This window comes from Anolis sagrei, chromosome 4, assembly GCF_037176765.1.
Source record: "Anolis sagrei isolate rAnoSag1 chromosome 4, rAnoSag1.mat, whole genome shotgun sequence".
In the NCBI taxonomy this organism is placed as follows: domain Eukaryota; kingdom Metazoa; phylum Chordata; class Lepidosauria; order Squamata; family Dactyloidae; genus Anolis; species Anolis sagrei.
The window spans coordinates 116,302,256-116,374,344 of NC_090024.1; the positions used below are offsets into that span (position 1 = coordinate 116,302,256).

The following is a 72,089-nucleotide window of genomic DNA, read 5'->3' on the forward strand; positions in this document are numbered from 1 at the left end:
TGTGGCCAAAGTACTTCAACTTTGTCTCCAGTATCCTTCCCTCCAATGAGCACTCTCAGAACTTTCCTCCAACACCACAGCTCCAATGAGCAGTCGGGCTTTAGCAAGCTTCATTCAGGGATATCTTGCAAAAAGCTTTTATTAAATAATGCAAAAGGTGCCTTGTAGAAAGAATAAAAAGTAATGGTATGTTAAATTCAGCGATTTTACTCCTATTCTAAATACAGTGTTACTGGAATGGAGATTGAGCCAGATGATCTCTTATGGTCTCCTCCAACTTGACTGTTCTTGATCCTAAGGGAAATTGTGAACTTGAAATCTGCCAGGCTGGTTTCGCCCAGGCACATCTATTGTTTGGCAAATTAGAAGCCATTGGTTGCCAAGGGAACTCAAGTGGTAGTTTGATGGCCACTAATGGCAAAGACATGACTAAGTAAGACATCTCTTTCTTCTGACCCTCCCTTTCAAAGAATGTTGCAATCCACATGCCTGCAATTTTTGGAGTTGCAGTCAGGCTTAGTGAGAAGGACTGAGGAAAGAATCCAGAACCATAAAAGACCAGAGCTCCAAAGAAGGCACAGTTGGGATCCTGGCTACTTTCGTGAAAATCTGGTGGGAATTTCCAAATTACAACAGGCATTAAAAACAAAACAGCATTAGCTTTCTATGATCTCTTTCTGTAGGAAATGAAACCCAGGCAAGCACTAAATCTCTGAATCTTTAGCCTGAAGAAGGTGCCCCAAAACCTTGCATATCCCCAAATACCATGTGTGTAACCATTTGAGTTACTACCGGTGGCGCAGTGGGTTAAAGTACTGAGCTGCTGAGCTTGTTGATCGAAAGGTTGCAGGTTCGATTCCGGGGAGCGGCGTGAGCATCCGCTGTCAGCCCTAGCTTCTGCCAACCTAGCAGTTCGAAAACATGCAAATGTGAGTAGATCAATAGGTACCGCTCCGGTGGGAAGGTAACGGCGCTCCATGCAGTCATGCCGGCCACATGACCTTGGAGGTGTCTACGGCTTAGAAATGGAGATGAGCACCACACCCCAGAGTCAGACATGACTGGACTTAATGTCAGGGGACTACCTCTACCCTTACCTAACCATTTGAGTACAATAATTTTTGAAATTTTGATGAAAAAGACACCACAGAATCATGGAATCTTAAGAATTGGAAGAGACCGTAAGGAACATCTAGTCTGCTCCCTGTTGTGAAAAAATTCACAAAACATCCCTGAAAAATCTCCATCCATTCTCTCATTAAGGATTTCCAAAGATACAGGGTTAGCCACTCTCTATGGTAATCGATTCCATAACTCTTACTGTAAAATCATTCACGCTATTGTTCAGGGCCTACACTGTTCAGATCCAACAGCTTTGTTTCCTTATGATTCCTCCTAATATTTATTCCACTTTTATTGTTTAGGACTCAAACAATAAGGAGAGAAAAAAATGAATATTTGGAGAAATCTTAAGGAAACAAACCTGTTGGATCTGAATATATTCAGTTGCCACTGAAAACTAACTAATGGTGGGCGAAGAAGATTAATGTATCCAGTAATGAAGGTATATCCTAAATACCTTAAACATACCACAAGTTCCTATCTGATTTTGGAAGCTTAAGCACACTCACACATATCTGCTCATACATACCTGCACATACATAAAGTCTTGGTGTCTTGTTGGACCCTCTGCTCACAATGGAGGCCCAGGTCTCTGCTGTGAGCAGATCTGCGTTTTTCCATCTACATCAGGCTAGGCGCCTGGCTCCTTACCTATCTAGGAATGACCTGGCTATGGTGATCCAGGCGACTGTCATCTCGAAGCTTGACTACTGTAACGCCCTCTACATTGGCTTTTCTTTGTCAGTGATCCGGAAACTGAAGCTGGTGCAAAATGCGGCGGCTCGTCTTCTCGCCAGGGTACCGGCGAGGTGTCATATCACCCCAATTCTACAACAGCTGCACTGGCTACCGATTGAGTACTGGATTACTTTCAAGGTGCTGGTACTAGCCTTTAAGGCCTTATATGGTCTGGGGCTGGTGTACCTGAGGGCCTGTTTATTCCCCTACCAACCCCAGAGATTACTTCGGTCCGAAGACCAAAATTTGCTTGAAGTCCCCAACATCCGGACATATCATCTGCCCTCTACTAGGCAGAGAGCCTTCTCGATTGTAGCCCCTTATTTATGGAATGCCTTGCCAGTTGAAACCCGATCTATCCGAGACCTACTTGCTTTTCGGAAAGCCTGTAAAACCTTTCTCTTCTGGGTGAATAACTCGGGACTATGTCTGTTCTTGTTTTTATTGTATTTTAAAGTTAATTGTATTGTTTTAATCTACTGCTGTAAACCGCTCCGAGCCAAATTGGGAGTAGCGGTATACAAGTCAAATAAATAAATAAATAAATAAATAAATAGGGGCACTGATTAAGTGGAATTACTTTTCTTGTAATTTGTATCAATTGCTCCATGTTTTAGTCTCTGGTGCAGCAGAGAAAGGCTTGCTCCATTTTCCACATCAAATCTCTACAGGCAGCTATCGTGTCATCTCTCGGTTTTATCTCTTCAAGGTAAACATACTCAGATTCCTCAGTAGTTCTTCTTAAAGTGTTGTTTCCAGACTATCAGTGATCCTGGTTGCTGTGGGGCCCAGAACTGGACACAATATTCAGAGTGAGGACTCCCCAACGCAGAATAGAGTGACAGTAGTATTTGGCTTCTGTATCACAATGTTGACTAATGCTTAACTTGTGGTCTACTAACACTTCTAGGTATTGTTCACATCTACTGCTTTCAAGCCAGACGTGACCCATTTTATATTTGTGTATTTCATATTTCCTACCTAGATGTAGCCCATGCTGAAATCCATTTTGTTAGTTTTGACCCAACTGTCAAGTCATCGTCAATTTTCAGGTACCAGTTACCTCTTCTAATTTGCAAATTTGATAAGCATGACTTTTACTCCAGCCTCTAAGTCAGGGGTTCTCAAACTAAGGCCCAGGGTCATTTACCCGGCCCTCGCTCAGGGTCAACCTAAGTCTGAAATGACTTGAAAGCACACAACAACAACAACAACCCTATCTCATCATCCAAAAACAGGCCCACACTTCTCATTTGTTAAATTTGTTCTTCATTTTAATAATAATAATAATAATAATAGTAATAGTAATAGTAATAGTAATAATAAGTCTTTATTTGTACCCCACTACCATCTCCCGAGGGACTCGGTGCGGCTTACATGAGGCCGAGCCCAAACACAACAATAACAATAACAGCAATAATACAAAAACAATACAAAACTCATAGCAAAATAGCAAAAACAGTAACAATAACACGATGGATTTAAAAACTAATGGCTGTGCCAAATACAATAATTAAAAATTTAAATAATAATGCTGGGCATGAACAGGTAGCATGTAATTGGAATAAAGGTTTTGAAGAGGGAAGAAATGTGCAGACAATCCAAAATCATTATTAAAGTGCATTTGAGGACATATTGCTGAGAGTTTCCTATTCTGGGAAAGCACACTGAAACAGCCATGTTTTCAGGCTCCTCCTAAAGACTGCCAGAGTTGGGGCTTGTTTAATATCCCTGGGGAGTGAGTTCCAGAGTCGAGGGGCCACCATCGAGAAGGCCCTCTCCCTCGTCCCCACCATTCGCGCTTGCGACAGTGGTAGGAGCATGAGCAGGGCCTCTCCAGATGATTGAAGAGATCGTGTGGGTTCGTACACAGATGCAGTCACGCAGGTAGGCGGGTCCCAAACCATTTAGGGCTTTGTAGGTAAGCACCTGCACCTTGAATTGGGTCCGGTAAATGAACGGCAGCCAATGGAGCTCCATAAACAGGAGGGTTGACCACTCCCTGTAAGGAGCTCCAGTTAGCAACCTGGCCACCGCTCGTTGAATCAGTTGGAATTTCTGGGCCGTTGTCAAGGGTAGCCCCACGTAGAGTGCATTACAGTAGTCCAATCTGGAGGTGACTAAGGCATGGACCACCCTGGCCAGATCCGCCTTCACAAGGTACGGTCGCAGTTGGTGCACAAGTCTTAATTGTATTGTTTTAAAGTGTTTTTGCACTACAAATAAGATATGTGCAGTGTGTATAGAAATTCATTCGTGTTTTTTTCAAATTATAATCCAGTCCTCCAATAGTTTGAGGGACTGTGACCTGGCCCTCTGTTTAAAGAGTTTGAGGACCTCTGCTCTAAGTCATTTATGAAGATGTTAAGCAGCACAATGGGGTTGCCTTACAATCACCTTAAAGTGGAAAGTGACTTGAAGGCACAACAGCAGCAACAGTAGAGCTGGTTTGTAAAGTATAGGAGAGGCAAACATCCTTCCTGCAGACTTTTTACTTCTCTATAACAGCATACTGCTAAATTCACCCAAGAAGGAGAGGCATGACTTTTGCTCTGGCCTGTGCCAAATGAGGGATTTGTGAATATAAACCATCTTGGTTCACTGTGAGTTTTGTAAGGCTCTTGCTGTCATTACTACCTGCATTTTGAAAAGGAAAATTTACATCTGTTCTTTTTCTCTGCTTTTAACCTTGACCCACTTATGCTTGTTATTTACCCTACCACTTGGGCTCCTGAACTCCAAACCGTGCTCTATCTATGGGGTATTTGACATTAACTGCAATTGGGAGTTATGTAGGCACAGTTTTTGTGACTTCTGAAGTAAAAGCTGGCTTAAAAAAATCAATGTGGGTGCTGGGCTATCTTGTGTGGGTAGCCTCTCTTTGGTGGGAGGCATTTAAGGAGAGACTAGACAGTCATCTGGCATAGGCCCCTTCTACACTGCCATATAATCCAGATTATCAAAGAAAATAATCCACATTATCTGCTTTGAACTGGATTATATGAGTCTACACTGCCAAATAAGCAGATAAACTGGATTTTATATGGCAGCGTAGAAGAAGCCATTGTAAGAAAGACAACCAGAGAATTACAGAGTAGGAAGGTGCTACAGAGGCCATTTGGTACAAGCATTTTGTCATGCAGGAATACACAACTAAAGAATTCCAGAAAGATGGTCTTCCAGCCTCTGATTAAAGACCTCCATAGGAGAAACCACCAGTCTACACTGCCATATAATCTAGTTCAAAGCCGATAATCTGGATTTTATATGGCAGTGTAGAAGGAGACATATATTCAAGATTCTTGCCCTCAAAAGTTTTTGGAAGGCACACAAATACAAGGGTAGCCCTGTTGACTCTAAGGCAGTGGTTCTCAACCTGTGGGTCCCCAGATGATTTGGCCTTCAACTCCCAGAAATCCTAATAGCTGGTAAACTGGCTGGGATTTCTGGGAGTTGAAGGACAAAATACCTAGGGTCCCACACAGGCATGTAGCCGGGGGGGGGGGGGGGGGGGGGCTTGGGGGGCTTCAGCCCCCCCCCCCCCGAAATTCTCATGGTGGTTCGTGAAAAGGCCTTACTGCTGCATTATTTAAACTGTTATGTTTATTCATATCATGATCTGATCACCCTACTCAATATATCCCATATGCATGGGGGTATTGGGGTAATGATACAAAAGGTTTGCTAGGGTAGACTCTCTTTCACTAGGACTCAGCCCCCCCCCCCAAAAAAAACTCACCCCCCCAAATTGAAATCCTGGCTACGGGCCTGGTCCCACAGGTTGAGATCCATTGTTCTAAGGGCCCTTCTACACAGCTGTATAAAATCCAGACTATCCACTTTGAACTGGATTATCTGGCAGTGTATATTCAGAGGGTACTTCCAGGAAATGCCAAAATTGGTGCCAAAGCGGGTTGAAGAAACCCGCTTTGGTGTAGATTCCCATCCCCACTTCCCCTAAAAATCCTGGGTGTTCCCAGGGAGGGTGGCTCCATGCTATCTCTGTGATTACTGGGATCACATGGAGCCACCCCAAAGCTTCCCAAAATAACCCTTAAAACTTAAAAAAAAAACCTTAAACAACCACCATTAAAGTGCTTCTTTTGTGTTCCTGGTGTAAATAAATGATTGGGGGGGGGGGATGATTTTCCTCCTTGCCCTCCCCTGTCTCCTGGCACACAATTTCTTTGCACAAGGAGGATGTAAGTAGCACCTAAATGGTGGCTGTGTATTTTTTTAGTTTTAAGGATTGTTTTGATGGCTGGGGCAGAGGTTGGATGTCATCCCAGACATTTGGACTCCAGGAGCCCAAAAGTTTTGGGATGGCAAATGGCGACTCATCCCCAGGTTGTTTTGGAAAGTCCTGGGACAACTTGGTGGTGAGTCCCCAAAGGCCCAATACCCCATTAGATGCAGGTCTTTCAGGAAGGTTCGGATCTAATGGGGTATTTAATTAATTTGGAATAACTGAGATTATTCTGATATAATTTGTTTTTACCGGGTGTTGTTTGGACGTCTCCGGTAAAAACCCAGACAGATCTCAGTTTTAGGGCCTGTTTGGATGGATCCGGATAATCCAGTTCAGAGCACATAATGTGGATTATTTGTCTTGATGTTCTAGATTATATGGCAATGTAGAAGAACCCTACAGCAAATCTAAAGTTCATTTAATGATAGGCGCTTTATTAGACTGACTAGAAAGACACAAAATTCTCTGTGTAAGCTTTTGAAAATTACATACTTTTCATGAGTAATGTGCAGGTACAGCTGTACCAGGAGCTCCAATTTTGTTTGCTTTGCATTGAATGTTTGTTGTAGTCCTAAGTTTCAGGGCTCTGCAGATAGGTGGCTTCTTTTGGCTGCAATTATTGGGCAAGCCACCTGTCAATTATCGTTAGGTTCCCTGGTCCCGCCCCTTTTTGAGTTTTGGAGGGAATAGGAGCCATTTTGGCTCAGTCCACACAGAGAAGCTTTCCATGCAGGACATAATACCAAGAGCTCCCGTAGAGAGCTTCGTCTTCTATAGCTTGGCCGGGGTTATGCAGCCCACAGCTTGGCCGAGGATCACACAGCCCTACAGCTCCTTTGCTGAAGGACTTCAGTCAGCCATCACGGAAGCCTGAATTCTTTTCCCCTGGAAGTCTACAAAGCTCTGCTTGGTAAGGGTCTCTCGCGGAAGCCAGAAGCAGTTGATACTGGGTGTAGGGGCTCCACGCCAACAGAGGCAAAGAAAGACTGCCCAGATTAGAAGTTAAGGATTTCCCCATTAGTTAGTATACAGTTATGAAGATAGTACCTGTTCCCTGTGGACAAGATTGAGAGATCCAATAGACTGTTAAGAAAGCTTTAAAGTACCTGTTTGTTTTCATCAATAAAGAACTTTGTTGAACCTTTAAGCATTCTAGAGACTGTGTTTTAAGGAAATCCAAGGGCCTTTAATCTGAGGCAGCCCCGGCGTCCCGTTGGGCACACAGAATTTATGTCCTATCTACAGTCCCAGCATGCGACAGCACAAGTAAAGATTACAAAATGCAGAATAAAATTGGAGGTGGAGGAGGGACAACAATATTACGGTTATGTACTCTGCATGATGGTTTGAGATGGCATGGGAGGAAGCAGTCATAGACAACCCAGTGGGCTGAGGGCCCTGAGTTCACTATGAAAAATGATGGCAAAAACAAAACAATAAAAGTGTTTTTTTTCATTTGGAAATATGACAACAGTAGCAACAACATATCATTGAAAACTCAAATTTATCTTTGAACAATGCAAATCTCATAGGTCTCTGCAAGAAAAGAACAGCAAATTCCTCTGGAATGCCAGTCAGTACAAGAGTAGAGTGTCTATTGACGTAGGACTTCCTGAGGAACTTACTGCTTTTACAGTATTTTTGCACAAGTCAGTTGTTGCTGTCTTCTGCAGTCCCAGCATTCTAAGGTTAGAAAGACATACTTACATCTAACTGCTTAAAACTACAATCGCATTCATCCAGCACATTTGCACAGTCAAATTATCTGGCAAACTGCCCCTGGTCCCCACCTCTGGTAAACATTTGTCACAATTATGAAAAAGGGCCTATAAATGCATATTTCCACATGTGTTGGCCCACTTCAGTGTGATGATTATAAGTAAAGGTAAAGGTTTTCCCCTGACACTAAGTCCAGTCATGTCTGACTCTGGGGTGTGGTGCTCATCTCCATTTCTAAGCCGAAGAGCCGCCGTTGTTCGTAGACATCTCCAAGGTCATGTGACCAGCATGACTGCATGGAGCACCGTTACCTTCCCACCGGAGTGGTACCTATTGAGCTACTCACATTTGCATGTTTTCGAACTGCTAGGTTGGCAGAAGCTCACGCTGCTCCCCGGATTTGAACCTGTGACCTTTGGGTCAACAAGCTCAGCAGCTCACCACCGGGGGCTTATAATGTAGTTGATATGGAGAGAGGTTGGTATGGTCTGATAATGCATCAGTGTCAGATACTGTTGTCTTCTAGTATTGTGTCACTATTCTTTTATATACTCACTGTAGTGCATAAAAGTATTTGTCTTCCTGAATGTTTCCTTTCCCCAAATATAGCTGACATGCATTAACTGAATGGTTGTCACATGGCAATATGCAGAGGCCTATGGCTTCTACCCCTTATTTCCAGATATTGGTATAAAAACATACTGTCCATCATAATGGCCTGTCGCACCAATGATATTAAAATGTACTTTAGTGTTTGTTAATGTATATGAGCCTCATCCCTTGGATGCTCCTGCATTCTTTATCCTTCTTTGGCATGGTTGAAAAGTGAACTTCTTTTCAACTAACCATAGTTGTTCATTTTGTCTGAATTTGTATCATTCTTGGAGAGAAGTGGTAACTATACAGTCCTCTACGTGTTGCTGGACTACCAATATTTTCTGGTCAGAGATACTGTGAACTACAGTCCAGCAACATCTGAAGAACTCTACAATTTCCACCCAAGAAGTAGGGGAAATAAACGTGGACAGTCTACAGATGTCACACGCAACTCCTCAAACGATTCCATTAGCGCTGCCTCCGGAAAATCCTGCAAATCTCTTGGGAAGACAGGTGGACAAATGTCAGTGTGCTGGAAGAAGCAAATACCACCAGCACTGAAGCAATGGTCCTCTGCCATCAACTTTGCTGGACTGGCCACGTTGTCCGGATGCCCAACCACTGTCTCCCAAAGCAGTTGCTCTACTCTGAACTCAAGAACGGAAAACAGAATGTTGGAGGACAGGAAAAGAGATTTAAAGATGGGCTCAAAGCCAACCTTAAACTCACTGGCATAGACACTGAGATCAGGGAAGCCCTGGCCCGTGAGTGCTCCAGCTGGAGGTCAGCTGTGACCAGCAGTGCTGCAGAATTTGAAGCGGCATGAATGGAGGGCGAAAGAGAGAAATGTGCCAAGACAAAGGCATGTCAAGCCAACCCCGACTGGGACCGCCTTTCACCTGGAAACCAATGTCCTCCCTGCGAGAGATGATGCAGATCAAGAATAGGGCTGCACAGTCACCTATGGACCCACCCTGGAGGATTATTCTATTCAGCCAATGAGGGATCGCCTAAGTAAGTAATGTACATGAGCCTCATCCCTTGGATGCTCCTGCATTCTTTCTCCTTCTTTGGCACAGTTGAAAAGTGAACTTCTTTTCAACTAACCATAGTTGTTCATTTTGTCTGAACTTGTATCATTCTTGGAGAGAAGTGGTAACTATACAGCCCTCTAGGTCTTGCTGGACTACAAGTCCCAATATTTTCTGGTCAGAGATACTGTGAACTACAGTCCAGCAACATCTGAAGAACTCTACAATTTCCACCCAAGATGTAGGGGAAATAAACTAGCTTCAAACAATGTACGAGGGGTATTTTTTAAGTAAGGTCCGTTTTGTTGTAGATACCAGTAGTTTGCGTGCATACCGCAACGAGCGCACACGTCGTGTACCGGCATGCCTCGGGAACAACTGTGCACAATTCCCACTCTGTAGCTAACCTGTACGGTTCTGTTCTGTGCTTTAAAAATGTTTAAGACTATCAACTCACCCGTCGCATGTGAGGTTTGCTCAGTGATACTGTTTTTGTCAGCAAGGAACCTGCCTGCTGCAGAAATTCATCGACAGATTTGTGAAGTGTTCGGTGATACTGTTATGAGTGAAAGCAAAGTGCGTAAGTGGGTACGACAATTCAAAGATGGCCATGACAACGTCCATGATGAGGACCGCTCCGGTCGCCCTTCTTTGATTACAGAGGATTTGGTGGCTTCAGCAGGCGGCAAGTTTTTATGAAGAGGGTATTTTAAAATTGGTTTAGAGGTATGATAAGTGTTTGAACAAACGTGGCAACTATGTCGAAAAATAGAGTGAAGTATTTACTTTCTGAAAATAAATTTACTTTTTTGAAATAAACTTTCGTTGTGTACTTATGTTCAAATGGACCTTACTTAAAAAATACCCCTCGTATTATTTCATGCAGCCAATGGCTAGGAGTTCCCTATTAAATAATAGCCCTTTTGTTATGTGTCAAACGTTACGAACGGAAATCAAGTTTCATAGTTGAGACTTTGCTTGAATAAGTACAGCCCATTGCAACACTGCTTTGTAAATCCTCGGAGCAAGAGAGGATGTTTAGAAATGGTCACTAGTTCAACAGAGATTCAGGAGCAAAAAGTTACACACTTAGTAAAAAAAGAGAAGTAATTTTCAGGAAGAGCTTGAGCACTGGAAGATATGACAAATCAACTCGGTTGGTCTGATAGGAAGTGCTATGTGTAATGATCTCAAGACATTTTTGTGCTAGTGACCCAAGTCAGTAAAAGAGCTTCAGGGAAAGCTTAGTGAAATGACTTGAAGTTCCCCAGGGAAGCAGACCTTGTCAAATGATGTCTGATCCATCAGACAACCAGATTGTGGTCACATTCTCAAGTTCCCCACACAGCTAAACAAACAGACTTCTCTTCTACATAACGCATCTGAATGTTGACACAGCATTTTAAGCTCTAGCATGGTCTTTTGCTACTCTCAGGACAAAAATAGTCCTTTCTATGATAATGTTTGTTTAATTATTTATTTGCTTCATTTATACCCCACCTTTCTCACCTTGCAGGGGACTCAAGGCGTCTTACAAAATCCGACAAGAATTCAATGTAGTACATACACATAACAATAAAACTAGTATAACCATAAAGCATACCCTATCAACTATAAAATAATTAAAACATATAAGCAAATAAGAATGCATAAGACAACGAAACAGATTAAAACATATACGGAAAAAGATATTGGAGTCCTCGTAGACAACAAGTTAAACATGAGCCAACAATGTGATGTGGCGGCAAAAAAAGCCAATGGGATTTTGGCCTGCATCAATAGGAGCATAGTGTCTAGATCTAGGGAAGTAATGCTACCCCTCTATTCCGCTTTGGTTAGACCACACCTGGAATATTGTGTCCAATTCTGGGCACCACAATTCAAGAGAGATATTGACAAGCTGGAATGTGTCCAGAAGAGGGCGACTAAAATGATCAAGGGTTTGGAGAACAAGCCCTATGAGGAGCGGCTTAAGGAGCTGGGCATGTTTAGCCTGAAGGGAAGGCTGAGAGGAGATATGAAAGCCATGTTAAATATGTGAGAGGAAGCCACAGGGAGGAGGGAGCAAGCTTGTTTTCTGCTTCCTTGGAGACTAGGACGTGGAACAATGGCTTCAAACTACAAGAGAGGAGATTCCATCTGAACATGAGGAAGAACTTCCTGACTGTGAGAGCCGTTCAGCAGTGGAACTCTCTGCCCCGGAGTGTGGTGGAGGCTCCTTCTTTGGAAGCTTTTAAACAGAGGCTGGATGGCCATCTGTCAGGGGTGATTTGAATGCAATATTCCTGCTACTTGGCAGGGGGTTGGACTGGATGGCCCATTGATTATATTATTCTATGATATAGCATATTAAAAGCATAAAGTGCCGAGTCTTGAGTTTATACTTAGTAATTCATCCATAATAATAATTAGTTTGTAGTGAATGTCCTGGATGGAAATATAATTTTCTCCAACAGTTTCTGGAGCAATGTTGGGAGCTTTGTTTTTGGTAATATGAAAGACCCAGCATGGTGTAATGGTTTGAATGTTGGAGTAGACTCTGAAGATCAGCATTCAAATTCTTTTTCAGCCTTGGAAATCCATTTCAGCTGCAGAGGCAAAGGCAATGTCAGAGGTGACTGGAACACTGACAACTACAACATGGAGGATGTCTGTGTGCACATGTGTATGAGTATACAGCCTGCCCAGTAGAAATGGGGGAAGGCAAGGTTGAACCAGCCAATGTGCAACTTGCTTGCTACTTATCTCCTTAAGGCCAAAGTGTGAGCTTAACCTTGTTTAAAGGGAAATAAGTGGCAATAGTGTAGGAGTGGTGAACCTTTGGCCTTCAAATACCCGCCCTACAGCTCTCATCAGTCTAATGCAGGGGTCCACAAACATTTTAAACCGAGGGCCAGGTCACAGTCCCTCAAACTGTTGGAGGACTGGATTATAATTTGAAAAAAATGAATGAATTTCTATGCACACTGCACATTTCTTATTTGTAGTGCAAAAAAAAAAAAAAACCACTTTAAGACAATACAATAATTAAAAAGAAGAATAATTTTAACAAATATAAGTTTATGAGTATTTCAATGGGAAGTGTGGACCTGCTTTTGGCTGATGAGATAGGATTGTTGTTGTTGTTGTTGTTGTTGTTGTTGTATTCTTTCAAGTCGTTTCAGACTTAGGTTGACCCTGAGCGAGGGCCAGGTAAATGACCTTGGAGGGCCGTATCCGGCCCTCGGGCCTTAGTTTGAGGACCTCTGGTCTAAAGCATGAGATTGTAAGAATTGCAATCCAAACAGCTCAGTGATCTGTGGTTCCAACTCTGGTAATAAGATAATATCATGATGATGAATAGAAGTTATATGTTAGGAAACCCATCAAACTGGTTTCCACTGCTTTTTATGACTTCTTTTTCACCATAGAATTGTGGTGATAATCACCAGATTAATGCTTTCTTATAAAGAACTAGCTGTTCCATACCACATGTTGCTGTGGCCCAATCTGTGTATATGTGTTTTGTGTATGTATATATTTGTGTGTATATATTTGTGTATAAGTGTATATGTGTGTGTTCTGTCACGTGCTGGGCTTGAAATGAATTGCTTTTAAAACAGGACGTGCAACTTTAGCCTAGCGGGAAGCCAGGGGGCCCAAAGAGAAGTTCTCAGGATTTTCACCACAAACAGTCTTTAGAGGGCTTGTGAAATATAATAAATTTATTGGTGAACAATCAATAGAAATTTCTTTTGTCTTCAAAAGGTTAAACAAATACTTCCAGGCTTTGTGCCACTGGTGGCTTCTAACTGTTGCTTTTACTCTAAAGTAAAATCCCTTTCCAAACTTCTCCCAGGCTAACTGTGATCCTAAACCTAACTCATGTGGATCCACTACCAAGCTGAACTGCGTCTCAAAACCGAGTGGATCTACCAGTAGGTCTGTAGTCACTTAGCTGGCGTTCTTGATGTTTAAAGCTGTTATTCCCTCCGAAATTCCTCGGGGCTGTAAGGCTGTTTCCCTGGGAACCTTTGGGACTCTTTAGATACTCTTAAGACTGTTTTCCCCCGGGAGGTCTTAAGGGTTGAAGCCTTTGTATAGGAGAAAGCCTGTACACGTCTTGTACACTGACTTCCTTTGCTGAGACTGACTGAAAATGGCTCCCTTCCCTTACAATTGTCCTGAACAGGGGGTGGAACCAAACTTAACGATGATGGGGCCTGCCCTATAACTGCAAACTTTAACAGGAAGCCACCCTTCTGCAGAATCCCAAGCCTTGGACTGCAAACAAACACAGTGTGTTTGCGTATATATGTGGTTTTGCACATGCATTGTAATTTTTTTGGCTTTTTAAGTGTCTTCTGCTGTGTTTTTCAGTGTTTTCATGGGTAATGGTCACTCGTTGGCCTGCTAGGTGTATTGTGTCCAAATTTGGTATCAATTCGTCCAGTGGTTTTTGAGTTATGTTAATCCCACAAATGAACATTACATTTTTTATTTATATAGATTGGATGAATACTTGAGGAGCAGTCATTTATTATTTATTTTATTGTTTACAGTATTTATAGGCGGTAGCCTTTCTCACCCCTGGGGGGACACAAAGTGGTTTACACATAAATAATGGCAAGATTCAATGTCTTGTGTTGACAATTGAATACGATGCCAATACAAACAATTACAATAGTAAAACAGCAATTAAACATAAACCACAATTAAAACAATACATCAACAAGCATTAAAACACGTTGAAAACATATAGGCATGTTTGCTACAATGAACCTTCATGGTTAGCAGTAGCATAAAGTCCAGAACATAAGGTCCTGAGGCCGATAACAGCGATGGGTTATGCCAGAATGTATTAGAGCACACAGAGCAAAGTTGGAGAATGTAGTCCCTCGGTGTATTTTGGACCGTCTCTGGCCATTAACCAAGCTGACTGGAGTTTCTGAAAGTTGAGGCTCAGAAATTCCTGGAGCAGCAAATGTTTCCTGCCTCTCTAATAGATCTTAATCTGATTCATCTTAGCTATATTTATTTATTTATTTATTTATTTACTGCGCTTATAGACCGCAATTCTCAGCCCAAGGGCGACTCATTGCAGTGTACAACATGGAAACAAGTGCAAATTACAAGACATAGTGTAAAAAAAATCCACAATTCATCATTATCAAAAAGACATCTTATCAAAACATCAACATCAACATTACTACAAAATCCATTCCGAGTCGTCTCATCGTCAAACCCACAATCCAAAATCATTTCCGTTGTTCCATTCCTATGGTCAAATTACCAGTCATTGCACTTCTTGATCAAATGCCTTCTTAAACAGCCAGGTCTTTAACTTCCTGCGGAATATCAACAGGGAGGGGGCTAGCCTGATGTCCACGGGAAGGGTGTTCCACAGCCGAGGAGCCACCACCGAGAAGGCCCTATCTCTCGTCCCCGCCAGCCGTGCCTGTGACGCAGGCGGGATCGAGAGCAGGGCCTCCCCGGAAGATCTCAAAGTCCTCGTGGGCTCATAGGCTGAGAGGCGGTCAGTTAGGTATCTTGGGCAGGAACCGTTTAGGGTATATGTATATGTTCTACATTTTAATTTTTCCATGGATGTGCAGCTGCAAGAACTGATCTTATCCTGGCTTAAGTGGCTATGCAGGAAGAAAAAGAAACACCTAACTTACTCCCTCTACTTCCTTCTTTTTGGGCATTCTTTTTTTGGAGTTCATTCTTTTGCTTTTCCTTTGACGTCTGTGACAGTCTCCTAAATGCACCAGCTAAACAAACATGCTGCTCTAGTCTTAAGTGCATTTTCCATATTGGGTTGGTTGACTTTGTGAAACCCCTAGACGTTTCAAATTAACATGGACAAAGCCTTGAAATCATGAACAGATCCAAGATCCACATCAATTTGTCTCTGCTCTAAATTTGCAGCACAACAAAACTTTCCCAAAATATTTTTATAAAATGCAGATCACTTTGCTCCTATGGTCACTTGGTTATCATTGGCAAGCATATTTAATTTTCATTAATGAAACCAGTGGCGTCATTGTGAGTTACTTGTACTTTGTATCTTGTTGAAACTCTGATCCTCAAATTTGTTTATTTTCAAGATAAAATGGCTTTTGCACTCTATAAACAAATCACAGCTTAAAATTGCAAGCAGAGTCACAGAAGAATTGGTTTTGAAAGGCAGAGGAGCAGTTTGAAAGAAAGTTTGGAAAGTAATTTGATTTCAGTTATGTTAGGTGGTAGCTAGAGACATAGGACTGGAACAAACTATGTATTTTGCCTCTCTGGGTCAGTATTACTTTCCTACTAAGTCCACCACACCATTGTTGCCTGATGGTCAACATTTTCTAATGTTACACCATTAAGCTGTATCTCTGTCACTGGAAAGGGGTTGGCTGGTGACTGCTGGAACAGCACTTTCAATGACATTTCCGCTACCTTGGCAGCCACCTATCTCTCAAAGTCAACATTGACACCGAAATACAACACCGCCTGAGCTCTGCGAGTGCAGCATTTTTCCGAATGAAGCAGAGAGTGTTTGAAGACCAGGACATCCGTAGGGATACCAAGGTGCTTGTTTATAAAGCTATTGTCCTCCCAACCCTGCTATATGCCTGCGAAACGTGAACTGTCACCTACAACTCCTGGAACGATTCCATCAGCGCTGCCTCCGGAAAATCCTGCAAATCTCTTGGGAAGACAGGCAGACAAATGTCAGAGTGCTGGAAGAAGCAAAGACCACCAGCATTGAAGCAATGGTCCTCCGCTGGACTGGCCACTTTGGAACAAATTTTTACCTTGTTTGGATGCCCCACGTAAAAGTGTGACACGTCCCGCATTTTTGGGCTTGTCTGGAAGAGCCCTAAGAGAGAACAGTTCAATGCATCAAATTCCAATCCTTGTTTATTCAGAACTATCCCTCTAGCTTCTGAAATCTCAGCAGGCACTTCCTACTCACTTATCAGCAAATCTTCACAACACAAGGGCTACTTTCCAAATGACTGATTCCCCATTGTAATAAATCATTGCTCTTCCACAGTAAACTGAAACCAGGATTATAATTGAGTTTCCATTCTATCAGCATGACTGAACTTTTTGTGTTGGTTCATCCTACTATCTTTCATTTATACCAAGTGACATGACACAGCAGCTGTGGTTTGGGAAGGCCCAGTTTCTGCAAGTGGTCATTTGAATGTGGGCGAGGAATCAGCAATTCTTAAAAAGAGGAGCAAAAATTGTTCGTAAATTGCAATCCATGAAGTGTCAATTGGAAGCATAAGATGGAAGTGTTTAATTGTAGGGAGAGGCGATGCGCCTTAACAATTTATTATTTATTTATTTACAGCTTTTATATTCCGCCCTTCTCACCCCGGGGACTCAGGGCGGATTACAGTGTACACATATATGGCAAACATTCAATGCCAATTTTTGACATACAAACATATACAGAAATACATAGGGGCTATTTAACTTTTTCTGGCCGCCAGGGGAGCTGTCGCTTTCATCGTCCATCTGCGATGCTGATGAAGCACTTCCGGATTCCCCGCATGCTTCCCCGCTGGAATGCTTTGCTGAAGTCTTCTTTATGGCCACATAAATCAGTTAATTTAGCCTCCCTACACTTTAGGGTGGTACCTTATTTTCCTACTTGACAGATGCAACTGTCTTTCGGGTTGCAAAGGTCGAAAACAGGCTACACACAATTGGTTGGAAACCCACTCCAACCCAGGCTGGCTTCGAACTCATGACCTTTTGGTCAGAGTGATCTTAATGCAGCTGACACTCAGCCAGCTGCGCCACAATCCCGGTGCCATGGTTATTTAATAACCATGTTATTAAATAACCATATTATTAAAATGGCAAATCATTTTTCCCTCTATTCTTTTTAAAGAAATAATATTGCAGTGCTAACATGGGAAGGCCAATGTGATGTAATGTGTGAGCATTGGGTTACGATTCGGAAGACTAAGGTTTGAATCCAAGCTTAGTCATGGAAATCCAATATTGATTTACGGTTCCCATAAGTCAGAAATGACTTGAAGGTGCAACCCCCCCCCCCCAAAACAAACAAACAAACAAACAAACAAACAAACAAGTAGTACACCACATTTCACTTAAGCAATATTTCATCAATATCTATTTGCGTTAACTGTGCCCCCTTCTATAGTGTTCCGTCTCCCAGGAGCCTGGTTTGCCCTACCTTTCAGCTGTTTGAGGCTGCTTTCTTTTGCATTTTGTCCCACGGTTGCTGCAGTTTGCAAGAGCCCTAAAGGTTAATAGTAGCAGGCTTGCAAAGCCAGTCTGCAGGCCTCCTTTGCAGTTATTGGCCCAGAGAGTAACTTTTGAGCCTGCCCCTTTTACTAGGCCAGACCTCCATTTTGGAGTCCTCCTTGCCTGTTCAGTTCTGAAGAAGGAATCTGATGTGCTGGAGGCCAGAAAAGGTAGCTCCGACAAACCACCGCAAAAACAATTGAGAACTATTGAAAACAATTGATATAAGCTTAATTGAGTTATAGAATTGAGTTATAGAATTGAGAACTATTGAAAATAATTGAGATAAGCTTAATTGAGTTATAGAATTGAGTTATAGAATTGAGAACTATTGAAAATAATTGAGATAAGCTTAATTGAGTTATAGAATTGAGTTATAGAATTGAGAATTATTGAAAATAATTGAGTTATAGAATTGAGATAAGCTTAATTGAGATATTATAGTTAGATAAGCTTAATTGAGTTACAGATAGATATTGAGCTTTGAGAATTGAGTTTTATAGAGTCTTATAGAGAGAGAGAGAGACTGCATTGCCTTATCTCCAAGGCTAATCTGGAGCTTAGATAGATAGGGAAAGATTTGTTCTTTCTAAAGGCAACAGCTCTGGATTAGGGTGAAGGATCCCAGGATCCCTTTGCCACTTGGGGAAAGGCTGACTCAGTAACTGGTGGAGAAGAGAAAGAAGAAATATCTATTTGGTTTATCAATTGACTGTTCTGTTTGCAACTTTGAGAAATAAATATCCTTTTTGATGTTCAGAACTTGCAATAGACTCAGTTACTGAGAATCTCAATCTTCTCAAGAAAAGCACCGGCAGTTCACCCAGGCATAGGGAAGAGCACATCATAGTTTTGTTTTTATAAAAGCGTCTGGGTGTAACGGCACATATAGTATGCTGGTCCAAGACCGTATTAAATCATTGATTGATTGATTGATAAAAGAGTGCAGAAGCAATAAAAAAATCCCAAATAAATGAAATGAATGCTTTCTTGAAGGCTGCCACTCCAAAAGTCTTGATAAATGTTTGTTGACCTAAGTGCACTTCCACACAGCCATATAACCCAAAATATCAAGGCGGATAATTCACACTGTCTGATTTGAACTGGGTTATCTGAGTCCACACTGCCATATAACTCAGTTGAATGTGGATTTTATGCAGCTATGTGGAAGGGGCCTAAGATAGGTTCATGTCATAGCCCATATTAAAACCATGCCTCTAAATGTACAAAGGGATAATGCTAAGAGCACTTGCATCTGCACAGGTTGTACTTTTCTTCTGGACTTTTAGTGGTGCAAAACATAAGAGAATTACAAACAGACAAGTTTGTGTGGATGCCTATGAAATATAACTGACGCTAGTATACTGTTTCGATACTAAGCCACTACCCAGGACTAGAAGTTTTCTTACTTTATTTATTTAAACAATGAAAATAAAATTCTGTAGTACATTCGAAGCTTCCTTGCACAGAATTGCAGTCAGGGTGGGACAGAGGAGGGGAGAGTTATGATCTCACATCTGGCAAAGAAAAGCAAACAACCAAAGCTGTGTGAGGTTCCCTTTCCTTATTATTTTGGAAGAAATTGGTCACAGATTATGCAATGAACAAAACAATGCCTATGCTCCAAGATGAGCTGATTGGGACTCAAAATTAGGATAGTATAATCTGGAATGGAAATTACAGCATCACTGCATGTGGTTTATGTACGTATATGCCTGCACACGCAGGAGCTGAGAAAAACTCAAAAGTATATATTACCACTCTATTATGCTTTGAACTGGAATATATGGCAGTGTGGACTCAGATAACCCAGTTCCAGGGGCGGCTCAACCCATTACGCAAAGTAAGCATTTGCAGTATAGTTGATTTTGCCCAGGGGCGCTCTTGGGGAACTCTTGGGGGAAAATAGACCTTGACATATGTGACACTGATAAAGTACCTCATTTTTTGCATGCTTGCTGGAGATTTTTATGGCGTCGTAAATTAGCCTCCCCGCATAAGCGGTACCTAAATTTCCGACGTGACAAATGCAACTGTTTTTCGGGCTGCAAAGGTCGACAGCAAGCTACACACATTGGTCGGAAGCTCACTCCGACCCAGGCTGGCTTCGATCTCATGACCTTTTGGTCAGTACTGATCTTAATGCAGCTGACTCCCAGCCAGCTGCGCCACAGTCCTGGTGCTTATAATAATTATTATTATTTCAGTCTACTCCAGTGGTTCTCAACCTTTCTAATGCCGCAACCCCTTAATACAGTTCCTCAAGTTGTGACCCCCAACCATAACATTATTTTCATTGCGACTTCACAACTGTAATTTTGCTCCTGTTATGAATCATCTTGTAAATATCTGATATGCAGGATGTATTCTCATTCATTTGGCACAAATATTCGATACGCCCAAATTTGAATACTGGTGGGGTTGAGAGGAGGATTGATTTTTGTCATTTGGGGGTTGTAGTTGCTGTGATTTATAGTTCACCTACAATATCAAAGAGCATTCTGAACTCCACCAATGATGGAATTGAACCAAACTTCAGGACACAGAGCTCCTATGACCAACAGAAAATACTAGAAGGGTTTGGTGGGCATTGACCTTGGGTTTTGGAGTTGTAGTTCACCTACATCCAGAGAGCACTGGTGCATCTGGATCAAACTTGGCACAAATACTCAATATGCCCAAAATTGGCACTGGTGGGTTTGGGGAAGATAGATTTGACAGTTGGGAGTTGTAGTTGCTGGGATTTATAGTAAAGGTTGTCCCCTGACATTAAGTCCAGTCATGCCTGACTTAGGGTGTGGTGCTCATCTCCATTTCTAAGCCAAAGAGCCGGCGTTCTCCATAGACACCTCCACGGTCATGTGGCCAGCATGACTGCATGGAGCGCCGTTACCTTCCCGCCGGAGCGGTACCTATTCATCTACTCACATTTGCATGTTTTCGAACTGCTAGGTTGGCAGAAGCTAGGGCTGACAGCGGAAGCTCACGCCGCTCCCTGGAATCGAACCTGCGACCTTTCGGTCAACAAGCCCAGCAGCTCAGCGCTTTAACCCACTGCACCACCAGGGGCTCTGCTGGGATTTATAGTTCACCTATAATGTTCTTTGATTATAGGGGGGGTGGGCTGGGATTTATAGTTCACCTATAATCAAAGAACATTCTGAACTCCAATTATAGAATTGAGTCAAACTTCCCACACGGAACCCCCACAACCAACAGAAAATACTGTGTTTTCTAATTGTCTTTGGCGACCCCTCTGACACCCCCTCACGACCCCCCCAGGGGTCCCGACCCCCAGGTTGAGAAACACTGGTCTACTCCATACCTTTTTCAATGTAATCTTTGTGATGAATAGAAAGAGACTTACATTATGTGTCTTACAGTCCGTTGCCACTCAACTACTCATGGTAACATTCATCTCACTGATTTCAGTAGAGCTTAACTCCTTAAGTGCACAAATGCTGCAACCTTTGCAAAAGCACTAAGTTAATTTAACCTTTGTTGTTCATTCGTTCAGTCGTCTCCGACTCTTCGTGACCTCATGGACCAGCCCACGCCAGAGCTCCCTGTCAGCCGTCACCACCCCCAGCTCCTTCAAGGTCAGTCCAGTCACTTCAAGGATGCCATCCATCCATCTTGCCCTTGGTCGGCCCCTCTTCCTTTTACCTTCTACTTTCCCCAGCATAATTGTCTTCTCTAAGCTTTGCTGTCTCCTCCTGATGTAGCCAAAGTACTTCAACTTTGTCTCTAGTATCCTTCCCTCCAATGAGCAGCCGGGCTTTATTTTCTGGAGGATGGACTGGTTGGATCTTCTTGCAGTCCAAGAACTTTCCTCCAACACCACAGTTCAAAAGCATTGATCTTCCTTCGCTTGGCCTTCCCTAAGGTCCAGCTCTCACATCCGTAGGTTACTACAGGGAATACCATGGCTTTGACTATGCGGATCTTTGTTGCCAGTCTGATGTCTCTACTCTTTACTATTTTATCGAGACTGGACATTGCTCTCCTCCCAAGAAGTAAGCGTCTTCTGATTTCCTGGCCACAGTCTGCATCTGCAGTAATCTTTGCACCTAGAAATACAAAGTCTGTCACGGCCTCCACATTTTCTCCCTCTATTTCCCAGTTGTCAATCATTCTTGTTGCCAATTTAATTTAACCTATAATGACATAAACCACCGAGCTGCAACTTCTAAAGAAAAAGTCACAGATATTACACAGAACACTAATTTAGGGATCACATGTCTCTGAAATCCTTTTCACTCATTTTCATTTTAAGACCTACAGTAACACATCCTAGTGGGATGCTGTGTCAAAAGTGCTCAGTTTGCCCAACATGACCCAGGTTAGACTTGACAGAGCCAGCTGAGAGATTTGCTGCTGTTTATGAAATTGCAAAAATAGTCTTAAATCTAAAAGCCAGTGCACCCGCTACTCCAATTCTAACTGGTACTTGAAAGACATTAAAAAAGTTTTATGGCAAACAGTTGAAAGTATCTGAAAAGTCCTCATAAAGGACATTGTTTATCCCTGGCATTGAAAAAAATCAAAATATATGTCCAGGGCATCATGACAATCACTCCATTTGGCCCTTTGCCATTGGTCTCAAGTAACAATTGAAGTAAGATTTCTTTGCTCCATCTGCTCCTGCTAAGGCTACTGCCAATCTCAATGCCCTTCTGAAAAGAATTAGTTTGTAAAAAAAAAAAAAAGTGCAGGCTCAGGCCTTGAAAGAATATCATCTTGCTAACCATAATATTGAAAACCCTTGGTAGAACAAGTCACAGATTAAATGTCTCAACACAGAAGAATATGTATGTTTGCAGGATGTTAGCCTGAGGATTGCCATTGCACCATGCCTTATATTGTGTCTAAAATTAGTTGCGGGATGAAAAAACCTAAAAGCACAAGTCATAGAATCATAGAATCATAGAATCAAAGAGTTGGAAGAGACCTCATGGGCCATCCAGTCCAACCCCCTGCCAAGAAGCAGGAATATTGCTTTCAAATCACCCCTGACAGATGGCCATCCAGCCTCTGTTTAAAAACTTCCGAAGAAGGAGCCTCCACCACACTCCGGGGCAGAGAGTTCCACTGCTGAACAGCTCTCACAGTCAGGAAGTTCTTCCTCATGTTCAGATGGAATCTCCTTTCTTGTAGTTTGAAGCCATTGTTTTGCGTCCTAGTCTCCAAGGAAGCAGAAAACAAGCTTGTTCCCTCCTCCCTGTGGCTTCCTCTCACATATTTATATATGGCTATCATATCTCCTCTCAGCTTTCTCTTCTTCAGGCTAAACATGCCCAGCTCCTTGAGCCACTCCTAATAGGGCTTGCTCTCCAGACCCTTGATCATTTTAGTCTCCCTCCTCTGGACACATTCCAGCTTGTCAATCTCTCTCTTGAATTGTGGTGCCCAGAATTGGACACAATATTCCAGGTGTGGTCTAACTAAAGCGGAATAGAGGGGTAGCATGACTTCCCTAGATCTAGACACTATGCTCCTATTGATGCAGGCCAAAATCCCACTGGCTTTTTTGCTGACACATCACATTGTTGGCTCATGTTTAACTTGTTGTCTACGAGGACTCCAAGATTTTTTTCACACGTACTGCTCTCAAGCCAGGCGTCCTTCATTCTGTATCTTTGCATTTTGTTTTTTCTGCCTAAGTGGAGTATCTTGCATTTGTCACTGCTGAACTTCATTTTGTTAGTTTTGGCCCATCTCTCTAATCTGTCAAGATCGTTTTGAATGCTGCTCCTGTCCTCTGGAGTATTGGCTATCCCTCCCAATTTGGTGTCGTCTGCAAACTTGATGATCATGCCTTCTAGCCCTTCATCTAAGTCATTAATAAAGTTTGTGAACAGGACCGGGCCCAGGACGGAACCCTGTGGCACTCCGCTCGTCACTTCTTTCCAAGAAGAAGAGGAAGCATTAGTGAGCACCCTCTGGGTTCGTCCATTTAACCAATTACAGATCCACCTCTTGATGCGCCTTCCTCTTGGCACGTTTCTCTCTTTCGCCCTCCATTCGTGCCTCTTCAAATTCTGCAGCACTGCTGGTCACAGCTGACCTCCAGCTGGAGCACTCAAGGGCCAGGGCTTCCCAGTTCTCAGTGTCTATGCTGGAGTTTTAAGGTTGGCTTTGAGCCCATCTTTGAATCTCTTTTCCTGCCCACCAACATTCCGTTTTCCATTCTTGAGTTCGGAGTAGAGCAACTGCTCCAGGGTAGCATGAGTTGCAGCAAATATATTGTTGTTAGAATGATTGCATTTTCAATGAGGTTCTTCTTTGATTTCTGCCTTAAAGAAGGCTTGCCGTCCTAGGTACTATGCACTTCGGCGGCCAGCGTGCCCTTTGATGTTTTGCTTTAAACAGCAAACAGCATAGGGGTCATATCTTTGCCTACAGCTGCAACTGACCATTGAGATCATTGTGATAATGGCATAGGAGCTGCATTGCTCAATTACATCCAGAGATCTAGTGTGGGATCAATCATGTGTCCCAGTGATGCTGATAAATTGGGTCACAGTTATGAAGAACGATTGCCCTTTTCTGCTCTCTCTCTGGAACAACTGGGACTCCCAGGATCAAATCCCCAGGACTTTTGGGTTAGTAAGGGCAATGGGCTCATCTCCATGCCCTTGGACTCCCATTCCTCTCCCAGTTCAGTAGGGCAAAACGGAGACCCATTAACATTATAAAAAAACCCCCAATTCCTTAAATTCAGGTCAACAAATGCAGGTCTGCCATTTTGCTCTCCTTCTGGAGTGTTGTGAAGATTCATACTTTGATATTTAGGACTATTTTGTTGGCTTGGTATCCCGGATATAATTGCTCCATCTAATTCAGATGTTTACACAGAGATTTCTGGCATCCTAAATGGTAACAGACAGGTACAAGGTGCTCCTGTTAGGTCTGTCTGTTGGATACAACCAGCCATGGCTGCCAGCAACTGCTTTCGATTTGGCAGAACAGAAGCAATTCTCTAGAATGAAAATGGACAGTTCAAAGCAGATATTATGGGATTTTCTGCCTTGATATTCTGCAATATAGGGCTGTGTGGAATGGCCCACAGAAACTTGTTAGTTTCAGAGAATGATGGTAAGAATTAAAATGGTTTTTGCTTAATCTCTTACCTATATTGTAATATCGCATGGCAAAAACATTCATTTAGTATTTAAGGCTGTCTTTCAAATATGGGGATTTTGGCAGCCGACAAATGATTGAAACACTGCTTTCAACTGGGTTATCTGAGTACACACTAGAGCCCCCAGTGGCACAGTGGGTTAAACCCCTGTGCCGGCAGGACTGAAGACCGTCAGGTCGCAGGTTCAAATCCGGAGAGAGGTGGATGAGCTCCCTCTATCAGCTCCAGCTCCTCATGCAGGGACATGAGAGAAGCCTCCCACAAGGATGATAAAAACATCAATTCATCCAGGTGTCCCCTGGGCAACGTCCTTGCAGACGGCCAATTCTCTCACACCAGAAGCAAATTGCAGTTTCTCAAGTCGCTCCTGACATGACAAAAAAAAAGTACACACTGCCATAAAATCCAATTCAAAGCAGATAATGTGGGATTTTATATAGCTGTGTGGAAGAGACCCTAGTATACTACCTGTTAGAATCTCAAGTCAAATGTATTACAATTTTCTGATAGATCTGCCTTAGGTCTAGGTTTGTCTGTCTGTGTGGTAAATCTCAATTTAGATGCAAGTGGACATTTACATGATTGCTCTTACCACCAACTTTCCCACATAGAGAACAGTGTTTGAGACAGAATCCATCATGTTGACCTCAAGTTGTAGACTTGAATGAGGGTGTAATTGGGACTGCAATAGAAGCAGACGGGAGACTTAGTTGTCTCAATATAGCTATGGGAATAGGCAAATGTATTTCTGATTTTGTGAAAACATGTCTATCTGGAAGCTGGAGCCCCCAGTGGTGCAATGGGTTAAACCCTTGTGCCAACAGGACTGCTGAGCAAAAGGTCGGCGGTTTGAATCCGAGGAGCAGGGTGAGCTCCCATCTGTCAGCTCCAGCTTCTCATGCAGGGCCACGAAAAAAGCCTCCCACAGGAAACCCTCCTGTTTAAGGAGCTCCACTGGCTGCCATTTATTTTTCGGTCCCAATTCAAGGTGCAGGTGCTTACCTACAAAGCCCTAAACGGTTTGGGACCCTCCTACCTACGTGACCGCATCTCTGAGTACGAACCTACACAATCTCTTCATTTATCTGGAGAGGCCCTGCTCACGGTCCCACCTGCGTCGCAGGCGCGATTGGTGGGGACAAGGGATAGGGCTTTCTCGGTGGTGGCCCCTCGACTCTGGAACTCTCTCCCTAAAGACATCAGGCAGGCCCCGTCGTTAGCAATCTTTAGGAGGAGCTTGAAGACATGGTTGTTCCAGTGTGCCTTTCCAGAATAAGGAAACTCCTAGCATTATGTCCCAACGCACTTTATCAGAGATCTAGGATACCTATATGCCCATCCCCCTCCAAACACCTCACCTGGTCACGCCCAGCACTTTTTAAACTTTTCATTACATTTGGCCCTGCCATTGTTTTTAATTGTGTCATTGTGTGTTGTTAATGTTATTGCTTTGTCTTTTTGAGTTATTGCTGTTATTGTTTTACTATTGTATTTGGGCTCGGCCTCTTGTAAGCCGCACAGAGTCCTTCGGGAGATGGTAGCGGGGTACAAATTAAGGTATTATTATTATTATTATTATTGGCAACGTCCTTACAGATCTCTACGTCGGGTTGCCTTTGAAGACGGCTCGGAAGCTCCAACTAGTCAAACGTGCGGTTGCCATGATACTAACAGGAGCGGAGAGCAGGGAGCATACAACTCCTTTGCTGCACCAGCTCCACTGGCTGCCGATTTGCTACCGGGCTCAATTCTGGCGTTGGCCTTTAAAGCCCTAAACAGTTCTGGCCCAAGCTACCTATCCGAACGTATCTCTACCTTTGAACCCACCAGGACTCTAAGATCTTCTGGGGAGGCCCTGCTCTCGATCCCGCCTGCATCACAGGCACGGCTGGCGGGGATGAGGGACAGGGCCTTTTCTGTGGTGGCCTCTCGGCTGTGGAACACCCTTCCCATGGACATTAGATCAGCCCCTTCGTTAATGGTGTTTCGAAGAAAACTAAAAACCTGGCTGTTCGAACAGGCGTTCGGTTAAACAATGCAATGTACACGATGAATATAGGAAACGGAATTATGGAAGACGAATTGGATCACGATTCTAGTTACGAGACGTTAATGTGTTGTTATTGATGTGTCATTCTGTATATTATGCTGTTAATGGTTTTTAAATTTTGTATGCTGTTGGATTGACTTTTGCTCTTGTTGTAAACCGCGTTGAGTCACCTACAAGGCTGAGAAACTGCGGTATACAAGCAAAGTAAATAAATAAATAAATAAATAAATACAGATGGCCAATTCTAGAAGCGACTTGCAGTTTCTCAAGTCGCTTCTGACACAGACACAAAATAATCCGAACTTATATCAAACAAACATGTGTTTTTCAGATGTGCTTCAGTTGTTTATAATGAGTACTTATCTACAGTCACAGAACAAAATCCAATTAATTTTCACTAGCTCCATATCACAGGCATTCTTGCTGCAGTTAAGTAAAATATTGACTAAAGCACCTCTTAGTCCTAAAGGTTTGGGACTGCAGTTCTCATCATGTCAGTAAGGTATGTGGACTAGAGTTGATGGAATCTGCAACCCAAGTTGTGCTGATGAAGCTATTATAGCCTTCATTTTTTGTCCCAGTGAAGACACACTTCAAGCATATTCTATTAAAATAAAAATAATTTATTAAAACATCTCTCAAAAAAGACAACTTCACTGAAGTTTCATCTTCAAGTCAGTACATTCAGCATTGGTAGGAGTGTACAACACAACCAGAGTCTACATGCACACACACAATATATGTCATTTGAAGTCTCAGCCAAGTTCTGCTACGAGCGGCATCTCAACAGACAGACTTTGATACCAGCTACTTAGGTGGTCAGCATGCTTAGTTTTCCCAGTGAGTCAATCCTCTTATCACTACATCAAGTTGTATAGTGACACTGGAATTTGTCTCACAGCCCATACAGGAAAATCTACACGATCTGAGCACACTTGCATGATTTGCAGAGAACAGGACCTGTGCAAGAAAGTCCTGGAGGTATTACATGCTGACCGTTGCCAAGGAAAAACATAGCAGCCAATTATTCAGAACATGTTTCAAGTCCCAGAAGATGTCAGTCTGCACAAAACCCCAAATCTTGATATTGTTTTGCGGATGCTTTGAGAGTCAGCACATCCAGGTTAACATATGGATCTGGATGACCCCCACCCATTTAGTACTGCCTAAAAACGTTCCTTCCCAATGCATCGTTTCCTATATGGAAAATGAACCTCCCACAACTGGCCAGCAGTTTGGCTTAGCTTTTCCTCTTAAGACTTTTAATACTGCAGCTTGCTACAGAAGCTCAAAGCTGCCAATGTTAATATGCCCATCCAACGGGGGAAAATATTACATTTGGGCAAGTCTCCTGTACATTCAGTTCATCAAGTCCACCAAGCCTTCAGAGACACATCATCTTCCTCTTTCGTGAACAAAATGGGTTCTCTTTGGTTTCTCTTCTCTGTGCTGCTGGAACTTGGGAGTTCATGTTGCCTGGGGCTCCCTGCTGATAGATGGCTTTTTACACAGTTCTTGATAGAATTCAGATTCCAAGAATCGTGGATACGAGTTGTTCTCCATTAAGCTGTAGACTCTCTTCTGGGCTACACTGAAGCAAGTGTGGGTAGCCTCATTAAGGTTTTGGGCAATAGTGTTCTTGGTTTGAAAGTCTATATTGATCTGAAATAAAAAGAACAAGAATTGTAATCATATGCAAGAACACAGAATACTTTTGCATGAGATCAATAGTGCTGTACTAGCTCAGAACGTGGCCAGACACAGGACATAACTCCAAGACACTGAGGATGTAATCAATGCATATTGCCTAAAAAGTCTTATGAAAGTGGCATTTTCACTGCCAACAGTGTTTAAAAATTTAGCAGGAAAATAAATTGGGTTGTTGTAGGTTTTTTCAGGCTGTATGGCCATGGTCTAGAGGCATTCTCTCCTGACGTTTTGCCTGCACTTTGGCAAGCATCTTCAGAGGTAGTGAGGTCTGTTGGAACTAGGAAAAAGGGTTTATATATCTGTGGAATGACCAGGGTGAGACAAAGGACTCTGCTAGAGCTAGGTGTGAATGTTTCAACTGATCACCTTAGAATCATAGAATCAAAGAGTTGGAAGAGACCTCATGGGCCATCCAGTCCAACCCCCTGCCAAGAAGCAGGAATATTGCATTCAAATCACCCCTAACAGATGGCCATCCAGCCTCTGTTTAAAAGCTTCCAAAGAAGGAGCCTCCACCACACTCTGAGGAAGAGAGTTCCACTGCTGAACGGCTCTCACAGTCAGGAAGTTCTTCCTAATGTTCAGATGGAATCTCCTCTCTTGTAGTTTGAAGCCATTGTTCCGCGTCCTAGTCTCCAAGAAAGCAGAAAACAAGCTTGCTCCCTCCTCCCTGTGGCTTCCTCTCACATATTTATACATGGCTATCATATCTCCTCTCAGCCTTCTCTAGCATACCTTGATTAGCATACCGTGGCCTGACTGTGCCTGGGGCAAACTTTTGTTGAGAGGTAATTAGATGTCCCTGCTTGCTTCCTCTCTGTTGTTGTGCTGTTGCAATTTTAGAGTTTTTTAATACTGGTAGCCGGATTTTGTTCATTTTCATGGTTTCCTCCTTTCTGTTGAAATTGTCCACATGCTTGTGGATTTCAATAGCTTCTCTGTGTCAGTTGAAACATTCACACCTAGCTCCAGCAGAGAAGAGTCCTTTGTCTCACCCTGGTCATTCCACAGATATATAAACCCTTTTGCCTAGTTCCAACAGACCTCACTACTTCTGAGGATGCTTGCCAAAGTGCAGGCGAAACGTCAGGAGAGAATGCCTCTAGACTAGTGGTTCTCAACCTGGGGTCCCCAGATGCTTTTGGCCTTCAACTCCCAGAAATCCTAACAGCTGGTAAACTGGCTGGGATTTCTAGGAGTTGTAGGCCAAAAACATCTGGGGACCCAAGGTTGAGAACCACTGCTCTAGACCATGGCCATACAGCCCGAAAAAACCTACAACAACCCTGTGATTCCTGCCATGAAAGCATTTGACAATACAGGAAAATAAATTGTTTTCCCGTGTCCCCTTAACATATTGGTGTGCCCAACCGTTTCCAAATAGGACCTCCTTTTTAGGATTAATTCCAATTTCCTTGTAACAAATAATAGCCAGCCAGGGACCAACCAATTCTACTTTTTTTTTTTGGTCATGTCAGGAGCAACTTGAGAAACTGCAAGTCGCTTCTGGTGTGAGAGAATTGGCCATCTGCAAGGACGTTGCGCAGGGGACGCCCAGATGTTTTTACCATCCTTGTGGGAGGCTTCTCTCATGTCCCCGCATGAGGAGCTGGAGCTGACAGAGGGAGCTCATCCATGCTCTCCCCGGATTCGAACCTGCGACTTGTCAGTCTTCAGTCCTGCCAGCACAGGGGTTTAACCCACTGCGCCACTGGGGGATCCTAACCAATTCTATGAAAATAGCGTACTTTGCTAAGTGGAAAATTCTGCTCACCTCTTTGGGAGCTTCCCTTTCAATAAAGTCACTGTAAATCTTCTTAGCCTTGGTGCTTAGCTTCTGCGGTGACTTGATTTTCTTGAAATCCTCACAAGCCAGCCAGAAGTCAATGTTCTCTTCGCAAAACTCAGATTTCAGAAATGCCCTGAAAGCTGCCAGACCATCTGCAAAGAAAAATGGAAGGAAAGATTAGTTCAAACCATTCGAGGAATGCCAAATCCATGTAGTTAAAGCCATCCGAGGAATGAGCTGTGTCAATATACACATATCCCTCCCTTTCTCAAACCCACGTCTCGTTCTTGTATCTCGTTTGAACTGTTTGAAACAAAAGGCACTAGAACATTTTTAATTGGGGGCAAGTCCTCACAAAGAGCCGTTTTATTATCTTTTTTTGTGTAAAGGAATCCTGCAATGAAGTCTGTTCTTTCCCAATAAGCCAAAATGCCTCGAAGCAAACGGGGACGAGAAATTAATGCAATTTCTCTTCTGTGTCTTAACCTTCAAGACTGGAGTAAATGTTTATGGCAGAGCTATAAACTTCTGCAAAGACAACTGCAATGGAAAGAATGACTCAATAGCCACTCCCGCAGTGCGTTATAATTAATGGGGTTCTCCGCCCCCTTTCTAACTTATTTGGCAAGTAGATCATTTTGCTTGCATAACTGCAAAGTGAACTGTCGTGTCACAAAATTTGCAAAAAGCTTTCCGGACTTAAAATTGACATCACAGCCTCAGCCACAGTGCAATGAACAGAGCTCCATAGATAGGAAGAACGCTGACTTGGAGCAAGGTTGCTCCAAATGCTGCCTAAGTCTCTTAGATTGCGAAGGGTTGTTTATGGTGTTCTTCTCTTCCTTTCAAGGTTGGAAGAACTACAATGTCATTTTATGATTCTAAGTATGCTTCAGCAGCTGGGCAAAGTTTATTCATTCCCTTCAAGTAGTGAACAGGAACTGCTAAAGTGACAGAACAGTTGGCGTCCCATAGACAGGAGTAGAATTCAAAACGATCTTGACAGATTGGAGACGGGCCAAAACTAACAAAATGAAGTTCAACAGTGACAAATGCAAGATACTCCACTTTGGCAGGAAAAACGAAATGCAAAGATACAGAATGGGGGACAATGCCTGGCTCGAGAGCAGTATGTGTGAAAAAGATCTTGGAGTCCTCGTGGACAACAAGTTAAACATGAGCCAACAATGTGATGTGGCGGCAAAAAAAGCCAATGGGATTTTGGCCTGCATCAATAGGAGCATAGTGTCTAGATCTAGAGAAGTAATGCTACCCCTCTATTCTGCTTTGGTTAGACTACACCTGGAATATTGTGTCCAATTCTGGGCACCACAATTCAAGAGAGATATTGACAAGCTGGAATGTGTCCAGAGGAGGGCGACTAAAATGCTCAAGGGTCTGGAGAACAAGCCCTATTAGGAGCGGCTTAAGGAGCTGGGCATGTTTAGCCTGAAGAAGAGAAGGCTGAGAGGAGATATGATAGCCATGTATAAATATGTGAGAGGAAGCCACAGGGAGGAGGGAGCAAGCTTGTTTTCTGCTTCCTTGGAGACTAGGACGCGGAACAATGGCTTCAAACTACAAGAGAGGAGATTCCATCTGAACATGAGGAAGAACTTTTGTTAGATTTTAGCCATTCTTGTAAGCTGCTCCGAGCCCCAGGGGAGTGGCGGCATATAAGTTCATTAGGAAGAACTTCTTGACTGTGAGAGCCGTTCAGCAGTGGAACTCTCTGCCCCAGAGTGTGGTGGAGGCTCCTTCTTTGGAAGCTTTTAAACAGAGGCTGGATGGCCATCTGTCGGGGGTGATTTGAATGCAATATTCCTGCTTCTTGGCAGGGGGGTTGGACTGGATGGCCCATGAGGTCTCTTCCAACTCTTTGATTCTATGATTCTATGTGGCCAGTTGGGAGCTTAAGAGCCAGACAACTACTACAAGGCACATAGGAGGTTAACAAAGAGTTTTAAAGGGGTGGATTGGCTACCAACTATTAAGGACGTCACTGTACAACTGATCTGATATCTAAAGTATTTTACACTGCTTTCTTATTATATATTGCCATAGAATTGCTGCCAAATGTAAGCCGTCCTGAGTCCCCTTTCGGGGGTCAAGAAGGAACGGGGTAGAAATACCGCAAATAAATAAAATAAATAAAGAGGGAATGCAGCTCGGGGCAGGTTCAATAAGAACCCCGTTTTAATGAGCCCTCCTCTGCAAAAAAAACCTGCTTCTTTATCTCACCCGAGTTTTTAATTAGTCTTTCTTTTAACTATTACATGTAGAAATGTATTGTCGAAGGCTTTCATGGCCGGAATCACTGCGTTGTTGTAGGTTTTCCGGGCTATATTCCTACTTCCAACAGACCCCACTACCTCTGAGGATGCTTACTAGGCTTGGGCAATCCATGGTTCTAAATGGTTCTAAAGTACTTACAAAACTAAAGTTCTGGTGGTGAAAATTTCAGAACTCTAACAAAACTTTAAAAATGTAATTATTATTTCATCATTGGGGATTTTTATGACAGAACCAATTAGGAACTGCCATTTATAATGAAATTTTGAGAGTATTGTTAGAGTTTTGAAATTTTTATCACCAGAACTTTAGTTTTGTAAGTACTTTAGAACCATTTAGAACCATGGATTGCCCAAGCCTAATGCTTGCCATAGATGCAGGCAAAACGTCAGGAGAAAATGCCTCTAGAACATGGCCATATAGCCCGGAAAACCTACAACAACCTATTACATGTAGCCCACTGATTGTCACTGTTATTGTGTTTATTGTAATTTTATATCGTTATGCATTCATGTTTTATGTAATTATAATGTTGTTGTTTATTGTTTGCATTTTCGGTTTTATTCTGTTGTAATTTGTTGTTTGCGCTTGGCCTCATGTAAGCTGCCCCGAGTCCCCATCAGGGAGATGGTGGCAGGGTATAAGTTTATTATTATTTATTGTGGAGCACTGGGATTGTAGCGCAGCTGGCTGAGTGTCAGCTGCATTAAGATCACTCTGACCAAAAGGTCATGAGTTTGAAGCCAGCCCAAGTTGGAGTGGGTTTCCAACCAATTGTGTGTAGCCTGTTGTCGACCTTTGCAACCCGAAAGACAGTTGCATCTGTCAAGTAGGAAAATAAGGTGCCACCTTAAAGTGTGGGGAGGCTAAATTAACCGATTTATGAGGCCATAAAGAAGACTCCAGCAAAGCATTCCAGCGGGGAAGCATGCGGGGAATGCGGAAGTGCTTCATCAGTGTCGCAGATAGACGATTAAAGCGACAGCTTCCCTGGCGGCCAGAAAAAGTTAAATAGCCTCTGTGTATGTCTGTATATGTTGTATGTTAAAATTGGCATTGAGTGTTTGCCATATATGTGTACACTGTAATCCGCCCTGAGTCCCCTGCGGGGTGAGAAGGGCGGAATATAAAAGCTGTAAATATAAATATTTTAGGCTACCCTCCTTCAATGTATTCTTAAACAGGCAACAGCTTGAGCATGCTTTGCCACATCCAATAAAGCTCTGCTTGGAGAAATAAGACACTCTAGCTTACAGAGGTCTAAAGGAATGCAAGCCCAGCTAAAAATACAAGCTAGCAGCAGAAAAAACTATTTCGCAGGCCATGGGAAATACCTTGCAGCTATACAAACAATGTGCTTTCTATGAATGCTGTTATTAACAGCCCCCAATGCCAATCCTTTCATAAATATTAGCAAACGGCAGACATAAATGGCTATTCAAAATTCTGGTTCTTTAAAAAGTATCATTTTTGAGAGAAAAATGCATAAAATAAGGTGCAAATGCATTCAGGGAACTTACATTTGCTTGCAAGCAGTTCATCAAACGTTTCCGACCACAACTGGGCTTCTTCTGGAGAAGGTCTGCAGAAAGGAGGAGAAAACACTGTTGTAAGAAAACGCACTGCCTTATTGCACGATAGACAAACAGCAAAAAATATTTAAAACACTACAACGGTGAAAGAAATGGAGTAATACCTAAAACACGCTTTCTGCGGTCCTTTCTTGTTTGCCTTTGCGTTGGTCGAGCTGGAAGAGTTCTGCAGGAAATAGCTCAACCGTGCTTTCCAATCTTTCATGCTAAAGGAGAACAAAAAATTAAGTTTAGTTCAATAGCTATAGGCTTGCAGTTTTTGAAAAACAAACACACACTTTTTTTTTAAGGCGGAGGCTCCTTCTTTGGAAGCTTTTAAACAGAGGCTGGATGGCCATCTGTCAAGGGTGATTTGAATGCAAAATTCCTGTTTCTTGGCAGGGGGTTGGACTGGATGGCCCATGATGTCTCTTCCAACTCTTTGATTCTAAGGCAAAGAGGACTTAAGTCTAGAATGGTATGCAGTGCACGGAATCCAAACCCTGAACTTCAGGCTATAACTTATGGCCTATTCATAATTTTGCATTTTTGCAAGTGTAGCAACATCACGGAGGAAGAGAACAGGTTCTTATTCAGTAGGCACAAAGGCATATTCTGAGAGTGAGTCTCAGTTTTATGAGCATGCTTCCTACATCAGATATAATGCTTGCTCTGTGAATGTTTCCATCTTGAAATCTCTGGCCCCTTTCTACACTCGCATATCAAATCCAGATTATCTGCATTTAACTGGATTATATGGATGTGTAGAATGGGACTCGGTGCAGAGAAAACTGGGGGCCCCTCGACACAGCTGTATAAAATCCACATTGAGCTGGATTATATGGCAGTGTGGACTCAGATAAGCAGATATTGTGGATTATCCACCTTGCTATTCTGAGTTATATGGCTGTGTGGAAGAATCATAGAATAAGAGTTGGAAGAGACCTCGTGGGCCATCCAGTCCAACCCCCTGCCAAGAAGCAGGAATATTGCACTCAAATCACCCCTGACAGATGGCCATCCAGCCTCTGTTTAAAAGCTTCCAAAGAAGAAGCCTGCACCACACTCCGGGGCAGAGAGTTCCACTGTTGAACGGCTCTCACAGTCAGGAAGTTCTTCCTAATGTTCAGATGGAATCTCCTCTCTTGAAATTTGAAGCCATTGTTCCACGTCCTAGTCTCCAGGGCAGCAGAAAACAAGCTTGCTTCCTACTCCCTGTGACCAAGATATATAAAGAATATATATATATATATAAAGAGCTCTAGGATATATAAAGTATAAAAGCCTGAGTGCTTTCCTTGCAAGGAAACCCTTCAACACACTGTATTCCCTTTCCTTAAAAAGAAACTATCAATATTACAATGTATTGTCGAAGGCTTTTATGGCTGGAATCACTGGGTTGTTGTAGGTTTTTTCGGGCTATATGGCCATGTTCTAGAAGCATTCTCTCCTGACATTTCGCCTGAGGATGCTTGCCATAGATGCAGGCAAAACGTCAGGAGAGAATGCCTCTAGAACAGTGGTTCTCAACCTGTGGGTCCCCAGGTGTTCTGGTGATTAGAAAATGAACAAAATCTGGCTATCATTATTAAAAAAAATTCTAAAATTAGAACAGTGCAACAACAGAGAGGAAACAAACAAGGACATCTAATCACCTCTCAACAAAGGATTGCTCCAGGTACTGCCAGACAATCAAATGCTAATCAAGGTGGTCAGTTGAAACATTCACACCTAGCTGCAGCAGAAAAAAGTCCTTTGTCCCACCCTGGTCATTCCACAGATATATAAACCCATTTTCCTACTTCCAACAGACCTCACTACCTCTGAGGATGTTTGCCATAGATACAGGCGAAACGTCAGGAGAAAATGCCTCTAGACCATGGCCATATAGCCCGAAAAAACCTACAACATCCAGTGATTCCGGCCATGAAAGCCTTCGACAATCCAAGGATCAACCCTATCTCTACAAAGAGGTGCAATCTTTAGTTAAACTGCAAGATTTTACAAGGGACTCTCTGCCCTCCAAGTAACTCCTTTGAGCTTGGAAGTAGCCCTGTGAAGAGTGGCTTAAAAAGCTGGACATATTTAGTTTGAAGAAGAGAAGAGTGAGAGGAGACATGTATAAATACATGAGAGGAATTCATAGGGAGGAGGGAACAAGCTTGTTTTCTGCTTCCCTGCAGACTAGGACGCGGAACAATGGCTTCAAACTACAAGAGAGGAAATTCCATCTTCTTCTTTTTTGTCGTGTCAGGAGCAACTTGAGAAACAGCAAGTCGCTTCTGGTGTGAGAGAATTGGTCGTCTGCAAGGACGTTACCCAGGAGACGCCCAGAGATTCCATCTGAACACGAGGAAGAACTTCCTGACTGTGAGAGCCGTTCAGCAGTGGAACTCTCTGCCCCAGAGTGTGGTGGAGGCTCCTTCTTTGGAAGCTTTTAAACAGAGGCTGAATGGCCATCTGTCAGGGGTGATTTGAATGCAATATTCCTGCTTCTTGGCAGGGGGTTGGACTGGATGGCCCATGAGGTCTCTTCCAACTCTTTGGTTCTATCTCCCAGAATATCAAGGGTGAAAATCCCACAATATCTGCTTTGATCTGGGTTATCCGAGTCCACACTTCAAAGCAGAAAATGTGGGATTTTATTCAGCTGTGTGGAAGGGGCCTGAATACAGCAAAAGCACCCCAAGTTGTGAAATACAGATTGGCTGCAAATATGATGCAGGTAACTCAATCCCTCCCAACCAGATCCAGAGCTATTCTTTCTCCTGGGTTTACTTTGCAGCAAAGGAGTTTGGCAACAACAAACCTGACCTTTCCCAACTGTATCTTAAAATAGGATTTTCCAAATTGGTCCCCAACATGCCACAGGCTGTCCTGCTATCAACCACAACCCTGTTCGGGCTGTTTGAGGTGCATCTACACTACAGATCCAGTCCAACCCCCTGCCAAGAAGCAGGAATATTGCATTGAAAGCATCCCTGACAGATAGCCATCTACTTAAAAACCTCCAAAGGAGCTTCCACCACACTCCAGGGCAGAGAGTTCCACTGCTGAACGGCTCTCACAGTCAGGAAGTTCTTCCTCATGTTCAGATGGAATCTCTGGGTGTCCCCTGGGTAACCTCCCTGCAGACAGCCAATTCTCTCACACCAGAAGCGACTTGCAGTTTCTCAAGTTGACTGACCCCGCATTAGTTGCTATCATAGAATCATAGAATCAAAGAGTTGGTAGAGACCTCATGGGCCATCCAGTCCAACCCCCTGCCAAGAAGCAGGAATATTGCATTCAAATCACCCCTGACAGATGGCCATCCAGCCTCTGTTTAAACACTTCCAAAGAAGGAGCCTCCACCACACTCCGGGGCAGAGAGTTCCACTGCTGAACGGCTCTCACAGTCAGGAAGTTCTTCCTCATGTTCAGATGGAATCTCCTCTCTTGTAGTTTGAAGCCATTGTTCCGCGTCCTAGTCTCCAAGGAAGCAGAAAACAAGCTTGCTCCCTCCTCCCTGTGGCTTCCTCTCACATATTTATACATGGCTATCATATCTCCTCTCAGCCTTCTCTTCTTCAGGCTAAACATGCCCAGTTCCCTAAGCCGCTCCTCATAGGGCTTGTTCTCCAGACCCTTGATCATTTTAGTCGCTATGTCAGCATTTGGAAGCCCCTTCCCATCTCCCCCTCCTGCACACTTACAGAGTTTTCTTCATCTTCCCCTTTTTCTCCTCTTTGCTCGGGCAGAGGCTGGCGTTTTTCTCCATCGTGCTGCAGTTGTGCTGGAGAGCCAGGAACATTGCACTCTGCATAATCCCCGCAAGGAAATCCAGCAAGCTTCCAAGGTTGGCGACCACGCTTTGAGCCTCCCCTCCGCCCGGCTGGTCCTTTTATAGAGGCGGAGGGCTGGGAGGGAGACGCCCACCTCCCTCCCCCGGATCGCTGATTGGCTGCGCCGAGGGAGGCCTCCCCAAACAAGGAGCGCGCGAGCCCCGCGTCCTCAGGAGAACAGCGTTGACGTAGGTGGCGCGCGCCTCTCTCCCTCTTGCCCTTTTTTTTTTGTCTTTTGAGTTGCTGTTTGTGGCAAAAAATAGACCTCACGAGGAGTCGCCTGCAAACTGGGGACATGACTGAGAATTAGAAATGTGCATGAATATATATATAATTTACATATATATGTGTGTGTTTATTTATATTTATATATTTATATATAAATGTGCATGCATTTATATATATAATTATTTTTATATAAATATTTATATATATATTTATATATAAATGTGCATGCATATCTCTATATAAATAAAAATGTAATTTTAATGTATTGTCGAAGGCTTTCATGGCCGGAATCACTCAGTTCTTGTGGGTTTTTTCGGACTATATGGCCATGTTCTAGAGGCATTTCTCCTGACGTTTCGCCTGCATCTATGGCAAGCTTCCTCAGAGGTGAGGTCTGCTGAAACTGGGGAAAAAAGGGTTTATATATCTGTGGAATGACCAGGGTGAGACAAAGGGCTTTTGTAAGTTGGGCTAGGTGTGGATCTTTCAACTGACCACCTTGATTAGCATACAATGGGCTGACTGTGCCTGGAGCAAACTCTTCTTGAAAGGTGATTAGATGTCCCTGCCTGTTTTTCTCTCTGCTGTTTTTGCTGTTGCAATTTTAGATTTTTTTTAATACTGGTAGCCAGATTTTGTTCATTTTCGTGGTTTCCTCCTTTCTGTTGAAATTGTCCACATGCTTGTGTATTTCAATGGCTTCTCTGTGTAGTCTGACATGGTGGTTGTTGGAGTGGTCCAGCATTTCTGTGTTCTCAAATAATATGCTGTGTCCAGGTTGGTTCACCAGGTGCTCTGCTATGGCTGACTTCTCTGGTTGAAGTAGTCTGCAGTGCCTTTCATGTTCCTTCATGCGTGTCTGGGCGATGCTGCGTTTGGTGGTCCCTATGTAGACTTGTCCACAGCTGCATGGTACACGGTAGACTCCTGCAGAGGTGAGAGGATCCCTCTTGTCCTTTGCTGAACGTAGCATTTGTTGGATTTTCTTGGTGGGTTTGTAGATTGTTTGTATATACATGTATATACACACAACGAAACACAACATGCAAACAATCTACAAACCCACCAAGAAAATCCAACAAATGCTACGTTCAGCAAAGGACAAGAGGGATCTTCTCACCTCTGCAGGAGTCTACCGTATTCCACGCAGCTGTGGACAAGTCTACATAGGGACCACCAAACACAGCATTGCCCAAACAAGAATCCAGGAACATGAAAGGCACTGCAGACTACTTCAACCAGAGAAATCAGCCATAGCAGAGCACCTGATGAACCAACCTGGACACAGCATTTTATTTGAGAACACAAAAATGCTGGACCACTCTCACAACCACCATGTCAGACTACATAGAGAAGCCATTGAAATCCACAAACATGTGGACAATTTCAACAGAAAGGAAGAAACCATGAAAATGAACAAAATCTGGCTACCAGTATTAAAAAAAAATTCTAAAATTGCAACAGCAAAAACAGCAGAGAGAAAAACAGGCAGGGACATCTAATCACCTTTCAAGAAGAGTTTGCTCCAGGCACAGTCAGCCCATTGTATGCTAATCAAGGTGGTCAGTTGAAAGATCCACACCTAGCCCAACTTACAAAAGCCCTTTGTCTCACCCTGGTCATTCCACAGATATATAAACCCCCTTTTTTCCCAGTTCCAGCAGCCCTCACCTCTGAGGATGCTTGCCATAGATGCAGGCAAAATGTCAGGAGAAATGCCTCTAGAACATGGCCATATAGCCCGAAAAAACCCCACAAGAACTGAATGTAATGTTAGTTCGTGCTGCCATCAGAACTCAAAAACCACTGGATGAATTGACACCAAATTTGGACACTAGACACCTAACAGTCCAATATATGTCCTCCACTCAAAAAAATTGATTTTGTCATTTGGGAATTGTCGTTGCTGGGATTTATAGTTCACCTACAATCAGAGAGCATTCTGAACTCCACCAATGATGGAATTGGGCCAAACTTAGCACACAGGGCTCCCATGACCAACACAAAAGACTAAAAGGGTGTGGTGGGCATTGAGCTTGAGTTTGGGAGTTGTAGTTCACCTACATCCAGAGAGCACTGTGGACGCAAACAATGATGGATCTCGACCAAACTTGGGACGAATATTCCATATGCCCAAATATGAACACAGATGGAGTTTAAGGGAAATAGACCTTGACATTTGGGAGTTGTAGTTGCTGGGATTTATAGTTCACTACAATTTAAGAGCATTCTGAAACCCACAAACGACAGAAATGGGGCAAACTTTACATAGATACACACATGCAAATACACACATACACTTAAATATGCATGTTGTGTGTGTAAATATATGTGCATACATATATTTGTATGTATATATACACACACATGCATATATACAGATATACATTTACACACATATACACACATTTATGCAGACATATACACACATGCATATATGTACACACAGTACATATATATATGCACACATATACACATGCATTTATATTTTGCATGTATATACACACAATATACATATATACACACATGCATATGTATTTATGCACATACATATATACACATAGTATATACATGCATGCATGCATGCATATATATATATATATATATATATATATATATATATATATATTTGCGCGCACATATACAGATATGGATGGATGTTATCCTTGGCCTGACCTTGAAGGAGCTGGGGGTGGTGATGGCTGACAGGGAGCTCTGGCGTGGGCTGGTTCATGAGGTCCCGAAGAATCGGAAGCAACTGAATGAATAAACAACAATACACACACACACATATATATACACACATCCATATATATATATATATATATATTAGCACACACAGATATATACACATATATACAGAGTTCTGCAGGGATATATTAACCCAGTTATATACACAGTTAATATGTGACAGTTCTACAGTCAACTACTCTTGCTGTCGTGAGCTATTCAAATATTTTTCTATTCATACATATTTGAATACAGAGTTCTGCATCTCTCTCAATCTGTAGGCGTGTTTTTTTAAACTTTGGGTACCTCTTTTGTTTGCAGACGGATTCATGGCAAAGACCATATATGGAGTGGATCACATCTGAACAAGATGCCACTTTCCTGGTGAATGGCAGAAGGGCTGCGTTGCAGCCGTAGGTTTTCAGTGATGCATGCACAAGTAATCCTTGCTTTTTAAATCTACACAAAGATGCCCATGGGTGGGGTTGTGGGGGTGATTTCTATAAGCCAGGAAAAATAAATTTAAAAATCCCCATCCCTTCAGCTTCTTTCATATGGTTTTGAAAATTGGCTTTGGAAAAGGATGCCTTGTGCTTAGCAGATTCTCAAAGGGGTGTTTTACCTACCAAAAACACATTAGCAAAATCATGATGAAACTAAATCCGTTCCATTGAATGCAGTTGGACTGGGCTGTGATCCTGTACACACTTAAGGGGAAAAATCACACCAAACCAGTCAAACATCAGGGAAGAAGCATCAGAGGATGGATCTACACTGCCATATAATCCAGTCAGTCAGGAAAACAGGCATGTAATAGATGTATTGTAATATATGTATTTTGTGGTGTTGTGTTTTAATGTAAGCATTGTATGATTATATGTTTTATCTGTGTTATTATTATTATTATTATTATTAAACTTTATTTGTACCCCGCTAGCATCTCCCGAAGGACTCGATGGGGCTTACAAAGGCCAAGGCCCTCAATAAAACAATAGCATAACAATACACACAACTCATAAGCAAACCAAAACAATTAAAGCAATAACAACAAAGCAATAAAACAATACACTGTGGCACAGTAAAACTAGGGCCGGCCGGATGTAATGGGTACAGTTAAAAGTGCTGGATATGACCGGTGGAATGCAAGGACTGGGTAAGTGCGATGTGCAGACAATCTGAAATCTCTAATAAAATGCGTCTGGGACGTGATGCTAGGGAGTTTCCTATTCTGGAAAGGCACACTGGAACAGCCAAGTCTTCAAGCTCTTCCTAAAGACTGCCAACGTAGGGGCTTGTCTGATGTCCTTGGGGAGGGTGTTCCAAAGTCGGGGGGCTACTATGGAGAAGGCCCTGTCCCTCGTCCCCATCAAAAGCACCTGCAACGCAGGTGGGATCGTGAGCAGTGCCTCCCTAGATGAATGAAGGGACCGCGTGGGTTCATAAACAGAGATGCGGTCATGTAGGTAGGCAGGTCCCAAACCGTTTAGGGCTTTGTAGGTGAGCACCTGCACCTTGAATTGGGACCAGAAAATGAACGGCAGCCAATGGAGCTCCTTAAACAGGAGGGTTGACCTCTCTCTGTAAGGAGCGTCAGTTAACAACCTGGCCGCCTCCCGTTGTACCAACTGAAATTTCCAAGCCGTTTTCAAGGGCAGCCCCACGTAGAGCGCATTACAGTAGTCCAATCTAGAGGTGACCAAGGCATGGACCACTCCGGCCAGATCAGCCTTTACAAGGTATGGTTGCAGTTGGCGCACGAGTCTCAGTTGTGCAAAAGCCCTCCCGGTCACCGCTGACGCCTGGGCCTCAAGCGTAAGTGATGAATCCAGGAGGACTCCCAAACTGCGGACCTGTGACTTCAGGGGGAGTGTAACCCCATCCAGCACAGGTTGCCACCCTATACCCTGATCCAGTTTACGATCGACCAGGAGGACCTCTGTCCTGTCGGGATTGATCTTCAGCTTGTTCATCCTCATCCAGACAGCCACAGCGGCCAGGCACTCATCCAGCACCCGAGGGGCTTCCTTGGAATTAGGTGGAAATGAGTAGTAGAGCTGTGTGTCATCTGTATAGAGATGGCACCCAACTCCAAAACTCCGGATGACCTCTCCCAGCGGTTTCATGTAGATGTTAAAAAGCATGGGAGACTGAATAGAGCCTTGCGGGACCCCACAGGTCAAAGACCAGGGGTCTGAGCCGGCATCTCCCAGCTTCACCATCTGGGATCGACCCTCCAGGAAGGACCGGAGCCATGACAAAACCGTGCCCCCGAGACCCATCCCAGAGAGACGTCCCAGAAGGATACCATGATTGATGATATCGAAAGACGCTGAGATGTCCAAGAGGACCAACAGAGTCACACTCCCCCTGTCCAGCGCTCTACGGAAGTGTTGTGCCCCTCCCCAAGCTATGAGGAAAAGCAAGTAACAACAACAACAACTGATCCCACTCCCACACTGCCATTCCCTGTTGCTTCCACCTGCTGTGGAATCATGTAATTCTGCAAGGTCTTCAGCCTTCTCAGCCGTGCAGGTGTCTCACTAAACTACAACTCCCAGGATTCCATAACACTGAGTCATTGCAGTTAAAGGAGATTTAAACTGCATTAATTCTACAATGAGGAGACAGGAAAGCTTAGAGAAGATAATGATGCTGGGGAAAATGGAAGGAAAAAGGAAGAGGGGCCGACCAAGGGTGAGATGGATGGATGGTATCCTTGAAGTGATTGGCTTGACTCTGAAGGAGCTGGGGGAGCTGATGGCCGACAGGGAGCTATGGTGTGGGCTGGTCCATGAGGTCACGAAGAGTCGGAAACGACTGAATGAATGAACAACAACAATTCTACAATGTAGATGCACCCCATAGACATGATTCACCCTCCATTCTTTTAAAAAGCTCCTTTAACCATATCCCAGTTTGTTCTCCCAAACTTTGTGAATTCATCAGCTAATAAACTCCTGGAGTTTTCCTACTTAAAATCCGGGTGAGTGGTATAGTTTGCATTTTAGATTTGGCCCATTAAATCAATAAATTGTACCTCCATGTTGATTCACGCTTCCACATTTGACTTAATACGTCTACTCCTAGGACTAATAAATAGGATCACTCCTTCTGTCTATATAACATCAAAGCTTCTTTTATTTTATTTTTCTTTGTGCTTCCTGTCTACTCATTATTCCCAGATTATTTCCTGCCATGAGGATCTGTGGCCAGCAGGGTTTGATCTGGAACTGTTTTGCAGTCTCTTTCCTGGCTTTAGCACATGCCTGTCCTATGAGGACTTAAAAGGGTACATGAAAAGGAGGAAATGCATAGGAATGTTTATTGTTGATAACGTACACTAAAACTATTGTCGAAGGCTTTCATGGCCGGAAACACTAGGTTCTTGTGGGTTTTTTCGGGCTATATGGCCATGTTCTAGAGGCATTTCTCCTGATGTTTCGCCTGCATCTATGGCAAGCAGGGCCGTAGCCAGAAAAAAAATTCGGGGAGGGTTGACAATTTGGGGGGGGGGGGGGTGAAAATTTCGGGGACGGTTGAAAATTTTGTGGGTGGGTGGAGTTGAAACCTGCCTCCTAGCTCATGCTGAAGCAAAGAGCACAGCAGGGGGCAGAACAACCTTCAATAGCCTGCAGCTCCACCCCTGTCAACCACCTCCACCAAGTCTGGCCCCCAACTTGGTTGCTTCACTACATAGGCTCTTGCTGCAAGTAATGACAGTGTGAATAAATTGTCAATATTTGCTTGAGATGTTACAGTTCTGGAGCAACTCTTAATTTTTTGCATCTCATAGACTTAGCATGGGGATTTGGTTAACCAGTTAAAATTCATGAGTAAACCAGGTTTAAAAAAAAAATCTGAAACATTTCGGGGAGGGTTTGAACCCCTAAAACCACCCCCTCGCTACAGGCCTGATGGCAAGCATCCTCAGAGGTAGGCAAGCATCCTCAGAGGCAACCTACCTCTGAGGATGCTTGCCATAGATGCAGGCGAAACGTCAGGAGAAATGCCTCTAGAACATGGCCATATAGCCCAAAAAAAACCACAAGAACCTACACTAAAACTCTCCTGAAGCCAAATCCTGATCTAACTCTGTTTCCTGAATCATTATAAAATAAGCACATTTGAATTTGGATACTAGTGGTCCGGGTAGGGATTTCAGGGCTTTGCAACCCCTGGTATTCCGATCCAGATTTGATCTCCAGACTTGCAGATTGCATTTGCCAAGAAATGATACATAAATACGGGACATAGACAGATTCCATGGAGGTAATGGAGATGATTTGCACACTGCGGGTGCCTTGTATCCAGATCAAGTTCTCCTGGAAAGTTAAGGGCCAAAGCTTTGCAAGCTCTGGAGATGGCTTTGAATGTCATCTTTCTGCAGTGGTTGAGCAACCTCACCAATGTGCCTCAGTGGCATGAAGTAACAAAACCTGGATCCGAGAGAACAATCACTCACTGATTTAGAGCTGACAAACTAGTTTGGTTTAAAAATAGATCCTGAAACCTAGCCTGAAGCTCGCCTTAAATAGAACAAATGGAGAGGTTTGGATACCTGCACGTAATGAAACACAATTCCCTATCATCCCAACTTCCTCTTAGCCTGTCAGAGTTTTCACATTGCTGCAATCAGTTGCTTTCTACTTTCCTGCATTTCTCAAGGCTATCTTTGTTTGAGTATCCCTGCAGATTCCTTTATTTTTGACGCAGTCCACAATGGGTTTGCTGTTACAGAAAATGACTCAGAAAATGTGACTACCTATGCCGGATCCTACTGACAGGCAGGCATGTTGCGGGGGGGGGGGGGGGGGGGGGCTTGGGGGGCTTCAGCCCCCCCCCCCCCCCAATTCCCATGGTGGTCTGCAAAAAGGCCTTACTGGTACATTTTTAAACTTTTATGTTTATTCATATCATGATCTGATCACCATGCTCAATATATCTCATATGCATGGGGGTATTGGGGTAATGATACAAAAAGTTTGCTAGGGTAGACCCTCTTTCACTCAGACTCAGTCCCCCCCCCCCCCCCCCCCCGAATCAAAATCCCGGCTATGGGCCTGCTGACAGGGTAGACCAGGGGTCCTCAAACTTTTTAAACAGAGGGCCAGGGCACAGCCCCTCAGACTGTTGGAGGGCTGGATTATAATTTGAAAAAAAAGCATGAATGAATTCCTATGCACGCTGCACATATCTTATCTGTAGTGCAAAAACACTTTAAAACAATACAATCATTAAAATGAAGAACAATTTTAACAAATATACATTTATTAGTATTTCAACGGGAAGTGTGAGACGGCTTTTGGCTGATGAGAGAGGATTGTTGTTGTTGTTGTTGTTGTTGTGTGCTTTCAAATCATTTCAGAGTTAGGTTTACACCATGAGCGAGGGTCAAGTAAATGACCTTGGAGGGCCGTATTTCGCCCTCGGCCCTCAGTTTGAGGACCCCTGGGGTAGACGATAGATATGTGCTAAAGTACTAAGCAGTGCTGAGAATAAATATATTGCTTGTTTTTCTTATTAAATTTGTTATCATTAGTGATGTCCCTGTATTTGCCCTGGCATTTTTAGCAGCTGCAAACGGGTTGATTTAGCCTCTCACAGTGCCTTCTGTCTACTCTCAGGATGCATTTACACTAAAGAATTAATGCAGTTTCACACCACTTTAAACTGCCATGGCTCAATGTTATGGAGTCCTGAGAGTTGTACAGAAGTTTTGGCATTCTTTGCAAAGACTACCGGTGCCTCGCCAAGCTACACCTTCCCCAGGGGAAAATGGGAAGAACTTTTGTTTGGTCGTGTCAGGAGTGACTTGAGAAACTGCAAGTCGCTTCTGGTGTGAGAAAATTGGCCGTCTGCAAGGATGTTGCCCAGGGGACACCTGGATGAATTGATGTTTTTATCATCCTTGTGGGAGGCTTCTCTCATGTCCCCGTATGAGGAGTTGGAGCTAATAGAGGGAGCTCATCCACCTCTCCCCGGATTCAAACCTGCGACCTGTCAGTCTTCAGTCCTGCCGGCACAGGGGTTTAACCCACTGTGCCACCGCAGAACTGAAGAACTGATAGCCAAGGCAAAGGACAACAGAAAATATGAGTTATTGAGCCAGACTAGCTTTGCGATCCTACAAACAGAATGAACAATAAATGAAATGTATGGCTGTTCCCAGAGGAAGAGGGAGTGGGGAGGAGGTAAATAGTGGAAATGACACAGATACAAGTAGGGGATGAGGGTGATTATTAGGGCTGGGCGGTTTCGTTTTGTTAATTCGTAATTCGTTAAAAATTCGTTTTTTTTAACGAAGCGATAGCGAACCATTCTGGAGCAAATTAAAAATGAAACGAATTTTTCAATTCGTTTCGTAAATGCTTCGTATTTCGTTATGTATTCGTTTCGTTATTGGTTTGAGGTCGTTTCGTTATTATTTCCGCATGCCTGGGGCAAGTTTTATAGTTGTTTTTTGTTTAATTAGTGAAAAAAATTATAATATCATACCAACAGTCAACAACAGAGGTAGAGGGAAGCTTCAGAAGTTCCCCCTGTCCCATTTGGAGGTTTTTTAGCGTATTGCGCGGTCGCGTCCACCATTAACGAATCGATTCGTTATTGTTTCGTATTTGTTTCGTTATTGTTTTGTAATTTTTTTACCATTTACGAAATTTCGTAAATATCGAACTTTTTTAAAAAAAAAACGGAATTCTTTTAAATATCGAAACGCAAAAAACCCCAAAAAACGAATCGATTTTAGAAACAAATTTTTCCGTTGTTACCCAGGCCTAGTGATTATATATATTATACACACACAGAGTTGTCTAAACTTTCTCAACTTTCTCATGAGGAAATGTGGCTATGTTATACTCTACTTGTTTGGCCCAATTTATTTTTAAAGAACACTATTGGAACAGTGTTCTTCCATCAAATCCGTTATGGGTGACTTCAATGTGTCTAATGCAGTTTCATTTATTTTCTCTTGAAAGTAAATAGGTAGTGATTTCACAAGGGGGGCTGGAAAATGTGTCATCATGCTCACTCTCCTTGAATGCAACTTTTCATGTTCTGCCTCTAACTTACTCATAGGGTTGTTGAGAGGTCACAATGTGTCACCTTGGTTGCCGTGGAGCATGATACGAAACACCGTTCAGGGTAAATTAAACAAACATGACACATTTAAAAAATGACTGATAACAGTAAAAAACACAGTGACGTTTTCCGTTTGCTGAATTATGATGCTGGAGCATTGTCACCTAAAGACTTCAGAGAGAGATACATTCGGACATCATGAACTTCCTGGGAGTGCACCTTCCTTACGAGAATGCCTGTCTGATCACTGTATGAAAAACCAAAATATTCCTATGCATCTTTTGACGAATGGAAACTCTCATGCTGTATTTGTCTTGTCTTTTTATTGCAAGCCTTTTATTGCTTTCTTTCAATTAACTGTAAAATTGGAAGTGCCTGTGAAGGAAGATTCTCACCTTTTTTACAAGCTCAGAACAGAGGAAAAACCAAACACATGCCCGAGAGTGACGTCCACTGAACATAGAATTATAATTGTGTTTTTGTATAAGTCTGCAAGGATATTGCTGGCTGTGTTGATTAAAATAGAATTATATGGCTGCTACTCCCCTCGGTGAGCGCTTTTAAATTAAAATGATATGGCAATAACATTGCTTGTTATAAATAGATTATCATAATTTTAGTTTGGACTTTGGCAATCTACATATACTCCCATTGGCCTTGCTTGTTGGAATTTCAACATTTATTGATTTGCTTTAAATTCTCTGTTTTGTGGGGTGTGAGATGGAAGCCTTTTATTGATTACTAGCTGTCCCCTGCCATGCGTTGCTATGGCCCAGTCTGTTGATCTGGAAATTAAAGTAATGAGAAAGTGTTGGTTTCTAATATATGTATTTTTTTTGTGCTTGTGGGTCAACAGTATTTCTTGCTGTTTCTTTGTCAGTGTTGATGTGGAGATTGGTTTGCCTACTCTGGAACATGGAACATATCATTGTCCTTCTTTCTGGGTCCCTTTCAATGATACTATATCTCTCTGTGTGTGAATCATTTATTTATTTATTGTCCTAATTCCAACAAACCTCACTACCTCTGAGGATGCTTGCCATAGATGCAGGCGAAACGTCAGGAGAAATGCCTCTAGAACATGGCTCCATAGCCCGAAAAAAAACCCCACAAGAACCTAGTGATTCCAGCCATGAAAGCCTTCGACAATATTTATTTATTTATTTATTTATGGCTGGATGGCTCTTTGTCAGGAGGGTTTTGATTACATTTTCTTGCCCTGGCGAAGGGAGTTGGACTGGATGGCCTTAAGTATTTTCTGTTGGTCATGGGAGTTCTGTGTGGAAGTTTGCCCCAATTCTCTCATTTGTGGGGTTCAGAATGTGCTTTGATTGTAGGTGAATTATAAATCCTAGTAACTACAACTCCCAAATGTCAAGGTCTATTTCCCTCAAACTCCATCTGTGTTCATATTTGGGCACATGGAATTTTTGTGTCAAGTTTGGTCCAGATCCATCATTGCTTGAGTCCACAGTGCTCTCTGGATGTAGGTGAACTACAACTCCCAAACTCAAGCTCAATGCCCACCAAACCTTTCCAGTGTGTTCTGTTGGTCATGGAAGTCCTGTATGCCATGTTTGGTTCAATTCCATCATTGGTGGAGTTCAGAATGCTCTTTGATTGTAGGTGAACTATAAATCCCAGCAACTACAACTCCCAAATGTCAAGGTCTATTTCCCTTAAACTCCATCTGTGTTCATATTTGGGCATATGGAATATTTGCGCCAAGTTTGGTCCAGATCCATCATTGTTTGAGTCCACAGTGCTCTCTGGATGTGGGTGAACTACAATTCCCAGACTCAAGGTCAATGTCCACCAAGCCCTTCCAGTTTTTTCTTTGGTCATGGGAGACCTGTGCGCCACGTTTGGTTTAATCCCATCATTGGTGGAGTTCAGAGTGCTCTTTGATTGTAGGTGAACTATAAATCCCAGCAACGACAATTCCCAAATGACAAAATCATTTTTTTTTTAGTGGAGGACATACATTGGGTTGTTAGGTGTCTTGTGTCCAAATTTGGTGTCAATTTCCCCAGTGGTTTTTGAGTTCTGATGGTATCACAAATGGACATTACATTTTTATTTACATAGATTGGCAAAAGAAACCATAAATTACCATAAATTACAATTAATTAAATAAATTACAAGACTGTACATAAATTACCATAAATTACCATAAATTACAATTAATTAAATAAATTACAAGGCTGTGCATAAATTACAAGACTCATAAGTATGAGACATGGCATTAAAGAGGTCTAATTCTCAGGGTGGCTTACATCTAAATACTGCTATAGTAGATACATTTTAAAAATGCGCTACAGGATTGAAGTGATGAACAAGCTGAACATCATCATCATCATTATGTTTATTATTAGGTTGTTTTATATCCTATTTTTTCTCTCCACAAAGGAGACCCAAAGCAGCTCTGTCCTGATTTACCATTCCTGATAAAAAATATTTTATGTTAACTGTGGGAGCCATTTTCTTAAAAGGTCTGGAGAACAAGCCCTATGAGGAGCGGCTTAAGGAGCTGGGCATGTTTAGCCTGAAGAAGAGAAGGCTGAGAGGGGATATGATAGCCATGTATAAATATGTGAGAGGAAGCCACAGGGAGGAGGGAGCAAGCTTGTTTTTTGCTTCCCTGGAGACTAGGACGCGGAACAATGGCTTCAAACTACAAGAGAGGAGATTCCATCTGAACATGAGGAAGAACTTCCTGACTGTGAGAGCCGTTCAGCAGTGGAACTCTCTGCCCCGGAGTGTGGTGGAGGCTCCTTCTTTGGAAGCTTTTAAAGAGAGGCTGGATGGCCATCTGTCAGGGGTGATTTGAATGCAATATTCCTGCTTCTTGGCAGGGGGTTGGACTGGATGGCCTATGAGGTCTCTTCCAACTCTTTGATTCTATGATTCTATGATTATGTTTATTATTAGGTTGATTTATATCCTATTTTTCTCTCCACAAAGGAGACCCAAAGCAGCTCTGTCCTGATTTACCATTCCTGATAAAAAATATTTTATGTTAACTGTGGGAGCCATTTTCGTGCTGAAATATATGTGCATATGAATGACATTAGGCATTCTGAGATAGCTCATAGGAAATAAAGGAAGAAAACATACTGATAAGCAATACATGATTATCTATTCAGTTAAAATTTTCCGTATGATTCTTGTGCAAGAGAGCATGGAGCTGCGTTCTCGCAATACACTTCCTTATAAAGTGTTTTGCACTATACAAGATCAAAACGATCTTGACAGATTAGAGAGAGGGGCCAAAACTAACAAAATGAAGTTCAACAGTGACAAATGCAAGATACTCCACTTTGGCAGGAAAAACGAAATGCAAAGATACAGAATGGGGGACAATGCCTGGCTCGAGAGCAGTACGTGTGAAAAAGATCTTGGAGTCCTCGTGGACAACAAGTTAAACATGAGCCAACAATGTGATGTGGCAGCAAAAAAAGCCAATGGGATTTTGGCCTGCATCAATAGGAGCATAGTGTCTAGATCTAGGGAAGTCATGCTACCCTTCTATTCTGTTTTGGTTAGACCACATCTGGAATATTGTGTCCAGTTCTGGGCACCACAATTCAAGAGAGATATTGACAAGCTGGAATGTGTCCAGAGGAGAGCGACTAAAATGATCAAGGGTCTGGAGAACAAGCCCTATGAGGAGCGGCTTAAGGAGCTGGGCATGTTTAGCCTGAAGAAGAGAAGGCTGAGAGGGGATATGATAGCCATGTATAAATATGTGAGAGGAAGCCACAGGGAGAAGGGAGCAAGCTTGTTTTCTGCTTCCCTGGAGACTAGGACGCAGAACAATGGCTTCAAACTACAAGAGAGGAGATTCCATCTGAACATGAGGAAGAACTTCCTGACTGTGAGAGCCGTTCAGCAGTGGAACTCTCTGCCCCGGAGTGTGGTGGAGGCTTCTTCTTTGGAAGCTTTTAAACAGAGGCTGGATGGCCATCTGTCAGGGGTGATTTGAATGCAATATTCCTGCTTCTTGGCAGGGGGTTGGATTGGATGGCCCATGAGGTCTCTTCCAACTCTTTGATTCTATGATTCTATGATTCTATACTTGACAAATGTCTTAATTGAAATACGTTGGGCTGAATAAATTCCTTTTTTCCTGCACTTCAGAATCTTCCTCTTCTTCAGATCCTGTTTAGGTGGTGTCCCTCCACAGAAAAGACATCACACAGCTAGAAGTCTGCAGAATTTTGTTTTTGAAGCAACCTTGAAAGTGTAATTCTAGTCTTACTCAACAACCCCCTCTACTGGTTTAGCCTTTTATGTGTTACTGATCCCAACAGTCATGCTCTCTTTATAGACAACTTGGGAACAGTAATCCTTGCAAGGTGTGGTTTTAGCACCTTACTTTTGAGAGATGCTGTAAATGGCCAGAGAGTATACAATGTTATTTTTACTTCACATTAAGTGACCTTGGACTTGTGACAACCCTTCCAAAATAGAGACCTCCAGGGCCCCTGATAATCTCCTGTCCTGCTTATATCTGACACACAGGGCTGTTGCTTCCTTTATTGAATACATCAATCTATAGTTTTACCTCTTTCCTTGTTAAAAAAAAACACTAGACAATAATGTAAATTGTGCAAATTCCAGTACATTTCATAGAATCATAGAATCAAAGAGTTGGAAGAGACCTCATGGGCCATCCAGTCCAACCCCCTGCCAAGAAGCAGGAATATTGCATTCAAATCACCCCTGACAGATGGCCATCCAGCCTCTGTTTAAAAGCTTCCAAAGAAGGAGCCTCCACCACATTCCGGGGCAGAGAGTTCCACTGCTGAACGGCTCTCACAGTCAGGAAGTTCTTCCTCGTGTTCAGATGGAATCTCCTCTCTTGTAGTTTGAAGCCATTGTTTCGTGTCCTAGTCTGCAAGGAAGCAGAAAACAAGCTTGCTTCCTCCTCCCTGTGGCTTCCTCTCACATATTTATACATGGCTATCATATCTCCTCTCAGCCTTCTCTTCTTCAGGCTAAACATGCCCAGCTCCTTAAGCTGCTCCTCATAGGGCTTGTTCTCCAGAGCTTTGATCATTTTAGTCGCCCTCCTCTGGACACATTCCAGCTTGTCAATCTCTCTCTTGAATTGTGGTGCCCAGAATTGGACTCAATATTCCAGATGTGGTCTAACCAAAGCAGAATAGAGGGGTAGCATGACTTCCCTAGATCTAGACATGATGCTCCTATTGATGCCAGCCAAAATCCCATTGGCTTTTTTGCCGCCACATCACATTGTTGGCTCATGTTTAACTTGTTGCCCACGAGGACTCCAAGATCTTTTTCACACGTACTGCTCCCGAGCCAGGCATTGTCCCCCATTCTGTATCTTTGCATTTTGTTTCTCCTGCCAAAGTGGAGTATCTTGCATTTGTCACTGTTGAACTTCATTTTGTTAGTTTTGGCCCATCTCTCTAATCTGTCAAGATAGTTTTGAATTCTGCTCCTGGAGTATTGGCTCTCCCTCCCAATTTGGTGTCGTCTGCAAACTTGATGATCATGCCTTCTAGCCTTCATCTAAGTCATTAATAAAGACTTGAATGAAGGTGTAATTGGGACTGCAATAGAAGCAGATGAGAGACTTAGTTGTCTCAATATAGCTATGGGAATAGGCAAATGTATTTCTGATTTTGTGAAAACGTGTCTATCTGTCTATCCGCCACATCACATTGTTGGCTCATGTTTAACTTATTGTCCACAAGGACTCCAAGATCTTTTTCACACGTACTGCTCTTGAGCCAGGCATCGTCCCCCATTCTGTATCTTTGCATTTCGTTTTTTCTGGCTAAGTGGAGGCAATACTAAGTCTAAAGTTTGGCCTGGGTAAATGACCTTGGAGGGCTGCATTCGCCCGTGTGCTTAATTTGGTGAGCCGTGGTATAGTATGTCACTTTTTCTTTTAAGTTTGTATTCAAGGAGTATTCAGATGATGTTACTAAAGTTGTTTTCATCCATTCACCAAAGATCTTTTGTAGCCAGTTGCTAGCAGAATATTATTTTCTATACATGCAGGCAGAAAGGGAGAATAAGAAGGAAAAATGTGCACAAAACCGTGATAACCTCCTCCTTGCTTGTGCCCTGTCTAGACAATGGCAGTCGGATACCAGCTACTGTTTTCCTCTCACCTGGAATCAAGTGTGCTTTGGACAAATCCGTCTGTTGTGAATCATGAGCCCACAGAATTCACAATACAACTGCTAGCGGTAAAAAAAAACTCACCTCAAATGTTAAGGAACATCATTTTTCACTGTGGAGAGGAAACATTGGGGGATGTACAGAGAATGGCCCCTGGACTGCGAGTTCTGCAAGCCTGACTTGAAGACCTCCCCGAAGGACAAAATCAGTGCAAGACTGTGACAGCTCATCTCACAGCCTCTGACTATCCTGACTTGGCTGCAATTGGCAAATTTTGCTAGCTGCTGAAGTCCCTCAGCAAAAGAGCTATAAGGCTGTATCCTCGGCCAAGCTGTGGGCTGCATAACCCCGGCCAAACTGTAGAAGACGAAGCTTTCTACAGGAGCTCTTGGTATTATGTCCTGCATGAAAGGCTTCTCTGTGTGGACTGAACCCAAACTAGCTCCTATTCCCTCCAAAACCCAAAAAGGGGATGGGACCAGGGAACCTAACGATAATTGACAGGTGGCTTGCCCTATGATTGCAACCAAAAGAAGCCACCTATCTGCAGAGTCCCTGAAACTTAGGACTACAACAAACATTCAATGCAAAGCAAACAAAATTGGAGCTTCTGGTACAGCTTACCTGCACAGAACCACCATGTTTGGGTGTTTCAAAAGTCCTCCATTTTATCTGGGAGCTATTGAATATCTTAGCAAGATAGGGAAATAATGCACAGTTCTGGTCTCCAGTTAAAAGAGATAGTCATGGAGTTGTTTTCCACCCATCGTGTGCCACCTGAGATGAGAAATTCACACTGGTGAATGGTAGGAACAATCCCTAGTCTACCCCTAATCCCTCTTCAGTTCCAACAATGGACAATGGGGAGACATCTTGAGCTAAGATTCATGAAATGTTTCCTCTGGCTCCAGCACATCCAGTGATTTCTGGACGAATAAGACAAGGCCTTTATTAAGCCATTTTTTCGGAAACTGGGTATTAACATTCTAGTCTGCTGTGTATTTTTCTTAAAGACTTCTCACTTTTTCCACCAGCAGAAGTGTGATTGACGTCAAGAATAGCCTGTATCACCAATGGACAGATTAGTTGAGATCCAGGGTGGAGATTAGAAAATTCTTTCCTCAATGAGATAAGCCCTCAGAATGACCACAATGATCTTATACCAGAACTTTAAAGATAGCTGTTTCTTTTTTCCCCTTCTTGATTCTTCATATCATTGAAGCCTGTTTGAGATAATCTTAGGAACTGGGGCAGAGGATTGGTTACTGGGACTAAATGTGGAAGCTGGCATGGCTTTTTATTGATGTCATTTTCATCCATGGGGGAGTTTTCTAACTCTGGTTAGTTAACGAATTTATGATTTCCCCGCCTTTCTCACAGTGTGGGACCCAAGGTGGATCTTGGATTCAAAGAACATAAAAGTAACTATGCAAGGAGACTCAAGATAAAATATTAATGAAAAGAATTTAATCTCAGAAACTGAAACACTCCTACATGCAAGGAATGTGTTGCTGAAGTCTTCACGATTAGTTATCATTTTCTTTTCCTTGCCTCTAGAGGACCTTTCCTATTTCCATCTTTTTCACACAATGCAGCCTTGTACAGTCATAGACCCAGAGCAATCAATGCTCAAGGAACCTGCTCAGAATTTACTTAAGACTGTTTGAGTACAGTAGGAAATGAGAGCCAACCAACACCCATCCATCTTGCTGCCTAAATAAATAGCACCCAAAGCCACCCCAATTAATCAAAGCCAGACAAATCATTTTGGCACAACAGGTAGAAAATCCCATAAGCATTTCCTCACATCCTGCTGAGCAAGAATACAATAACAACAAAGTAAGGAATTAACAATGTGCTGCCCTTTCATGACTCGAAAAATCAGCTGTTACCAGTCATGCTGGCTGGGCAGATTCAGGGAACCGTGGTTCATAAAAGTAACTTGTCTAAGTGCTAGGTCACACGTTAGCCTCCTGCCATAATGGGACCATTTTCTCCCCAACCAGTATGTGACGGCGCAAGTGGCGCCACCTATGTGTAGAACTGTTAGTTGCAAGATTTAAACTGTTGTATCATGTTTAATCATAGAATCATAGAATCATAGAATCAAAGAGTTGTAAGAGACCTCATGGGCCATCCAGTCCAACCCCCTGCCAAGAAGCAGGAATATTGCATTCAAATCACCCCTGACAGATGGCCATCCAGCCTCTGCTTAAAAGCTTCCAAAGAAGGAGCCTCCACCACACTCCGGGGCAGAGAGTTCCACTGCTGAACGGCTCTCACAGTCAGGAAGTTCTTCCTCATGTGCAGATGGAATCTCCTCTCCTGCCCCTTTTACCCTGCTTATGTATAGTTGTATGGATTGGTTACTTATAGCTGTCAATCAGAACTGTTTGGCTCCACCTCTTCCTGCAGGAGGGGAGAGCTTCCTTTCTTTTCATTCTGCCATCAGAGTTCCTACCATATGGACGTAAGAGACTTGACTCTAAAAGACCTTGATTTAAAATACCTCTTAGCACCAGTTCTGAGATTTTTTACCCTTGAGACTCGTGCTTCATGTTCAGACCAACCTGAACGACGTTGGAAGCCTCAAGCACCTTCAAACTGGTTCTTTTGGCACCAAAGGAAGATCCTGAGTCTTCAAAACATAGGCCATCTGAACTGGGGTTGTGGTTTGCTCTGGCATCCACAGCCATTGAGGAAAGAAGAAACTTGGAAAGGCTTCTCAGCTTCAAACACCTTGGACCCAGGACTAATTGAGACTGTAATGTATATTTTCATTCACCCCTCTGAAGTTTCCAGCTCATTGCTTTAAGAAATAACTCTTTGTGATCGATAAAACTTATTTTGAGTTATTTACAGCGTTTTGGGTTTTTGAGAGTTCCAGTTTCCTATAGGACAGTGGTTCTCAACCTTGCTAATGCCGTGACCCCTTAATGCAGTTCCCTATGTTGTGGTGACCCCCAACCATAATATTGTTTTCATTGGTACTTGATACTTGTCATTTTACTACTGTCATAAATCATAATGTAAATATCCAATATGCAAGATGGATTTTCCTTCACTGGACTAAATTGAGCACAGATACCCAATATGCCCAAATGTGAATGCTAGTGGGGTTGGGGGGAGGATTGATTTTGTAATTTGGGAGTTGTAGTTGCTGGGATTTATAGTTCACCTATAATCAAAGAGCATTCTGAACTCCACCAGCGATGGATTTAAACCGAACTTGGCACCCAGAACTCCCATGACCAACAGACAACTCTGGAAGGGTTTCGTGGGCATCGACCTTGAGTTTGGGAGTTGTAGTTCACCTATATCCAGAGGAGTGCTGTGGATTCATGCAATGATGGATCTGGACCAAACTTGGCACGAATATTCAATATGCCCAAATATGAACACCGGTGGAGTGTGGGGAAAATAGACCTTGACATTTGGGAGTTGTAGTTGTTGGGATTTACAGTTCACCTACAATCAAAGAGCATTCTGTACTCGACCAACAATAGAATTGGGTCAAACTTCCCACACAGAATCCCAATGACCAACAGAAAATACTATGTTTTCTGGTGGTCTTTAGCGACACCTTTGACACCTTCTCATGACCCCCTCAGGGGTCCCGACCCCCAGGTTGAGAAACACTGCTATAGGAGGTCAAGAAGCAATTCCTTGGGGGAAAGATGCCACGCCCATCCCTCCTTCATTAAGAATAATAGCCCCCAAGCACGACGGCACACAGTATAGTCCTGTTTGGGCATTCAATGAAACACAGGGAGAACTAAATGTGTGGTGGGGACATGGACATGTATGTCCCACCTTCACACATTTCCCTGCACTCGAAGTGAAAGAAACCTCTGTGTCTTGAGCATGAAGTTCTACAGAAGATTTGTTCCATTTGTTCATATTTAATTGTGAAAGCTTATGACTGTGGTCATAAGCAGTGGTCAACCAAGCATATGGTGACACATGAAAAAACTCTGATGCTATAGGAATGGGGTTTAAATGTGTGCCCACACCATCTCTTCTCATTTAGATCTCCAGACATTCAGATGAATGCCTTAAAAGGGCATATGTTGCTTCAATCAATGATTCATCTTCCGTTATTCATCTACTTTCATGATCCACTATGCCAACCTTCTCCAACCTGGATCTCCATCAGATGTTTGAGTTTATAATGTCTCTAATATGCAATCATTTAGTATGCTGGTGGGGTTGATAGGAACTGTAGTCCAAAACTACAGGAGCAGTTCGGTTGCAGTGGGGGTGGGGGGTTAAGTGCAGAACCTGCTGTGTAACGCAAGCTCCCCATGCATAGCTTTTCTCCACTAGAAAGCCTACTCTTTGACCACATATCTGCAGATGTTTTTTCAAAAAAAAATAAATAGGTGAATGAGACAAGAACCTGTAAGTAGGTGATCCTGACATCTTGCTCATGGATAGGGAATTCTGGGAGTTATCTGAAGGTCCACTTCCAAGGTCCAAAATGTGCTCCCTCACAGTTTCCCTTCAGACTATGGAAACTAGCACTACATATTGATTATTTCAAACAATTAAAACATGACGTTGGAGTGTCTATGGACAACACCGGTTCTTCAGCCAACCCCCAGAATCAGACACAACTGGACTTAATGTCAGGGAAAACTTTTATCTTTAAAACCTCTCAACACAACAAGGACCATCACAACAAAGACACACACCTTGATGGAACAAGTTTTCCTTGGGTGGGCAGTGGTGGCCTGAGACTTCCATGTTAATAGATCAATCCACTTTGGGTTTTAGTCCAGACTTTAATGGAGTAGGGAAGGCAAGGAGGGAGGGAGAGGGAAAGTGTGTGTGTGTGGTGTAGTGGTTTCAGCATTGGACTGATTCTGACGACTAGGATTCGAATTACTTATTTATCGTGTCAGGGGCAACCAGACCATTGTATTACATTTCTAACAGAACAAAACAAACAAACAGATTAAAAAAAAAACACAAAGTTTGCAAACTTGGTAGTTGATTAAATGTCCTTTGACCAGTAGCTGGCCACTTGGAATGCCTCTGGTGTTGCCTCAAGGAGGTCCTCCATTGTGCATGTAGCAGGGCTCAGGTTGCATTGCAGCAGGTGGTCAGTGGTTTGCTCTTCTCCATACTTGCATGTTGTGGGCTCCACTTTGTAGCCCCATTTCTTAAGATTGGCTCTGCATCTCGTGGTGCCAGAGCACAGTCTGTTCAGCGCCTTCCAAGTTGCCCAGTCTTCCGTGTGCTTAGGGGGGAGTCTCTCATTTGGTATCAGCCATTGGTTGAGGTTCTGGGTTTGAGCCTGCCACTTTTGGACTCTCGCTTGCCAAGGTGTTCCAGCGAGTGTCTCTGTAGATCTTAGAAAACTATTTCTTGATTTAAGTCGTTGACGTGCTGGCTGATACCCAAACAAGGGATGGCTACTCAGCCATGGAAACCCACTGGATGATCTAGTCTCAGTCTCAGAGGAAAGCAAAGATAAATGCCCTCCGAACACATTTCCCAAACAATATCCTGCGAGAAGTTTGCTTTAGGGTTTCCATAAGTTGGAAACAACTTGAAGGCACACAATGACAAATTAAAAATGCGCAAGCAGCATTCCCTCATGCTCTGCATCTCGTGGTGCCAGAGCACAGTCTGTTCAGCGCCTTCCAAGTTGCCCAGTCTTCCGTGTGCCCAGGGGGAAGTCTCTCATTTGGTATCAGCCATTGGTTGAGGTTCTGGGTTTGAGCCTGCCACTTTTGGACTCTCGCTTGCCGAGGTGTTCCAGGGAGTGTCTCTGTAGATCTTAGAAAACTATTTCTTGATTTAAGTCGTTGACGTGCTGGCTGATACCCAAACAAGGGATGGCTACTCAGCCATGGAAACCCACTGGATGATCTAGTCTCAGTCTCAGAGGAAAGCAAAGATAAATGGCCTCCGAACACATTTCATAGAATCATAGAATCAAAGAGTTGGAAGAGACCTCATGGGCCATCCAGTCCAACCCCCTGCCAAGAAGCAGGAATATTGCATTCAAATCACCCCTGACAAATGGCCATCCAGCCTCTGCTTAAAAGCTTCCAAAGAAGGAGCCTCCACCACACTCCGGGGCAGAGAGTTCCACTGCTGAACGGCTCTCACAGTCAGGAAGTTCTTCCTAATGTTCAGATCGAATCTCCTCTCTTGTAGTTTGAAGCCATTGTTCCGCGTCCTAGTCTCCAGGGAAGCAGAAAACAAGCTTGCTCCCGCCTCCCTGTGGCTTCCTCTCACATATTTATACATGGCTATCATATCTCCTCTCAGCCTTCTCTTCTTCAGGCTAAACATGCCCAGTTCCCTAAGCCGCTCCTCATAGGGCTTGTTCTCCAGACCCTTGATCATTTTAGTCGCCCTCCTCTGGACACATTCCAGCTTGTCAATATCTCTCTTGAATTGTGGTACCCAGAATTGGACACAATATTCCAGATGTGGTCTAACCAAAGCAGAATAGAGGGGTAGCATTACTTCCTTAGATCTAGACACTTCCCAAACAATATCCTGTGAGAAGTTTGCTTTAGGGTTTCCATAAGTTGGAAACAACTTGTAGGCACACAATGACAAATTAAAAATGCGCAAGCAGCATTCCCTCATGCGTGTTTAGTAAGAATGCCAGTTTGCATTCACCTTCCACTCCTAGGGTGAATTTGTCCAGAAAGCCTTGCATGACTTCACTTGGCTCAACATTTTTGGCAAAGAATATTTTGGGTTGTGATCCAACAATAGCCTTGGTGTTTAGAAGAGGAAATGTTATACAATTCAAATTTGTTTCAACAAAGGGCTGCTCTGGTTAAATTTAGCAAAGCAAAGAACTAAAGTCATTAAATGGATGGTCCCTCTTTTAATGAGTGCCAGGCAAAGGGGAGGGGGCAAGGAGAACCTCCAGATAAAAGAAAAGGATCTCTTTCCTGTTGATAATGAAATCCCTTGGTTTGTATTATCCATTACAATAAATGGAAATTTCTCTCTAACATTGACTTCCTGCCCTTTATTGTTCTCCCTTGCTTTTTATAAGCACCCATGTTGGTTTATGAAGCTCAAAAATAGCTCCAATGTACCTTAAAGATGTAGATAAATAATGCACTGTGTGTCCATATAAAGAGCTGAGGCATACCCCTTGTTAAGGAAGCGGTCTGCAAACACTTAGAAACAAATGCAGTCATCGCTAATAGTCAACATGGATTTATCAAAAACAAGTCATGCCAGACTAATCTGATCTCTTTCTTCGATAGAGCTACAAGCTGGGTAGATGCGGGGAATGCCGTGGATGTAGCATACCTGGATTTCAGTAAGGCCTTCGACAAGGTCCCCCATGACCTTCTGGCAAGGAAACTAGTCCAATGTGGGCTAGGCAAAACTACGGTGAGGTGGATCTGTAATTGGTTAAGTGGACGAACACAGAGAGTGCTCACTAATGCTTCCTCTTCATCTTGGAAAGAAGTGACAAGTGGAGTGCCGCAGGGTTCCGTCCTGGGCCCGGTCCTGTTCAAAATCTTTATTAATGACTTAGATGAAGGGCTAGAAGGCATGATCATCAAGTTTGCAGACGACACCAAATTGGGAGGGATAGCCAATACTCCAGAGGACAGGAGCAGAATTCAAAAAGATCTTGACAGATTAGTGAGATGGGCCAAAACTAACAAAATGAAGTTTAACAGTGACAAATGCAAGATACTCCACTTTGGCAGAAAAAATGAAATGCAAAGATACAGAATGGGGGACGCCTGGTTCGAGAGCAGTACGTGTGAAAAAGATCTTGGAGTCCTCGTGGACAACAAGTTAAACATGAGCCAACAATGTGATGTGGCGGCAAAAAAAGCCAATGGGATTTTGGCCTGCATCAATAGGAGCATAGTGTCTAGATCTAAGGAAGTAATGCTACCCCTCCATTCTGCTTTGGTTAGACCACATCTGGAATATTGTGTCCAATTCTGGGCACCACAATTCAAGAGAGATATTGACAAGCTGGAATGTGTCCAGAGGAGGGCGACTAAAATGATCAAGGGTCTGGAGAACAAGCCCTATGAAGAGCGGCTTAGAGAGCTGGGCATGTGTAGCCTGAAGAAGAGAAGGCTGAGAGCAGATATGATAGCCATGTATAAATATGTGAGAGGAAGCCACAGGGAGGAGGGAGCAAGCTTGTTTTCTGCTTCCTTGGAGACTAGGACGCGGAACAATGGCTTCAAACTACAAGAGAGGAGATTCTATCTGAACATGAGGAAGAACTTCCTGACTGTGAGAGCCGTTCAGCAGTGGAACTCTCTGCCCCGGAGTGTGGTGGAGGCTCCTTCTTTGGAAGCTTTTAAGCAGAGGCTGGATGGCCATTTGTCAGGGGTGATTTGAATGCAATATTCCTGCTTCTTGGCAGGGGGTTGGACTGGATGGCCCATGAGGTCTCTTCCAACTCTTTGATTCTATGATTCTATGATTCCCCGTTTGTTCTAGAGGAAGTGTAAAAATAATGTGGGTTGATGCAGCCAATTGTTATTCAGTCTGTTTCCCCAGTTTTTTCTCTCTCTCTCCTTTCTTTCTCCTGTGACATTTGGACTGTTTTTGTTTAAATTTTTATAGGCAAAAACTTTAATAAAATAAGGGTGCAAATGAGAACAGCCTGTTTCCTCTTAAGCATTCTGGGTAATGTTCCGGATTGTTATGTAACGTCTGGCCGTGTTCCCTTCTCTGCCTGAGAAAGGGGAATTGAAACAAGGTCCATGAAAGCATTTTTTTGTATTTTAAAGGACAGGACATTCTCTTCTGGTTGACACCTTTTGTCAATAGAGCAAACAAAGCAGCTCAGTGGGGACAAGTGTATTTTTAACCGCAGAGTTTTCTTAACAAATGCTCCGCAGTGTAAATATCACCTGGGATGCCGTCAAGGTGACTCTTCCCTTCTCTAGAGCTAAATTTGGATATGCAGGAGAAAGAGATCATAGGGTCTCCTTTATTCAGTTTCATCCTCATTTGTGATGGACTAGATATAAAATGGCATCAGTTTCCAGCAGGATAGGGCTTCCACACCTCCCGATAATAATGCCCCAGCACATTGAAGACCAAGTAATATGATCAGATAGTATGACGAAAATGGAAGCTTAGCATATCTGGACCCAGCTGTGTTGTTAGAACAACATTTGTGTGATTGTTTCATAATGACCAATTCACCTTACATGTCCTACACCACTGGAGAAAAGTGATCTAAGGTGTATTTTGAGCTAACATAATTTTCCTTTCTCTAAGTGTTTAGGACAAAGAAAATCATTGCCTTAGGGCCCTTCCATCATGAGGAGACAGGAAAGCCTAGAGAAGACAATTATGCTGGGGAAAGTGGAAGGCAAAAGGAAGAGGGGCCGACCAAGGACAAGATAGATGGATGGCATCCTTGAAGTGACTGGACTGACCTTGAGGGAGCTGGGGGTGGTAACGGCCGACAGGGAGCTCTGGCGTGGGCTGGTCCATGAGGTCACGAAGAGTCGGAGACGACTGAACGAATGAACAACAACAACAAAGGGCCCTTCCAGGCAGGCCCTGTATCCCAGGCTCTGATCCCAGGTTTTCTGATTTAAATCGGATTATATGAGTCCACACTACCAGATAATCTGGGATCATCATCATCTTTAATCATCTTTAATTACTTATTAATCGCCCTCCATCCGAGATGCTCTAGGCGATTTACATAGCAGAAATTATACAGGATAAAATACATACATACAAATATTAAAATTAACATGGGTCAAATGCTCTAGTAAAAAGCCAGGTCTTAAGTGCTAGGATAAAATGCCCTAAGTCACACATGGCTCTCAAATAGGGAGGCAAGGAATTCCATAAGGCAGGGGCAGAAATAGAGAAGGCCCTGCGTCTGGTGCTTCCCAAGTGCACTTCCTTAGGACCCGGTATATAGAGCAAATCGTGTTGGGATGGTCGTGGCGACCTCCGATGATGGTAGAAGGAGAGATGGTCTCTAAGATACAATGGACCCTGGCCAAATAAAATTTTAAAGGTCAGGACCAGCATCTTATACAAACCACGATACTCAATTGGGAGCCAGTGTAAATGCCGCAGCATTGGTGTTATGTGGCATTTCATGGGCGTTTTTGTGAGTAACCTGGCTGCAGCATTCTGGACAATACGGAGCTTACAGGTCGTAGAAATAGGAAGGCCAACATACAAGGAGTTACAATAGTCTAGCCTAGATGTGACCGTGGCATGGATGACTGTTGCCAGAGCCTCATCCGACAGGTAAAGTGCCAGTTGCCTCGCTTGTCGTAGATAGAAAAAGGCCTGTTTGCTGGCAGCAGCGACCTGAGCTTCCGTTGTCAGCTGCGAATCCAAAACGACACCTAGGCTCTTAACGGTAGGCGATGGAGATAGAGCAGCACCATCAAAGGTAGGGATAAACAGAAAAGGTGGGATTCAGTTGATGGGGAAGGTTCCTCCCAAATATAGGACCTGTATGGAAGGGCCCTCAGAAAGTAGATTTCTGAGTGTGTGTTTTTATTTGGCTTAGGCTGACTGAGGGTACATCTACATTGTAGAATTAATACAGTTTAAGGTAAAGGAAAGGTTTTCCCTTGATGTTAAGTCCAGTCGTGTTCGACTCTGAGGGTTGGTGCTCATCTCCATTTCTAAGCTGAAGAGCCGGCGTTGTCCAAAGACACCTCCAAGGTCATGTGGCCAGCATGACTGCATGGAGTGCCATTACCTTCCTATCAGAGCAGTACCTATTGACCTACTCACATTTGCATGTTTTCGAACTGCTAGGTTGACAGAAGCTGGGGCTGACAGCACCACCAGGGGCTCCTAATACAGTTTAATATCAATTTAATTGCTATGGCTCAATGCTATGGAATAATAAAATTTGAAGTCTGATGAGGCTCCAGCATTCTTGGCCAGAAAAGTCTGAAGATCTTGTAAAACTATAACTATAAGTTAAAGTGGTGTCAAACAGCATTAATTTGACAGTGTAGATGCACCCTGAGTTGCCATTAGGTCTCGTGAGAACTAATACAACAATGATTTAATTTGGAATCCATATTTTTTTTGGTCCTGAAGTCTGCTTATATTTTCAGATCACATGTACACATTTCCCATTAGGACTCAGAAAAAGTGAGATCAAAAATGGGATTGTTGGATGTTAGGAGAGACTTTTGCCTTTCCCATCCTCCATTCTCCAGCAATTTTCAAAGCAGGAGAAAATTACGGTGCCCTGGTAACTTGGTGACCATGAAGAAAGTAACCCAAGGGCTTTTGGTTGTTCATGTCAAGTTTAATTTATTTTATTCGTTCAATGGGAATGGAAGATCAGGTTCAAGATCCAACTAACTTTGTTGGATTTGTTCAAATATAAGTCTTCAAAAAACCATGATTAGACTTTACTAAGGAGGGGAGGGGGCAGCAGGAAGCACCTCTCAGATGATACAGGGAATATGTGACACATAGGTTTCCTAATATTATTGCTTTAGGATGATGTCAACTTTTATTATTATTTTAGTCATGGTCATTAATCATAATGAGCTAGAGTGGGCATTTATGCATCTTCCCCAACATTTACCTAAAAACAACATGCACTGATTTATTAATGAATCAAAACCTTTTTGGCGAAATGACAGACAATGGAAGCTCCTATGTGTATATGTGTATGCTTGTACAGTGGAACCTCTACTTAAGAGCACTTGAGATCATTTTGTGTTTAGAGCAGTCACTTGGTCCAGGCTTTGCTTTGTCATAAAAGAAGCATTTTGAGTTAAGAGCTAGTGCCAGAGGGAGCGCTAGTGTCAGGAGTGCTAGCGCAAGAGTACAGGGCTTCAAGGGAGCAGTTTCTGTGCCTCGTGCGTTCTGCTCTTATCTTCTTTGGGAGATTGCTCTCTGATTTGCTCTTAACTGCTTTGAGGAACTTTGGGTTACTTGATTTTGTATGGTTTTTATTCCTGGTATGCAGAGGCGGCCCTAGGTAATTTTCAACGGTAAGCAAACAGTATTTTGCCCCCCACTCCAACCAATCATTGATATATGTTTCTGTTTGTCGTGGGAGTTCTGTGTGCCATATTTAGTTCAATTCCATCATTGGTGGAGTTCAGAGTGCTCTTTGATTGTAGGTGAACTATACATCCCAGTAACTACACTTGCCGCACTTGCTCCCTTGACTCGTGCGCTTTGGGTCCGGAGGCATGCCTGAAGACCCCGGCATGTGCACCAAAAGTCACCTCTTCTCCTGACTTTCTCCTCAGCCATTGAGACCGAGAGAGAGAGAGAGAGAGAGAGGTGGAGATGCTCACCTTTCCTGAAGGTAGGCGCAAAAACAAAGGAGGGAGCGGAGGTGGGAGATACCTCCAGCCGGAGGGGCTCTCTCTCTCTCTCTCTCTTGGTCCCAATGGCTGAAGAGAAAGTCAGGAGAAGAGGCGACTTTTGGTGTGAACGCTGGGGTTTTCAGACACGCCTCCGGACCAGAAGCGGGCCAGGTGCGGCGGCTCCGCCCCTTGGCCCACCTGCGGATTGGGGAGAGGAGAGGAGACGGGTGGAGCACCGGGGGATCGGGAAAGGGAGCCGGTCATGGGGAAGGGATCGAACGCGGAGAACAATTGAGCGCCGGCTCTGCTCGCACACCCGGTGGCCGGGTGGAGCAGGAACGAGATGGGCTAGGCGAGGCTCAAGGGCCTGGCCCTTTGGGAAGAGGATCGCCCAGCAGTGAGGCAAGAAAGCCAAGGCTCCCACCGGACTGCTGAGGGGTCGCTCCTCAAGTGGCAGTCGAGGGGCATTTACAGAGGCGCCTCTGCGCCCCTGGCAAAAAAAAGTGTTCTGCGACCGCTTACTTCGCATAATGAACAAGCCGCCCCTGCTGGTATGTTTGACTTCATGAAGAGAGAAACGCAGTGAGAGGAAGGGAGTACAAATGAGTACAAAATGAAGAAAATGATGCTTCTGCCTCTTCACTTTGTGCTTCCTTGCCACAACTTTGTGCTTCTACCATTTCAAAGTTGATCTTTCTTTTTATTGTTCCATGTGCTCTCCAGCAGGCACCAGTGAATTCGTCTGCAATGCCAGAAATACAGCTTAATGGTGTAATGTTGATAATTTCCGCTACCTTGGCAGCCACCTCTCCACAAAGTCAAGATTGATACCAAAAAATAAAAAAACACCTGAGTTCTGCGAGTGCAGCATTTTTCCAAATGAAGCAGAGAGTGTTTGAGAACCAGACATCCATAGGGAGACCAAGGTGCTTGTTTATAAAACTATTATCCTCCAAACCCTGCTATACGCCTGGAAAAGTGGACTGTCTACAGATGTTACATTCAACTCCTAGAACAATTCCATCTTTGCCTCCAAAAATTATGCAAATCTCATGAGCAGACAGGTGGACAAATGTCAGCATTCTGGAAGAAGCAAAGACAACCAGCACTGATGCGATGCTCCTACGCCATCAACTCTGCTGTACTGGCCATGTTGTGCAAGTACCCAGTCACCATCTCCTAAAGCAGTTACTATACTCCCAAATCAAGAACAGGAAACATAATGTTGGTGGACAGGAAAAGAGATTAAAGATGGGCTTAAGGCTAACCTTAAAAGCTGTGGCATAGGCACCGAGAACTGGGAATCCCTGGCCTTTGAGCACTCTAACTGGAGGTCAGCTATGACCAGCATGAATGGAGGGCAAAAGGGAGAAACATGCCAAGAAGAAGGCGTGTCAAGCCAACCCTGACTGGGACCACCTTCCACCTGGAAACCGATGTTCTCATTACAGGAGAACATGTAGATTAAGAATAGGGCTCCATCCACCTATGAACCCACCGCCAAGACACCAGACTTGGAAGACCATCATCCTCGGGCTACAAGGGATCGCCAAAGTAAATATTATGTCTATGCAACATCAGTGGACCCCCCAAAGTTGCAGGGAAGAAATGGGAAGTGGTGGTATGAATATCCCCCATTTGGAGCAAATCAGGATTTTTATATATGCCCTGATCCAGAAGAAAAGTCAGTGATCCTCCCAATACTCCCAGTGTTGAGAAATCTGTTCATATGTCATGTGCACTATAAAGAAGACCGCATGGGAAATGATAAATCTCAACATCTGTACTTTTTGTTGCCCGTTTGGCCATTGCAGAATGCTTTCTCTCTAGTAACATATTACTCTGTTAACCAATGTTCACCTTGTTTCTATACCGATTGCTCTCATCTATTTCTACTGATGACCTAGATATCTGAAGGGTATACCTTCCTAATACTTGAATGGGAGACCACCAATGAATATATGGTGCCGTAGGCTAGAAGGAGGACCTGGCAAAGCCACATCTGAATGTCACTTGCCTAAGAAAACCCAATGAAATTCAAGGTGGTCACCATAAGGTTGTACTATGAGCTAACCCTGAAATGTTCTCAATAGACTCTCAACCATCCTTGCCTTTCATACCTCTCTGACTTCACAAGGACCCACTTTCTGTGAAGTGACAAAGACTAATGTATGTTTTATCCCTGAGCCTGTAAATATCATATGGTTTTCATACTTGCTCTGTTATGAATGTTGAAACAATTTGGGCTTTTTTTCTGTTCAAAAAGTTAACTATTAAAGTTACAAAAATAACTATTTTAAAAATTATAACTATTATTGTGATTTACCAGAGCTAATTATTTTTTCAAAGTGGTATTTCAAACCCTGTGAAAGTCTATCCACATATTTTTCAAACATTACTATCTATATTTGAGCCTCTCAGGCCCCCTCCACATAGCTGCATAAAATACACACTGAACTGGATTATATTGCAATGTGGACTCAAATAACCCACTTCAAAGCAGATATTGTGGAACCCAAGATGCAGGTTCTAGCTTGGGTGTGATCTTGGATCATTGCTGAGCCTGGAACCCCAGGTCTTGGTGGTGACGGGGAGAGCATTTGCACAATTAAAACTTGTGCGCCAGCTGCACCCATACCTTGGGAAGTCTGACTTGGTCATGGTAGTCCATGCTCTGGTTACATCCCGTATAGACTACTGCAATGCGCTCTACGTGGGGTTGCCTTCAAAGACTGTTTGGAAGCTTCAAATGGTCCAACGGGCAGTGGCCAGGTTGTTAACAGGAGCGGCGGGATGTGAGGGTGATCTGGCTGCGACATCTGTCACCCCATTGATCGCCAGGGTTGATTCAGCTGATCTGGCTGGCTAGGCGGGTGTCCCCTTCCTCCCTCACCGCTCCATGTGCGTCCCTCCCGAAGCTGCGCGCTCGGTGGAAGAGGACGACGTCCCAGGTATAGAAGGAGTGTACCGAGGTCTCCAGTCTTCGGCCCCGGGTTTACGATAGCTGCGCTCCCCTGCTAGAACCTCCAAACAACAGGAGCGGCGCTCAGGGAGCATACAGCTCCGTTGTTGTGCCAGCTCCACTGGCTGCCAATTTGCTTGCGGGCACAATTCAAAGTGCTGGCTTTAGCCTATAAAGCCCTAAACAGTTCCGGTCCAACTTACCTATCCAAACGTATCTCCCCTTATGAACCATCTAGGATGTTAAGATCTTCTGGGGAGGCCCTGCTTTCGTTCCCGCCTTCCTCTCAGATGCAACTGGCGGAGATGAGGGACAGGGCCATCTCTGCGGTAGCCCCTCGACTGTGGAACACCCTGCCTAGAGAGATAAGATTGGCCCCCTTCCTCCTGACCTTCCGAAGAGAGGTGATAACCTGGCTTTTTGAGCAGGCCTTCCCAAATATGACATAGAGACATGATATTATGAAACCACTGACGACGCAACTGGACAATGATTTGATTTGGAGACGCTTTGATAATGTTCTTAAGGTTATGTATGATTTTTATATTTTTATAATGTTGTTAGACATTATTTTATGATTGTTTCAATTGTTGTAACTGTTTTGGCATCGAATTGTTGTCTATTGTTAACTGCTCCAAGTCACCCTGGGCTGAGAGGGGCGGTATATAAATGTAGTAAATAGATAGATAGATAGATAGATAGATAGATAGATAGATAGATAGATAGATAGATATTCAGGGTTACTTTATATGGCTGTGTGGAAGGGCCCTCATTTAACTGCAACAGTTGTAAGCTGCCAGCTAGCTAGCTAGATAGGTAGATAGTATGTGGATGTGTAGATAGATGGATGGATGGTAGGTGGGTGGGTAAATGGATGGATGGGTGGATAGATTGCAAGTCTGGAACCAAATGATTACTGATTCATTTGGCTGAAAACCAAATCCATCAATTTAAAAAAACATGAATCCACTAGGATTCTCACTCTATTCGAAGAAGATTGACTTTTAAAAACTTATGACTGAAGTAACTTCCTTTGAAAGAGCTGTTATCTCATTTTCGTTTGCTACATAGCAAGAGTTCTTCCTTCCGCTTTGTGAAAGCATTTATTTAGTATCTAAAACCAGGATGTGTGGTTGAGATCATTTCCCTCTGGAGACGCATACAGAGTCATATGTATACGTTTTTTGTTTTATGTGGCACTTGTTCTAGTTGCTATGGGAAGAAATAATTTTGGGAATGAATGTTAGGAAATAAGCTAAAATTTAATTCAAACAAGATGGAGGCACTGTGAGTTCAGGATGCGATTACTTAAACTTGGAGCAAACAAACTTCAGGCATCTGAAATCTGGTTTTCTACTAGGACTGCAAGAATCAGCTGATAGAGAAAACATCCATTTAGAACTGAAGAATTCTGAACCCAGAAATGTGTTCCAAAATACAAAAAGTGGCAACTGTAGGGCAGAATGTTCCCTGCATCACCTTTTTCTTGGAGGACAGGGCAGTGAATTGACTTTCCTGAAAACCCACAGATGTAGAAATTCACCATTTAGATAGATTTTATGACTATTTGTAACATCAACTTTTTTTTGAAGAAGCATGGGATTGCTTTTTTTGTTGGACATTTTTGACTCCACATGGCTTTTTAATATATAAATATAAAAGCATTATACATCCACTTTCATTGGATGTATCTACTATCTGCCTAATTCTGCACTAAACAAATGTCTTATTGGAGACATGCCAGACCTCCCCCCCCCCCCCCCAAAAAAAAAAATAAGTACATGGTCTGGAAGTTCTGTATTGGCATACTAACCAAGCAAACACAGGGCCTATTTGAAGATAACATACTGTACTTTGATTAACCATGTATAGTAAACCAAGATTATGGCAACAAGAATGATTGACAACTGGAAAATAGAGGGAGAAAATGTGGAGGCCGTGACAGACTTTGTATTTCTAGGCGCAAAGATTACTGCAGATGCAGACTGTGGCCAGGAAATCAGAAGACGCTTACTTCTTGGGAGGAGAGCAATGTCCAGTCTCGATAAAATAGTAAAGAGTAGAGACATCAGACTGGCAACAAAGATCCGCCTAGTCAAAGCCATGGTCTTCCCTGTAGTAACCTACGGATGTGAGAGCTGGACCTTAGGGAAGGCTGAGCGAAGGAAGATAGATGCTTTTGAACTGTGGTGTTGGAGGAAAGTTCTGAGAGTACCTTGGACTTCGAGAAGATCCAACCAGTCCATCCTCCAAGAAATAAAGCCCGACTGCTCATTGGAGGGAAGGATACTAGAGACAAAGTTGAAGTACTTTGGCCACATCATGAGGAGACAGCAAAGCCTAGAGAAGACAATTATGCTGGGGAAAGTGGAAGGCAAAAGGAAGAGGGGCCGACCAAGGGCAAGATGGATGGATGGCATCCTTGAAGTGACTGGACTGACCTTGAAGGAGCTGGGGGTGGTGACGGCCGACAGGGAGCTCTGGCGTGGGCTGGTCCATGAGGTCACGAAGAGTCGGAGACGATTGAACGAACAACAAC

At 43.2% G+C, this 72,089-nt stretch overlaps 1 protein-coding gene across 1 annotated transcript; it reads right to left on the minus strand.

Annotated features, from left to right (window-relative positions):
• Nucleotides 1-27,511: 27,511 nt before the first annotated feature.
• RGS2 (regulator of G protein signaling 2) lies at nt 27,512-38,146 on the minus strand. Its single transcript, XM_060774531.2, has 5 exons — nt 37,967-38,146; nt 34,397-34,498; nt 34,221-34,282; nt 30,394-30,560; nt 27,512-28,571 (listed from the first exon to the last, which is right to left on the minus strand). The coding sequence occupies exons 1-5, from the start codon at nt 38,074-38,076 to the stop codon at nt 28,377-28,379; spliced, it is 636 nt and encodes a 211-aa protein (XP_060630514.2). The 5' UTR covers nt 38,077-38,146; the 3' UTR covers nt 27,512-28,376.
• Nucleotides 38,147-72,089: the final 33,943 nt, after the last annotated feature.

Coding starts and splice junctions, on each gene's coding strand:
- RGS2 (XM_060774531.2), bottom strand. CDS start 38,076: ATGCAGAGTGCAATGTTCCTGGCTCTCCAGCACAACTGCAGCACGATG. Junction 34,499..37,966: donor GGGAAGATGAAGAAAACTCT/GTAAGTGTGCAG, acceptor GTTCTCCTTTAG/CATGAAAGATTGGAAAGCAC. Junction 34,283..34,396: donor CCGCAGAAAGCGTGTTTTAG/GTATTACTCCAT, acceptor TCCTTTCTGCAG/ACCTTCTCCAGAAGAAGCCC.